This window comes from Nicotiana tomentosiformis, chromosome 3, assembly GCF_000390325.3.
Source record: "Nicotiana tomentosiformis chromosome 3, ASM39032v3, whole genome shotgun sequence".
In the NCBI taxonomy this organism is placed as follows: domain Eukaryota; kingdom Viridiplantae; phylum Streptophyta; class Magnoliopsida; order Solanales; family Solanaceae; genus Nicotiana; species Nicotiana tomentosiformis.
The window spans coordinates 136,168,556-136,240,644 of NC_090814.1; the positions used below are offsets into that span (position 1 = coordinate 136,168,556).

The following is a 72,089-nucleotide window of genomic DNA, read 5'->3' on the forward strand; positions in this document are numbered from 1 at the left end:
TCTGTGTAGTTGTAGAAAATAATGTCTCCAGACATAAATTCAGGCCTAGTAGCAAAGCGAAGGTCTTGAGTTTTCATAATTTCTTTTGCCATCTCAGGTGAAGATACAACAATGATCGATATTTCTCCAAGACGTAAGTGAAAGATTGGCCCATATCTTCGCGATAGACTTCTGAAAGTATGATGTACTGGAAGGCGGCCATTCATTAATAGGTGCAAGTTCCCAATCAAAGGTAGACTCCATGGCCCTGGAGGCAATAGTTTGTTAAAGGTTTTTGATGCCTTCCATATCTGAAATAAACGAATGATGAAGGAAACGAATATCAAGACTGAAATGAAGATGAATGATAAGTGTTTTGCCTCCATTTCAGATAGAAAGGATCATATATTGTGCTATGGAGATACATTCTTCATGTTTATATAACAAGGGAATGTTTGATGAGGAAAGCTAGTATACTTTTTTCTCTTTTCTTGGAAACCTCCAATATTATGTTGAACTTATAAGAAAATAGGCACTCATTAATTTCCACAGAACCTGGTCGATTTTATGCAGGGGTTTTATTGGTGACAAAATTGATGTAAGAGAACCATGTGAAAGGTGGCAAGAGAGGGACTGACTGTTATGATTTATTGATATTGTCAACTGTCAAGATTGGTTTGCCATGAATTTTCTGCCATCATTGTCATCAACTTTGTTACTTAGTAGTACTAAGTTTTGTTTTTAATTGGTCTTGTTCTATTTTTAGCAGGTTGGAGGGGCTGTAGATTGATATTCAGTAGTACTATGTTTTGATTTTAGTTGGTCTTGTTCTATTTTTAGCAGGTTGGAGGGGCTGTAGATTGATATTCAGTAGTACTACGTTTTGATTTTAGTTGGTCTTGTTCTATTTTTAGCAGGTTGGAGGGGCTGTAGATTGATATTCAGTAGTACTATGTTTTGATTTAAGTTGGTCTTGTTCTGTTTTTAGCAGGTTAGAAGGTCTGTAGATTGATAATCAGTAGTACTATGTTTTTATTTTAGTTGGCCTTGTTCTATTTTTAGCAGGTTTGGGGGGGGGGGGGGGTGCTGTAGATTGATATTCAGTACTATGTTTTGATTTTAGTTGGTCTTGTTCTATTTTTAGCAGGTTGGAGGGGCTGTAGATTGATATTCAGTACTATGTTTTGATTTTAGTTGGTCTTGTTCTATTTTTAGTAGGTTAGAAGGTCTGTAGATTGACTGATGAATACAGTAGTTTCAAGAATGGTGTGCAATGAATTTACCGCCGCAATTTTGACTTTTATTTGGTGTTATTTGAGAATCAAATTATCCCACTTTCAAGACAAATTTGCAAGTAGATAACGTTAGCTCAAAGAGAATGTTATGCCTAAACTTAAATATAATAGATCTGATTGAATGTACTGTTATCAATCATAAGAAAAACAAATCAAAACACAACTACTAAACACCACATAAATCAGTCATTTTAAATTGGAAAAATTTTAGGTTATGTAAACTAGATTAGTGAAATGATTTTGAGGCACTGGCTTTCCCAATAAGCAAATTAGCCTTTCAATTCCAGAACAGTGTGTTCTGCTCCATCCTTAAAATGCTGACATTACTAAAATCATAAACGATGCAACGGCAACAAACCCTCCAAATTTGGAAGTCACACTAGCTGCATTTGCTGCTGGTGGACTTGCAGTCTTGTTACTCGAAGACGAATCTGAAAATACATATGTTCACTTATTAGAGGCCGTGTAATTTAACTGATTGAAAGTAGCTGATAAGAATCATAAATAGTCGGTGTATTTGGTACAAATGAAACGGAGAGGGAAAACGTTGGGAATACTTACTGTTCGAGGCTGAAGGAGCAGATGGGGCTGAACCAGGTGACGCAGCGGCTATAATTGAGATAAAACTCGTTAATTAGTTGCCAGAAAAATTAATGGAATCAATAGTGCAAAACAATGTTAGTCAGAATCGATGGAGTTAATGTCTACTATGCAATGAATAATTGTTTTAAGGATCAAATATCTCAAAGAAAAGGAATTACTTAATCCAAAATGAGATTCAATAATGACTATATAGAAGAAATTTAGGAAATTAGGAAAAAAGTACTGATACCCTGATTATATTACTGGACATCGAATTAACAAGATCAGGCAGCAAAATCTTTTTGATTAACATGGATCATCCGTCCATAGTGTTTTACTACATTATTAAAAACCACTCTCTCCATTATGTTCAAATTATATATTCTACAAAAATCTAAATTTTATATATATATCCACTCTTTTTCATATGTACTGTGAATTGTTTCATTCATTTTGCCCAAATTCAACACTTAAGATTTGTTAGGTTACTGACATTAGGGAAGTAATATCGCGACAGAATTCAATATATTCAATTGTTAATAATTCACGCATTACAATTCTTAAATTATAAAATCGGCATAACTTTGTACGCGAATTAAACAGGCCGGTCCTTAATGTATATTGAATCAAGTATGTCCGATGCACAAAGCATCCTCTATTGTGTTTGAGGAAGGGCTGCACCCCAATGTGTATGATGTAGTCAGTCTACCCTAATGCAAACATTAGTGATTGTTTCCACGTCTCGAACCCGTAACTTATAGGTCACATGAAGACAACTTTATCATCGCTCCAAGATTCCTTCAACTATGTCAGCATTCACTAAGGAAGAAAAAAAAAACATGCATCTATACAAAACTTGATTCAGAAAAAAAGTTGTTACGTACCATTTTTGCAAAGGGAAAGATCAGGTTTAGCACCACAAGCTTTTGCAAAACTCAAAGCTTCATCTTTGGTAACATTAAAACTCTTCATTAAATCAGCATTACCAAAAACAGTACAAAGACACTGCGCATCACTCGTAATAATTTCCTTCAATGGCACACAGCAAGTTGCTGGTGGATTTTTAGAATGTGATGTCAAAGCAGCTTGACATGGCATCAATTTTTTAACACATGGCATATCTAAAATACCACCATTTTCACCATTATCAGCAAATAATGCTCCTAATAGATTTTTATCAAGTTCAATACCATGGGATAAACCCACAAAAACCCATGAGAAAATTATAATAAAAGAGGAAGGAATAATTGATTTGGAATAAGCCATGGGTTCTTTGATCTCTCAAATTCAGAAGGAAAATGCCTAATAATTCTTTTCTGTTATGAATTTGTGATGATGAACAAGAAAGTGCATATATATAGGGGAATGTAACTGCTATTTTATTTAGGAACCGTATTTTTAGGCAGTTACAAAATCTTAATCATTCAATTCAAAAGTACTTTATTTGTATAACTACTTGCTAATTTGTTTAACCAAGTGTCTAGAATATTCCCTAATTTTCGTTATTAGTAGTGACCAGGTCATTATATTACTAAAGTTATGTACCCAAAATTTAGCTAATTCTCGATTTGGAATTGCTATTTTTTGACTTCAATTTATTGGCTACGAAGGGTTTAGAACTTCCATTGCTCGCCGCATAATAAGGCGCGACCGGACTTTTTAGAACTCAAATGAAAAAGATTTATTACAATAATTATACCTCATTTCCAAACTAGTTATATGAATACTCGCTGCTTCATTAAAGCTCAATTCATGTCAAAAAGAGCCGCATTTATTGATTATCAAATGCGGCATAAGAATAACTTTGGAGGAGAGACCCTGCCTTTTCATCCTATATAAGATAGCCTGGCATACCAAAATCCATAAATTTGAACTAGTATGACTTCCTATCTTTAATGTGAAAAAATTATTCAGAGTATAAGAGACAAGTAAATAGAAAGTGTCATTATGTTTCATAGAAGAAGGTGTTAGGCTTCTTATTGTTGATTCTGAAGACGGTAGTTGCCATCTATTCATGTTCATTGGTCATTTTTTCTAGACTGTCCCATGAGGTGTAGCCCGACTAATTCAGATTCGCATCGCATAATGCTCATTAAAGGAGGAAGGCTCTCTACCAAAAAAAATTCCATTCCCAAACTTGAACACAAGATCTCTTGTTAAAGTCAAAAGGATCCTATCCATCCCATCTCAACCTGGGTGGTATGGTGTTTACCATTCACCTGTTACAAAAGATGCAAGAGCATCGCATCCATTTCTTCAATGATCAGTCCGTGACCATTACTTTATCGAATCTGTTTCCCCTTTCAGTAGTGTCACAACCCCTTTTTAAGCAACACAAATGCAATAGTATGGAAACTTTCTTTACCTTGAAACACTCACCCAAAAGATGACTTTCCACTCAATGGCAGTAAAAAACAATATGTATATACATTTAATAATTAAGGAAACATTGTTCCAACATAACACAAAGTATATCAAATTTAGAATAGAGAGTAAAGACTTAAAGAATCACTACCAGCCAAACCTACTTACGAGCAACATAGTGAATAACTGAATATTGTCTAGTTCTGCAGACGCCATCACTTCCAGTAATCACAAATAAGCTAAACGTGTCAATAGCGGGTTACGGCATCAAGTTGGTAATGACACAGAAACATGTTTCACGCGTCTATAGTGAATTTTCTATCTTGAATGGCCCAGCTGTTCAATTTTTTCTTCTCCTTTATTAGAATTATTACTTAGCCTGGGCAAGGAGGATTAGTATGAGTTCAATCAAATTACACTCCCATGCTGAAGATTCTTTTCCCCCTGTCGAAACAGAAAATATGGTTATTGAGGAAAATATCAGATAACATTTCATACTCGCAAGGTATGATATACCAGGATCCGGAAAGTACTATAAGCATGAGAAATACATTACTAAAAGCATATACAGAAGTTACCAAACAGAAAATAAACATGCAATCATTGTATTATATTGTCAAAAGCTGTCACGGCCCAAACTCTAACCATGATCGTGATGGCGCCTATCGTGTTACAAGGCAAGCCTACTTCCCAAAATATTACTACTAAACCGATTATAATAATTTAATAAAACATTTCAACATTAAAATTTTTTCATAAACTAAATCAACTCTAAATATAATATAGAAAAATACGGAAACGAGCCTCAAACATCGGAGAGTCACTAAGTCATGAGCGTCTAAATCTATGAACTAAGAAATGAAACTGTCTAACTGACAAAACAATCCAAAAGAAGAAATGATAAAAAGAGTAACAAGGTCCTGCGGACGTTAGCAGCTACCTTGCAATCTCCACAGATAGCCGGCCTGAACTCAACGATCGTCGCACTCTAACTCACCTGAATCTGCACATAAAGTGCAGGGTGTAGCATGAGTACAACCACCTCAGAAAGTAACAGAAATAACTAAGGAACTGAGCAATAGTGACGAGCTAAGTAAAACAGTCCAATCATTTATTTTCACAATTTAAAAATAAACAGAAATAAACAGGTAAATTCCATAACTCGGTAGTGCCACAAAGAAGTTTAACAGATAAATGCAGCAACAACACAAATAAATACAACCTCACAACAGTGTCACTCCATCACTCATCACCCGGCACTCAACACTCAAAACACTCAACACGTTGCGCTCACTGGGGTGTGTACAGACTCCGGAGGGGCTCCCAAAGCCCAAGCGCTAAGCACGGATAACTCACGTGCCATCATATCAATACTTGGATCCGCACAGTCAACTCACGTGCTACGCGGACAACTCACGCGCTATGGTATCAATACCTGAACCCGCACGGTCAACTCACGTGCTATGCGGACAACTCACGCGCTATGGTATTAATATCCTCACAACCAGGCCATCGGCCTCACTCAATCATGTACCTCACTAGCCTCATCATCACCAACAAATAAGGGAACATAACCCACATCAAGTATCACTGCATATTAGCAAATAATAGAGACTGAAGTAAACAGGTACAATGATTTCTATAACTGAGTACAAATAATGTGAGCACGAATAAAGCTTAAGCATGATCTCTATCATGAAGGCAAACAAGTTCAACAACAATTAAACACATAACCACAGATAATAGTCATTAGACCTCACAGCCTCACGGGACGGACCAAGTCTCAATCCCTCACGGTGCACACCCACACGCTCGTCACCTAGCATGGGTATCACTTCCAAATAATCACGTGATGTCAAATCTCCGGGTTTATACCCTCAAAGTCAGAGTTAAAACTGTTACTTACCTTAACAGCATAAAACCCTACTCTAGGATGCCCTCGTCTCTGGACTCGATCACCAAATGCTTTGAATCTATACAAAATCAGTATAGTACCATCAATATACGCTAATGGAATGAATTCCACAAGAAAAACTATCAAATTATGCCAAAAATCCGAACCCGACCAAAACCCGACCCCCCGAGCCCACGTCTCGAAATCCGTCAAAAATGGCAGAATAATAAACCTTTCCTCTCCCGAGTCTAACCATACCAAATTCATCAAAATCCGACATCGTTTGGTTCTTCAAATCCTTAAATTACTCTCCAAAAATTCCAAGCCCTAACCCCTCATTTTCATTAATTACCATGATTAAACAACGGAAAATCACCATATATACATGTATTAGGGCTCAAGTAATTTACCTCAACGAAACCCCCTTGATTCCCTCTTCAAATCTCTCCCAAAAGCTCCAAAAACCGAATAGAAATGGTGAAGAATGCACCAAAATCGCGAAGGGTTCTATTTATGGTTTCTGCCCAGGTTTTTCGCACCTGCGGCCATTTTCTCGCACCTGCGCGACCGCACCTGCGGTCCAAGGAGTCGCACCTGCGCAACTCACTTAATTCCCTAACATCCGCACCTGCGGACACCTTTCTCGCACTTGCGGACTCGCATCTGCGGTCCCTCGTGCGTATCTGCGAAACCAGCCTAAAATCCTCATCTCCGCATCTGCGCTCAAGGCCTCGCACCTGTGGGCTAGCAGATGCGGCCAATTTTCGCACCTGCATTTCCAGCCTTAGCCCAGCGTCGTCCGTACCTGCGCACTCCCTACGCGCACCAGCGGCCTCGCACCTGCGAGGCTTTCTTCCGCAGGTGCAAAAATAGCAGTAGCAGCAGCTCCAGCTGCAAATTCCAACTTTGACAAATACGTTAACCACCCGGAATCACCCTGAGGCCCTCTGGACCTCAACCAAAAATACCAACAAGTCATATATCAACATACCAACTTAGTCGAACCTTCGAATCACTCAAAACAACATCAAATCATCAAATTACCCTCGGATTCAAGCCTAAGAACTTTTAAATTTCTAAATTCGGCAACCGATGCCGAAACCAACCAAACCACGTCCGAATGACCTCAAATTTTGCACACATATCACAAATGACACTACGAACCTACTCCAACTTCCGGAATTCCATTCCGACTCCGATATCAAATTTTCCAAGCCTAATTCTACCACGGACCTCCAAATCACATTCCGGACGCACTCCTAAGTCCAAAATCACCTAACGGAGCTAACAGAACCATCAAAATTCAAATCCGAGGTCGTTTAAACATAGATCCATATCCGGTCCACTTTTTTAACTTTTTTTATTTTAAATTATAAGACTAAGTGTCTCATTTCACTCCGAGTTCTCTCCGGACCCGAACTAACTAACCCGATAAGTCATAAACAATTGCAAGACATAAATTGAGTAGTAAATTAGGGAACGGGGTTATAATATTCAAAACGACTGGCCGGGTCATTACATTCTCCCCCTCTTAAACAAACGTTCATCCTCGAACGAGTCTAACAGAAGAACATACCTGAAATCACAGCATCTGAAGCAATAGCGTCTGGCCTGGCTGGGAGGGCATAGAAACGGGCCTGACCACCCCCTGATCTGCCTCCCCCTCTCGGGCGACTCATAGCTGACTAGGCTCCGTCCCTAGCTGGCTGAACTCCACCCCTAGCTGGCTGGGCGGTTGGTGGAGGAACTGGTGCTGGTGCCGTTGGCCGAGTACTCCGCTGCGGAGTCCCACCCAACAGCCTAGGGCAATATCTCGCAATGTGACCAAAATCCCTGCACTCAAAACAACCCCTCCTTTGACGAAACTGTTGCTCCTGATACCCAAAGGAATTACCCGATGATACCTTAGCGGGTGGGGCATAATGAGAACCCTGTGCTGGCAATGCACTGAATGATGACTAACTCTGCTGAAACTGGTCCTGCTGAAACTAACCTCCCTGAGGAGAACCACTAAAACCACCCTGACCACGAGGCCTCTTAGCCTCCCTCTCAGTCATCTCCTGACCTCGAACCATCTCAATCTGTCGAGCAATGTCGACAACCTCATCAAAGGTAACCCCAGATATTCTCTCCCTGGTCATAAGCAATCGAAGCTGAAAATCGAGGCCATCTATAATCCTCCTGGTCATCTCTCGGTCTGTGGGAACCAACCAGACCGCATGACGAGCTAACTCGGAGAATCACATCTCATGCTGTGTAATAGAAATTTCACCCTGGCGAAGCCACTCAAACTACCTGCGCAGCTCCTCTATGCGCGACTCAGGTACAAAATTCTCCAGAAAGAGAACAGAGAACTGCTGCCAAGTAAGGGGTGCTGCGCCAACAGGCCTACACCTCTCGTAAGTCTCCCACCATCTGAGTGCAGCCCCAGAAAACTGAAAGGTAGTGAATGAGACCCCATAAGTCGACAAAATACCAGTAGTACGGAGCATCCTCAGACACCTGTCCAAGAAGTCCTGAGTGTCCTCTCTCTCTGTACCACTAAAAGTTGGTGTCTGGAGTCTCCCAAACCTCTCCAACCAACACTGATCATCCTCAGGCATAGCAGGAACCATATAATCCTATGCATCTACAACCGGCTGGGCTGGTGGTGCCTCGGTATCTGAAGTCCCTGAATAACATGCTCGAGTGTGCGAGCGACGGGAGTCTGAGTGCCTCCCCCAGCCTGAGAAGTGGATCCGGCCGTCGAAATAGAGACCGCCTGAGCAAGGCCGGTACACGCTGCACCTCTGCCCTTACCATAGCCTTTACCGCAGTCTCGACCTCTTGCGGCCCGAACTGGTGGCTGACCCTCTTGATCGGTAGCACGAGTCCTCACCATCTGTGAGAGAATGAAATACAGATGTTTAGTTACTAGAATACACAGAACACACGATAAGCATCCAAGAATGTGAAATTTTCCTAAAGGTTCTTCAGCCTCTCGAAGATAAGTACAGACGTCTCCGTACCGATCCGCAAGACTCTACTAAACCCACTCATGACTTGTGAGACCTATGTAACCTAGATTCTGATACCAACTTGTCACGACCCAAAATCTAACCATGGTCGTGATAGTGCCTATCGTGTTACAAGGCAAGCCTACTTCCCAAAATATTACTACTAAACCGATTATAATAATTTAATAAAATATTTCAACATTTAATTTTTTTTCATAAACTAAATCAACTCTAAATATAATATAGAAAAATACGAAAATGAGCCCCAAACATCGGGGTGTCACTAAGTCATGAGCGTCTAAATCTATGAACTAAGAAATAAAACTGTCTAACTATCAATACAATCCAAAAGAAGAAATGATAAAAAGAGTAACAAGGTCCTGCGGACATTAGCAGCTACCTTGCAATCTCCACAGATAGCCGTCCTGAACTCAACAATCGTCGCGCTCTAACTCACCTGAATCTGCACATAAAGTGCAGGGTGTAGCATGAGTACAACCACCTCAACAAATAACAGAAATAACTAAGGAACTGAGCAATATTGACGAGCTAAGTAAAACCGTCCAATGATTTATTTTTACAATTTAAAAATAAACAGAAATAAACAGGTAAATTTCATAACTCAGTAAATGCCACAAAGAAGTTTAACAGATAAATGCAGCAACAACACAAATAAATACAACCTCACAGCAGTGTCATTCCATCACTCATCACTCGGCACTCGGCATTCAATACTCAAAACACTCAACACTCTGCGCTCACTGGGGGTATGTACAGACTCCGGAGGGGCTCCCAAAGCCCAAGCGCCAAGCACGGACAACTCACGCGCTATGGTATCAATACCTGGACCCGCATGGTCAACTCACGTGTTACGCGGATAACTCACGCGCTATGGTATTAATATCCTCACAACCAGGCCCTCGGTCTCACTCAATCATGTACCTCACTAGCCTCATCATCACCAACAAATAAGGGAACACAGCCCACATCAAGTATCACCGCTTATTAGCAAATAATAGAGATTGAGGTAAACAGGTACAATGATTTCTATGACTGAGTACAAATAATGTGAGCATAAATAAAGCCTAAGCATGATCTTTATCATGAAAGCAAACAAGTTCAACAATAATTAAATACATAACCACAGATAATAGCCATTAGGCCTCACAGCCTCACGGGATGGACCAATTCTTAATCCCTCACGGTGCACACCCACACGCTCGTCACCTAGCGTGGGTATCACTTCCAAACAATCACGTGATGTCAAATCTCCGGGTTTATACCCTCAAAGCCAGAGTTAAAACTGTTACTTACCTTAACAGCGTAAAATCCTACTCTGGGTTCCCTCGTCTCTGGACTCGGTCTCCAAATTCTCTGAATCTATTCACAATCAATACAATACCATTAATAAACGCTAATGGAAAGAATTTCACAAGAAAAACTATCAAATTATGACAAAAATCTGAACCCGACCAAAACCCGACCCCCGGGCCCACGTATCAAAATCCATCAAAAATTACAGAATAATAAGCCTTGTCCTCTCCCGAGTCTAACCATACCAAATTCATCAAAATCCGACATCGTTTGGTCCTTCAAATCCTTAAATTACTCTCCAAATATTCCAAACTCTAACCCCTCATTTTCACTAATTACCATGATTAAACAACGAAAAATCACCATATATACAAGTATTAGGGCTCAAGTAACTTACCTCAACGAAACCCCCTTGATTCCCTCTTCAAATCGCTCGTCACCTAGCATGGGTATCACTTCCAAACAATCACGTGATGTCAAATCTCCGGGTTTATACCCTCAAAGCCAGAGTTAAAACTGTTACTTACCTTAACAGCATAAAATCCTACTCTGGGTTCCCTCGTCTCTAGACTCGGTCTCCAAATTCTCTGAATCTATTCACAATCAGTACAATACCATTAATAAACGCTAATGGAAAGAATTCCACAAGAAAAACTATCAAATTATGCCAAAAATCTGAACCCGACCAAAACCTGACCCCCGGGCCCACGTATCGAAATCCATCAAAAATTGCAGAATAATAAGCCTTGTCCTCTCCCGAGTCTAACCATACCAAATTCATCAAAATCCGACATCGTTTGATCCTTCAAATCCTTAAATTACTCTCCAAATATTCCAAACTCTAACCCCTCATTTTCACTAATTACCATGATTAAACAACGAAAAATCACCATATATACAAGTATTAGGGCTCAAGTAACTTACCTCAATGAAACCCCCTTGATTCCCTCTTCAAATATCTCCCAAAAGCTCCAAAAACCGAATAGAAATGGTGAAGAATGCACCAAAATCGCGAAGGGTTCTATTTATGGTTTCTGCCCAGGTTTTTCGCACCTGCGGCCATTTTCTCGCACCTGCGTGACCGCACCTGCGGTCCAAGGAGTTGCACCTGCTCTACTCACTTAATTCTCTAACTTTCGCACCTGGGACACCTTTCTCGCATCTGCGGTCCCTGGTGCGCATCTGCTAAACCAGCCCAAAATCCTCAACTCCGCATCTGCGCTCAAGGCCTCACACCTGCGGGCTCGCAGATGCGGCCAATTCTTCGCACCTGCGTTCCCAGCCTTGGCCCAGCGTCGTCCGCACCTGCGCACTCCCCACGCGCACCAGCGGCCTCGCACCTTCTAGGCTTTCTTCCGCATGTGCGAAAATAGCAGTAGCAGCAGCTCCAGCTGCAAATTCCAACTTCAACAAATCTATTAACCACCCGGAATAACCCTGAGGCCCTCGGGACCTCTACCAAAAATACTAACAAGTCATATATCAACATACCAACTTAGTCGAACCACTCAAAACAACATAAAATCATCAAATTACCCTAGGATTCAAGCCTAAGAACTTTTAAATTTCTAAATTTGGCAACTTATGCCGAAACCAACCAAACCACGTCCGAATGACCTCAAATCTTTCACACACATCACAAATGACACTACGAACCGACTCCAACTTCCGGAATTCCATTCCGACCCCGATATCAAATTTTCCACTGCCGACCGATATCGCCAAATTTCCATTTTTGCCAATTCAAGCCTAATACTTCCAGGACCTCCAAATCACATTCCGGACACACTCCTAAGTCCAAAATCACCTAACGGAGCTAACAAAACGATATGAATTAAAATCCGAGGTCGTTTACATAAAGATCCATATCCGGTCCACTTTTTTAACTTTTTTTTTTAATTTTAAATTATAAGACTAAGTGTCTCATTTCACTCCGAGTTCTCTACGGACCCGAACTAACTAACCTGATAAGTCGTAAATCAATTGCAAGACATAAATTGAGCAATAAATGGGGGAACGGGGTTATAATATTCAAAACGACTAGTCGGGTCGTTACATTCTCCCCTCTTAAATAAACGTTCATCCTCGAACGAGTCTAACAGACGAACATACCTGAAATCACAACATCTGAAGCAATAGCGTCTGGCCTGGCTAGGAGGGCATAGAAACGGGCCTGACCACCCCCTGATCTGCCTCCCCCTCTCGGGCGACTCATATCTGACTAGGCTCCGCCCCTTGCTGGCTGAACTCCACCGCTAGCTGGTGGGGCGGTTGGTGGAGGAACTGGTGCTGGTGCCGTTGGCTGAGTACTTCGCTGCAGAGTCCCACCCAGCACTCGAAACAACCCATCCTTTGACGAAACTGTTGCTCCTGATGCCCAAAGGAATTACCCGATGATACCTGAGCGGGTGGGGCATAATGAGAACCCTGTGCTCGCAATGCACTGAATGATGACTAACTCTGCTGAAACTGGTCTTGCTGAAACTGACGTCCCTGAGGAGCACCACTGATACCACCCTGACCACGAGGCCTCTTAGCCTCCCTCTCAGTCATCTCCTGACCTCGAACCATCTCAATCTGTCGAGTAATGTCGACAACCTCATCAAAGGTAACCCCAGATACTCTCTCCCTGGTCATAAGCAATCGAAGCTGAAAATCGAGATCATCTATAATCCTCCTGGTCCTCTCTCGGTCTGTAGGAACCAACCAGACCGCCTGCGCAGCTCCTCTCTGCAGGACTCAGGTACAAACTTCTCCAGAAAGAGAACAGAGAACTACTGCCAAGTAAAGGGTGCTGCGCCAACAGGCCTACGCCTCTCGTAAGTCTCCCACCATCTTAGTGCAGCCCCAGAAAATTGAAAGGTAGTGAATGAGACCCCACAAGTCTTCAAAATACCAGCAGTACGGAGTATCCTCAAACACCTGTCCAAGAAGTCCTGAGCGTCCTCTCTCTCTGTACCACTAAAAGTTGGTGGCTGGAGTCTCCCAAACCTCTCCAACCTACGCTGATCATCCTCAGGCATAGCAGGAACCACATAATCCTATGCAGCTACAACCGGCTGGGTTGGTGGTGCCTCCGGTATCTGAAGTCCCTGAATAAAATGCTCGGGTGTGCGAGCGACGGGAGTCTGAGTGCCTCCCCCAGCATGAGAAATGGCTACGGCCGTCGAAATAGAGACCGCCTGAGCAAGGCCGGTACATGCTGTCAGAATATGAGCTAGGGCCTCCTCAGGGCCTGAAATCATAATAGGCACAGGTGGTGCCTGAGCTGGCGCATCTATAACTGGAACCTGGTCCTGATATGGGACAACCGGTAGATCTGCAGGTACTGCCCAGCTGCTGTACGGGCTGCACCTCTGCCCCTACCATGGCCTGTACCGCGGCCTCGACCTCTTGCGGCCCGAACTGGTGGCTGACCCTCTTGACCAGTAGCACTAGTCCTCACCATCTGTGAGAGAATATAATACAGATGTTTAGTTACTAGAATACACAGAACACACGACAAGAATCCAAGAATGTGAAATTTTCCTAAAGGTTCTGCAGCCTCTCGAAGATAAGTACAGACGTCTCCGTACCGATCCGCAAGACTCTACTAAACCCACTCATGACTTGTGAGACCTATGTAACCTAGGCTTTGATACCAACTTGTCACGACCCAAAATCTAACCATAGTCGTGATGGCGCCTATCGTGTTACAAGGCAAGCCTACTTCCCAAAATATTACTACTAAACCGATTATACTAATTTAATAAAATATTTCAACATTTAAATTTTTTTCATAATCCGAATCAACTCTAAATATAATATAGAAAAATACAGAAATGAGCCCGAAACATCGAGGTGTCACTAAGTCATGAGCGTCTAAATCTATTAACTAAGAAATGAAACTATCTAACTATCAATACAATCCAAAAGAAGAAATGATAAAAGGAGTAACAAGGTCCTACGGATGTTAGCAGCTACCTTGCAATCTCTACAGATAGCCGGCCTGAACTCAACGATCGCCGCGCTCTAACTCACCTGAATCTGCACATAAAGTACAGGGTGTAGCATGAGTACAACCACCTCAGCAAGTAACAGAAATAACTAAGGAACTGAGCAATAGTGACGAGCTAAGTAAAATAGTCCAATCATTTATTTTCATAATTGAAAAATAAACAAAAATAAGCAGGTAAATTCCATAACTCAGTAAATGCCACAAAGAAGTTTAACAGATAAATGCAGCAACAATACAAATAAATACAACCTCACAGCAGTGTCATTCCATCACTCATCACTCGGCACTCAATACTCAAAACACTCAACACTCTGCGCTCACTGGGGGTGTGTACAGACTCCGGAGGGGTTCCCAAAGTCCAAGCGCTAAGCACGGACAACTCACGTGCCATCATATCAATACCTGGATCCGCACAGTCAATTCATGTGCTATGCGAACAACTCACGCGCTGTGGTATCAATACCTGGACCCGCACGGTCAACTCACGTGTTACGCGGATAACTCACGCGCTATGGTATTAATATCCTCACAACCAGGCCCTCGGTCTCACTCAATCATGTACCTCACTAGCCTCATCATCACCAACAAATAAGGGAACACAGCCCACATCAAGTATCACCGCATATTAGCAAATAATAGAGATTGAGGTAAACAGGTACAATGATTTCTATGACTGAGTACAAATAATGTGAGCATGAATAAAGCCTAAGCATGATCTCTATCATGAAGGAAAACAAGTTCAACAATAATTAAACACATAACCACAGATAATAGCCATTAGGCCTCACAGCCTCACGGGACGGACCAAGTCTCAATCCCTCATGGTGCACAACCACACGCTCGTCACCTAGCGTGGGTATCACTTCCAAACAATCACGTGATGTCAAATCTCCGGGTTTATACCCTCAAAGCCATAGTTAAAACCGTTACTTACCTTAACAGTGTAAAATCCTACACTGGATGCCCTCGTCTCTGGATTCGGTCTCCAAATTCTCTGAATCTATTCACAATCAGTACAATACCATCAATATACGCTAATGGAATAAATTCCACAATAAAATCTATCAAATTATGCCAAAATCCGAAACCGACCAAAACCCGACCCCCGAGCCCATGTCTCGAAATCAATCAAAAATGGAAAAATAATAAACCTTGTCCTCTCCCGAGTCTAACCATACCAAATTCATCAAAATCCAACATCGTTTGGTCCTTCAAATCCTTAAATTACTCTCAAAATATTTCAAGCCCTAACCCCTCATTTTCAATAATTACCATGATTAAACAACGAAAAATCACCATATATACAAGTATTAGGGCTCAAGTAACTTACCTTAATGAAACACCCTTGATTCCCTCTTCACATCTCTCCCAAAAGCTCCAAAAACCGAATAGAAATGGTGAAGAATGCACCAAAATCGCGAAGGGTTCAATTTATGGTTTCTGCCCAGGTTTATCGCATCTGCGGCCATTTTCTCGCACCTGCGCGACCGCACCTGCGGTCCAAGGAGTCGCACCTGCGCAACTCACTTAATTCCCAAAATTTCGCACCTGGGGACACCTTTCTCGCATCTGCGGTCCCTAGTGCGCATCTGCGAAACCAGCCCAAAATCCTCATCTCCGCATCTGTGCTCAAGGCCTCGCACCTTCGGGCTCGCAGAACCGGCCAATTCTTCGCACCTGCGTTCCCAGCCTTGGCCCAGCGTCGTCCGCACCTGCGCACTCCCCACACGCACCAGCAGCCACGCACCTGCGAGGCTTTCTTCTGCATGTGCGAAAATAGCAGTAGCAGCAGCTCCAGTTGTAAATTCCAACTTCAACAAATCCGTTAACCACCCGGAATCACCCCGAGGCCCTCGGAACCTCAACCAAAAACACCAACAAGTCATATTTCAACATTCCAACTTAGTCGAACCTTCGAATCACTCAAAACAACATCAAATCATCAAATTACCCTCGGATTCAAGTCTAAGAACTTTTAAATTTCCAAATTCGACAACCGATGCCAAAACCAACCAAACCACGTCCGAATGACCTCAAATTTTGCATACACATCACAAATGACACTAGGAACCTACTCCAACTTCCGGAATTCCATTCCGACCCCGATATCAAATTTTTCAATGCCGACCGAAATCGCCAAATTTCCAATTTCGTCAATTCAAACCTAATTCTACCACGGACCTCCAAATCACATTCCGGACGCACTCCTAAGTTCAAAATCACCTAACGGAGCTAACTGAACCATCAGAAATCAAATCCGATGTCATTTACACATAGATCCATATCCGGTCTACTTTTCTAACTTTATTTTAAAAAAAAATTATAAGACTAGGTGTCTCATTTCACTCCAAGTTCTCTCCGGACCCGAACTAACTAACCCGATAAGTCATAAATCAATTACAAGACATAAATTGAGCAGTAAATAGAGGAACGAGGTTATAATATTCAAAACGACTGGCCGAGTCATTTCATTCTCCCCCTCTTAAACAAATGTTCATCCTCGAACGAGTCTAACAGAAGAACATACCTGAAATCACAGGATCTGAAGCAATAGCATCTGGCCTGGCTGGGAGGGCATAGAAACGGGCCTGACCACCCCCTGATCTTCCTCCCCCTCTCGGGCGACTCATAGCTGAATGGGCTCCGCCCCTATCTGACTGAACTCTACCCTTAACTGCTGGGCGGGTGGTAGAGGAACTGGTGCTGGTGTCGTTGGCCGAGTACTCCGCTGTGGAGTCCCACCCAACAGCCTAGGGCAATATCTCGCAATGTGACCAAAATCCCCGCACTCAAAACAACCACTCCTTTGACAAAACTGTTGCTCCTGATGCCCAAAAGAATTACCCGATGATACCCGAGCGGGTGGGGCATAATGAGAACCTTGTGCTGGCAATGCACCGAATGATGACTAACTCTGCTGAAACTGGTCCTGCTGAAACTGACCTCCCTGAGGAGCACCACTGACACCACCCTGACCACGAGGCCTCTTAGCCTCACTTTCAGTCATCTCCTGACCTCGAACCATCTCAATCTGTCGAGCAATATCGACAACCTCATCAAAGGTAACCCCAGATACTCTCTCCCTGGTCATAAGCATCGAAGCTGAAAATCGAGGCCATTTATAAACCTCCTGGTCCTCTCTCGGTCTGTGGGAACCAACCAGACCGCTTGACGAGCTAACTCGGAGAATCACATCTCATACTGTTTAACAGACATCTCACACTGTTCAAGCTGCTCAAACTGCCTGCGCAGCTCCTCTTTGCAGGACTTAGGTACAAACTTCTCCAGAAAGAGAACAGAGAACTGCTGCCAAGTAAGGGGTGCTGCGCCAACAGGCCTATGCCTCTCGTAAGTCTCCCACCATCTGAGTGCAGCCCTAGAAAACTGAAAGGTAGTGAATAAGACCCCACAAGTCTCCAAAATACCAGCAGTACGGAGTATCCTCTAACACTTGTCCAAGAAGTCCTGAGCGTCCTCTCTCTCTGTACCACTAAAGGGTGGTGGCTGGAGTCTCCCAAACCTCTCCAACATACGCTGATCATCCTCAGGCATAGCAGGACCCACATAATCCTGTGCAGCTACAATCGGCTGGGCTGGTGGTGCCTCTAGTTTCTAAAGTCCATGAATAACATTCTCGAGTGTGCGAGCGACGGGAGTCTGAGTGCCTCCCCCAGCTTGAGAAGTGGTTGCGGCCGTCGAAATAGAGACCGCCTGAGCAAGGCCGGTACACACTGTCAGAATCTGAGTTAGGGCCTCCTGAAGGCCTAGAATCATAATAGGCACAGGTGGTGCCTGAGTTGGCGCATCAACACTTGGAACCTGGTCCTGATCTGGGACAACCGGTAGATCTGCATGTACTGCCCTAGCTGCTGTACGGGCTGCACCTCTGCCCCTACCATGGCCTCTAACGCGGCCTCGACCTTTTGCGGCCCGAACTGGTGGCTGACCCTCTTGACCAGTAGCACAAGTCCTCACCATCTGTGAGAGAATGAAATACAGATGTTTAGTTATTAGAATACACATTACGCACGACAAGAATCCAAGAATGTGAAATTTTCCCAAAGGTTCTGCAGCCTCTCGAAGATAAGTACAGACGTCTCCGTACCGATCCGCAAGACTCTACTAAACCCAGATACTCTCTCCCTCGTCATAAGCAATCGAAGCTAAAAACCGAGGCCATCTATAAACCTCCTGGTCCTCTCTCGATCGTGGGAACCAACCAGACTGCATGACGAGCTAACTCGAAGAATCGCATCTCATACTGTGTAACAAACATTTCACCCTGGTGAAGCTACTCAAACTACCTGCACAGCTCCTCTCTGCGGGACTCAAGTACAAACTTCTCCAGAAAGAGAACAGAGAACTGTTGCCAAGTAAGGGGTGATGCGCCAACAGGCCTACGCCTCTCGTAAGTCTTCCACCATCTGAGTGCAGCCCCAGAAAACTGAAAGGTAGTGAATGAGACCCAACAAGTCTCCAAAATACCAGCAGTACGGAGTATCTTCCGACACCTGTCCAAAAAGTCCTGAGCGTCCTCTCTCTCTGTACCACTAAAGGTTGGTGGATGGAGACTCCCAAACCTCTCCAACCTACGCTGATCATCCTCAGGCATAGCAGGAACCACATAATCCTGTGCAGCTACAACCGGCTGGGCTGGTGGTGCCTCCAGTATCTGAAGTCCCTGAATAACATGCTCGGGTGTGCGAGCGACGGGAGTCTGAGTGCCTCCCCCAGCTTGAGAAGTGGTTGCGGCCGTCGAAATAGAGACTACCTAAGCAAGGCTGGTACACGCTGTCAGAATCTGAGCTAGGGCTTCCTGAAGGCCTGGAATCATAATAGGCTAATAGGCACAGGTGGTGCCTGAGCTGGCGCATCAACATCTGGAACTTGGTCCTGATCAGGGACAACCGGTAGATCTGCAGGTACTGCCCCAGCTGCTGTACGGGTTGCACCTTTGCCCCTACCACGGCCTCTATCGCGGCCTCGGCCTCCTGCGGCCCGAACTGGTGGCTGACCCTCTTGACCAGTAGCACGAGTCCTCACCATCTGTGAGAGAATGAAATACAGATGTTTAGTTACTAGAATACACAGAACGCATGACAAGAATCCAAGAATGTGAAATTTTCCTAAAGGTTCTGCAGCCTCTCGAAGATAAGTACAGACGTCTCCGTACTGATCCGCAAGACTCTACTAAACCCACTCATGACTCGTGAGACTTATGTAACCTAGGCTCTGATACCAACTTGTCATGACCCAAAATCTAACCATAGTCGTGATGGCGCCTATCGTGTTACAAGGCAAGCTTACTTCCCAAAATATTACTACTAAACCGATTATAATAATTTAATAAAACATTTCAACATTTAATTTTTTTCATAAACTAAATCAACTCTAAATATAAAATAGAAAAATACGGAAACAAGCCCCAAATATCGGGGTGTCACTAAGTCATGAGCGTCTAAATCTATGAACTAAGAAATGAAATTGTCTAACTATCAATACAATCCAAAAGAAGAAATGATAAAAGAAGTAACAAGGTCCTGCGGACGTTAGCAGCTACCTTGCAATTTCCACAGATAGCCGGCCTGAACTCAACGACCGCCGTGCTCTAACTCACCTGAATCTGCACATAAAGTGCAGGGTGTAGCATGAGTACAACCACCTCAGCAAATAACAGAAATAACTAAGGAACTGGGCAATAGTGACGAGCTAAGTAAAACAGTCCAACCATTTATTTTCATAATTTAAAAATAAACAGAAATAAACAGGTAAATTCCATAACTCAGTAAATGCCACAAAGAAATTTAACAGATAAATGTAGCAACAATACAAATAAATACAACCTCACAGCAGTGTCATTCCATCACTCATCACTCGGCACTCAATACTCAAAACACTCAACACTATGCGCTCACTGGGGGTGTGTAAAGTAAGGGTGCTCAAAACCGAACCGAAACCGAAAACCGAATCGAAACTGAAGCTTAATGGCTTATTGGTATCGGTTTAACGGTTTAACGGACGGGGAACAGATTGAAATTTTTTTATTAACGGCTTATCGATTTGGGGGCGGATTATTCAATTTTCTTAACGGATAATCCTTTAACCCGTTAAGAATATATATAATTTTTATTTTTATCCATATATATATATATATATATATTAAATAATCAAAATATATATATATTAAATAATCAAAAACCCTTCTTCCACTTCCAATAATCTATCTATTACTAATTTACTATTAGACATTTAGTTATAATTTACTATTCCAGTGAGTTACTATTAGATAATTTTGATGTCATGTGTTATACCCAGTGTTCTCTTCTATTTCTTCTGATAGTTATAAGTTGTTAATAGGCTCATCCCTAGAGATGATTCTACTGGGAAATACGCTGGAATGTAGCTCTATATTTCTTCTATTTAGCTCTCTTCTTAGGTGCCATATTCTATAGACTGGAATGTAGTCTGCTGAGCATAGAAATTTTATTTTGAGTCATATCGGTCAGCAAACAATCCGATAAACCGTCCGATAACCGCCCGATAAGAGCTAAACCGATACCAATCCACCCGATATCTTATCGGGTGGCTAGCGGATTAATACATTTAAAAGCCGATAACCGATAAGCCAAACCATTAAGAGTAAATAACCGCCCAATCCGCCCGATAAGCAGCCCGAGTGTAAAGACTCCGGAGGGGCTCCCAAAGCCCAAGCTCTAAGCAAGGACAACTCACGTGCCATCATATCAATACCTGGATCCGCACGGTCAACTCACATGCTACGCGAATAACTCACGCGCTATGGTATCAATACCTGGACCAACACGGTCAACTCACGTGCTACGCGGACAACTCACGTGCTATGGTATTAATATACTCACAACTAGGCTCTCGGCCTCACTCAATCATGTACCTCACTAGCCTCATCATCACCAACACATAAAGGAACACAGCCCATATCAAGTATCACCGCATATTAGCAAACAATAGAGATTAAGGTAAACAGGTACAATGATTTCTATGACTGAGTACAAATAATGTGAGCATGAATAAAGCCTAAGCATGATCTCTATCATGAAGGGAAACAAGTTCAACAACAATTAAACACATAACCACAGATAATAGCCATTAGACCTCACAGCCTCACGGGACGGACCAAGTCTCAATTCCTCGCTGTGCACACCCACACGCTCGTCACCTAGCGTGGGTATCACATCAAAACAATTACATGATGTCAAATCTCCGGGTTTATACACTCAAAGCCAGAGTTAAAACGGTTACTTACCTTAACAGCATAAAATCCTACTCTGGATGCCCTCGTCTCTGGGCTCGGTCTCCAAATGCTCTGAATCTATTCACAATCAGTACAATACCATCAATATACGCTAATGGAATGAATTCCATAAGAAAAACTATAAAATTATGCCAAAAATCCGAAACCGACCAAAACCCGACCCCCGGGCCCACGTCTCAAAATCCGTCAAAAATGGAAGAATAATAAACCTTGTCCTCTCCCGAGTCTAACCATACCAAATTCATCAAAATCCGACATCGTTTGGTCCTTCAAATCCTTAAATTACTCTCCAAAAATTTCAAGCCCTAACCCCTCATTTTCACTAATTACCATGATTAAACAACGAAAAATCACCATATATACATGTATTAGGGCTCAAGTAATTTACCTCAACGAAACCCCCTTGATTCCCTCTTCAAATCTCTCCCAAAAGCCCCAAATCCTTTCTGCCCAGGTTTTTCGCACCTGCGGCCATTTTCTCACACCTGCGGTCCAAGGAGTCGCACCTGCGCAACTCACTTAATTCCCTAACTTTCGCACCTAGGACACCTTTCTCGCACCTGCGGACTCGCATCTACGGTCCCTGGTGCGCATCTGCGAAACCAGCCCAAAATTCCCATCTCCGCATCTGCGCTCAAGGCCCCGCACCTGCGGGCTCGCAGATGCGGCCAATTATTCGCACATGCGTTCCCATCCTTGGCCCAGCGTCGTCCGCACCTACGCACTCCCCACGTGCACCAGCGGCCTCGTACCTGCGAGGCTTTCTTCCGCAGTTGCGAAAATAGCAGTAGCAGTAGCTCCAGCTGCAAATTCCAACTTCGACAAATCCGTTAACCACCCGGAATCACCCCGAGGCCCTCGGGACCTCAACCAAATATGCCAACAAGTCATATATCAACATACCAACTTAGTCGAACCTTTGAATCACTCAAAACAACATCAAATCATCAAATTACCCTCGGATTCAAGTCTAAGAACTTTTAAATTTTCAAATTCGGCAACTGATGCCGAAACCAACCAAACCACATCCGAATGACCTCAAATTTGGCACACACATCACAAATGACACTACGAACCTACTCCAACTTCCGGAATTCCATTCCAAAACCGGTATCAAATTTTCCACAGCCGACCGAAATCGCCAAATTTTCAATTTCGCCAATTCAAGCCTAATTCTACCACGAACCTCCAAATCACATTCTGGACGCACTCCTAAGTTCAAAATCACCTAACGGAGCTAACTGAACCATCAGAATTCAAATCCGAGGTCATTTACACATAGATCCATATCCGATCTACTTTTCTAACTTTTTTTTAAAAAAAATAAAAATTATAAGACTAGGTGTCTCATTTCACTCCGAGTTCTCTCCGGATCCGAATTAATTAACCCGATAAGTTATAAATCAATTACAAGACATAAATTGAGCAGTAAATGGGGGAACGAGGTTATAATATTCAAAACGACTGGTCGGGTCGTTACATTCTCCCCCTCTTAAACAACGTTCATCCTCGAACGAGTCTAACAGAAGAACATACCTGAATCCACATCATCTGATGCAATAGCGTGTGGCCTAGCTGGGAGGGCATAGAACGGGCCTGACCACCCCCTGATCTGCCTCCCCCTCTCGGGCGACTCATAGCTGATTGGGCTCCGCCCCTAGCTGGCCGAACTCCACCCCTTGCTGGCTGGGCGAGTGGTGGAGGAACTGGTGCTGGTGCCGTTAACCGAGTAATCCACTGCGGAGTCCCAACCAACAGCCTAAGGCAATATCTCGCAAAGTGACCAAAATCCCCGCACTCGAAACAACCACTCCTTTGACAAAACTATTGCTCCTGATGCCCAAAAGAATTACCCGATGATACCTGAGCGGGTGGGGCATAATGAGAACCTTGTGCTGGCAATGCACTGAATGATGACTAACTCTGCTGAAACTGGTCCTGCTGAAACTGACCTCCCTGAGGAGCACCACTGAAACCACCCTGACCACGAGGCCTCTTAGCCTCCCTTTCAGTCATCTCCTGACCTCGAACCATCTCAATCTGTCGAGCAATGTCGACAACCTCATCAAAGGTAACCCCAGATACTCTCTCCCTGGTCATAAGTAATCGAAGCTGAAAATCGAGGCCATCTATAAACCTCCTGGTCCTCTCTCTCGGTCTGTGGGAACCAACCAGACCGCATGACGAGCTAACTCGGAGAATCGCATCTCATACTATTTAACAGACATCTCACACTGTTGAAGCTGCTCAAACTGCCTGCGCAGCTCCTCTTTGCGGGACTCAGGTACAAACTTCTCCAGAAAGAGAACAGAGAACTGCTGCTAAGTAAGGGGTGCTGCGCCAACAGGCCTATGCCTCTCGTAAGTCTCCCACCATCTGAGTGCAGCCCTAGAAAACTGAAAGGTAGTGAATAAGACCCCACAAGTCTCCAAAATACCAGCAGTACGGAGTATCCTCTAACACTTGTCCAAGAAGTCCTAAGCGTCCTCTCTCTCTATACCACTAAAAGGTGGTGGCTGGAGTCTCCCAAACCTCTCCAACCTACGCTGATCATCCTCAGGCATAGCAGGAACCATATAATCCTGTGCAGCTACAACCGGCTGGGCTAGTGGTGCCTCCAGTATCTGAAGTCCCTGAATAACATGCTCGGGTGTGCGAGCGACGGGAGTCTGAGTGCCTCCCCCAGCTTGAGAAGTGGTTGCGGCCGTCGAAATAGAGACCACCTGAGCAAGGCTGGTACACGCTGTCAGAATCTGAGCTAGGGCTTCTTGAAGGCCTAGAATCATAATAGGCACAGGTGGTGCCTGAGCTGGCGCATCAACATCTGAAACTTGGTCCTGATCAGGGACAACCGGTAGATCTGCAGGTACTGCCCCAGCTGCTGTACGGGTTGCACCTTTGCCCCTACCACGGCCTCTATCGCGGCCTCGGCCTCCTGCGGCCCGAACTGGTGGCTGACCCTCTTGACCAGTAGCACGAGTCCTCACCATCTGTGAGAGAATGAAATACAGATGTTTAGTTACTAGAATACACAGAACGCATGACAAGAATCCAAGAATGTGAAATTTTCCTAAAGGTTCTGCAGCCTCTCGAAGATAAGTACAGACGTTTCCGTACCGATCCGCAAGACTCTACTAAACCCACTCATGACTCGTGAGACTTATGTAACCTAGGCTCTGATACCAACTTGTTACGACCCAAAATCTAACCATGGTCGTGATGACGCCTATCGTGTTTCAAGGCGAGCCTACTTCCGAAAATATTACTACTAAACCGATTGTAATAATTTAATAAAATATTTCAACATTTAAAATTTTTTCATAAACTAAATCAACTCTAAATATAATCTAGAAAAATACGAAAACGAGCTCCAAACATCGGGGTGTCACTAAGTCATGAGCGTCTAAATCTATGAACTAAGAAATGAAACTGTCTAATTGTCAATACAATTCAAAAGAAGAAATGATAAAAGGAGTAACAAGGTCCTGCGGACGTTAGCAGCTACCTTGCAATCTCCACAGATAGCCGGCCTGAACTCAACGATCGACGCTCTCTAACTCACCTGAATCTACACATAAAGTGTAGGGTGTAACATGAGTACAACCACCTGAGCAAGTAACAGAAATAACTAAGGAACTGAGCAATAGTGACGAGCTAAGTAAAACAGTCCAATCATTTATTTTCACAATTTAAAAATAAACAGAAATAAACAGGTAAATTTCATAACTCAGTAAATGCCACAAAAAAGTTTAACAGATAAATGCAACAACAACACAAATAAATACAACCTCACAGCAGTGTCATTCCATCACTCATCACTCGGCACTCAATACTCAAAACACTCAACACTCTGCGCTCACTGGAGGTGTGTACAAACTCCGGAGGGGCTCCCAAAGCCCAAGCGCTAAGCACGGACAACTCACGTGCCATCATATCAATACCTGGATCTGCACGGTCAACTCACGTGCTACGCGAACAACTCACGCGCTATGGTATCAATACCTGGACCCGCACGGTCAACTCACATGCTACGCGGACAACTCACGTGCTATGGTATTAATATCCTCACAACCAGGCCCTCGGCCTCACTCAATCATGTACCTCACCGCATATTTGCAAATAATAGAGACTGAGGTAAATAGGTACAATGATTTCTATGATTGAGTACAAATAATGTGAGCATGAATAAACCCTAAGCATGATCTCTATCTTGAAGGCAAACAAGTTCAACAACAATTAAACACATAACCACATATAATAGCCATTAGGCCTCACAGCCTCACGGGACGGACAAAGTCTCAATCCCTCGCGGTGCACACCCATACGCTCGTCACCTAGCGTGGGTATCACTTTCAAACAATCACGTGATATCAAATCTTCGAGTTTATACCCTCAAAACCAGAGTTAAAACTGTTACTTACCTTAACAGCGTAATATTCTACTCTGGGATGCTCTCGTCTATGGACTCGGTCTCCAAATGCTCTGAATCTATTCACAATCAGTACAATACCATCAATATATGCTAATGGAATGAATTCCACAAGAAAAACTATCAAATTATGCCAAAAATCTGAAACCGACCAAAACCCGACCCCCGGGCCCACGTCTCGAAATCAATCAAAAATGGCAGAATAATAAACCCTGTCCTCTCCCGAGTCTAACCATACCAAATTCATCAAAATCCGACATCGCTTGGTCCTTCAAATCCTTAAATTACTCTCCAAAAATTTTAAGCTCTAACCCCTCATTTTCACTAATTACCATGATTAAACAATGAAAAATCATCATATATACAAGTATTATGGCTCAAGTAACTTAGCTCAACGAAACCCCCTTGATTCCCTCTTTAAATCTCTCCCAAAAGCTCCAAAACCAGAATAGAAATGGTGAAGAATGCACCAAAATCGCGAAGGGTTCTATTTATGGTTTCTGCCCAGGTTTGTCACACTTGCGGCCATTTTCTCGCACCTGCGCGACCGCACCTGCGGTCCAAGGAGTCGCACCTGCGCAACTCACTTAATTCCCTAACTTCCGCACCTGGGGACACCTTTCTCGCACCTGCGGACTCGCATCTGCGGTCCCTGGTGCGCATCTGCGAAACCAGCCCAAAATCCCCATCTCCGCATCTACGCTCAAGGCTTCGCACTTGCGGACTCGCAGACGCGGCCAATTCTTCGCACTTGCGTTCCCATCCTTGGCCCAGCGTCGTCCGCACCTGCGCACTCCCCATGCGCACCAGCGGCCTCGCACCTACGAGGCCTTCTTCCGCAGTTGCGAAAATAGCAGTAGCAGCAGCTCCAGCTGCAAATTCCAACTTCGACAAATCCGTTAACCACCCGAAATCACCCCGAGGCCCTCGGGACCTCAACCAAAAATACCAACAAGTCATATATCAATATACCAACTTAGTCGAACCTTTGAATCACTCAAAACAACATCAAATCATCAAATTACCCTCGAATTTAAGCCTAAGAACTTTTAAATTTTCAAATTAGGCAACCGATGCCGAAACCAACCAAACCACGTCTGAATGACCTCAAATTTTGCACACACATCACAAATGACACTACGAACCTACTCCAACTTCCGAAATTCCATTTCGACCCCGATATCAAATTTTTCATTGCCATCCGAAATCGCCAAATTTTCAATTTCGCCAATTCAAGCCTAATTCTACCATGGACCTCCAAATCACATTCCGGACGCACTCGTAAGTCCAAAATAACCTAACGTAGCTAACTGAACCATCAGAATTCAAATCCGAGGTCGTTTACACATAGATCCATATCAGGTCTACTTTTCTAACTTTTTTTTTTTAGAAAAAAAAAATTTATAAGACTAGGTGTCTCATTTCACTCCGAGTTCTCTCCGGACCCGAATTAACTAACCCGATAAGTCATAAATCAATTGCAAGACATAAATTGAGCAGTAAATAGGGGAACGGGGTTATAATATTCAAAACGACTGGCCGGGTCGTTACAAAAGCAAAGCCATAGAGGTGCTGGTTCTTTCATCTAACATTATTCAATTTTAAGCTAGAACGGAGCAAAACCAGATATTATCTGCCAAGGATAACTCGGTTTACAACATCAACAGGCAACGCATAAGCAGGATCTATAGGTTTTATTCCTGGATATTCAAGAAGTGAAAGCCCTGCATTACAGAAAAACCAAAGAATAAGTAAGCACAATTGGGTCAGCAAAAGTCAATCTAGTCTCATGGAACATCCCTAACTTTGCTTCTAGTTTTCATTACTTGACATAGTTTTATCACTTCAATAAACAGCATATTAGAAAGGCCAGGAGTTGAGCAAGGCCACTGGTGTAGGAATGTCTCTACAGTATAAAAAGTTGTTCAAGGACAAAACTGGGAATGCAGCAACTTACACCGGTGGACACAACACAGTTCAGATGATAGATCCTCCAACAGTCTTATGTGCCACTAGTATTTTTTTTTTTTAATTACATAAATCTGGACCTTCTAGAATCACCTTGATGCAAAAGACGCATTGCAAGATCTTTCACAGAAAACACAACTTAAAACTAGATATCAGATACCAAACCTCTATCAGCTGGTTATGATTTATGAACATCCTTATTAGCTTGGATCTCATCTAGGTTTAGCATGCAGATGTAATCAGTAAAAAAGATCTATGACTCTATGTTATTGTGGATCAGCTTCAGGTCTTCTAAACGAAAACTTCTGAGATTACATCCCAAAACATGATGTGAACGTACTATACTTTGAATGATGAACCATGGTATCATCAGAGAAAAATACACATTAACCATTTCACAATACGGCCCCTTACCAGCAACTCCAAAGTAAGTATGGAAGACATCAACTGCATCATCTGGCCTATCTGAAATTCCACCATTCTCCTTATCCTACATCCATGAAAGGAATAAAATTCATACTTAACAAAAATGTCGGACAACTAAAACAAAAAATATAGTATCTAATCCCAAGCTTCAAGTGAAAGGGAGTTGTTATATTGACATGTAACCTGACAGTCCAGAATAAACTTTACAAGCTTCCCCTTGTCAATCCAATGGACCCTGTCAATCATAATTAAGCTGGAAAGAACCCACCAAGAGTAGCAGACCTGCGAGGAAACAACATGAATAATAATAAAATTCAAAAGTGACTTGTCAATAGAAATTTCAATGAGCAAGAGTGACAAACATCAGGAAGCTTCTCTGGGCGCCCATTTAGACCTCCAGATTTGACTTGTCTTTCACATAACCACCAACCAAGGAGGTCCTTATCAACATGATGTAGAGACCCTGTAATTGCGAGAGCTGCCACGCAACAGAAAACTGCAATGGTAACATAGTCAAAATTGTGTTACGGTAATGCAGCAATAGGCAACTCAAAATGTTAAGAAGACTGCTGGAAATATGGAACTAAGTGGAATATAGAGGTTGAAAACCAATGAAGAGATGCTGCTTTTCACTAACAGAGATGCCATTACTGTCATAGCAAAGGAACATATTCATTCTGCAAAACCTGTTCCTTTCATGTGAGAGAAAGAAGAAATCAAAGGAAGGAAGGATTTTTCTCCAAAGCATTCTCAGATTATGTCCATTAGCTGTTCATCAATCTAGGTCCCACAAACTGATCCATCCCCTCGTGACTATGTCAAAGCTGCTGACAACTTGGACTACTACTCAACATCAGTATGGCATTATCTTTTAACTTATCATTTATCTTTTTGGTTCTTGCCAAGCCGGTTGCTGATGAGGATGCTTCTTGTCTTGGTTGGTGATAAAATGATGTCCAGATCATGAACTCAGGTTAAACTGATAGTCGGGCACTGATTTTTTTTTTTCTGATAACAGAGAAATCTTTGAGGACTAGTGGATAATAGGCAGTCCGGCTTTGATATCTTAGGAATTAATTAGAACAATCAGGGAATGGATCCCTTTAGTAGCAGTAAATTCAAATAAAAACTTCGTGCGGATGTTTTCCAACTCCGAAATCAATAGAGTTAGACTTCACAGTAGAATAGACGATCTCACTTGCTTTTCAGTTTAGAAGCCACTGTAAGTATGATAAATTGCATGATTTCTATATGTGACATACTTTGCTCAGCATGAGATTCTGCTCCTGGTGTGCATCCAAATCCACCATCCACATTCTTGCAACTTAAAATATATTTCACTGCTTTTCCAACATCAACCTTATCTAACTGATGCATCAATGCGAGTGAAAGGATCGCAATGTAAGAGAACCTACACAAAGTATATTCAGGTCATTATATTTTCATTTCTCAAAAGAAGGATCATACATTCCCAAAAAAAACACAAGTATCTAAAGATATATGGCTTAAACCTTGGCCTTATAAGTAACTTTAAAAACTAGAAATCAAATAACGGATCCTAAATTTAAAACAGCAAACAAAGATAAGCTGCTACCGTGTATCGACTTCACCCCATATGTCACCAGAAAAGGATCCATCTTCATTTTGCAGGGCTGCAATATCTGGCTGAAAAGTTAAGCTCACCACAGCGACACCCAAATTACTTAATAGTACTTCACACTGCCAATTTCGAGAATGCCGCCTTTTGTGATGAGTACTCTTTATATTAGTTTGACCATGTTTTTTGTTTTGTGATGTTAAAATGGGAAAATGAGTAAATGCTAGCATTGCAGCAGAGTTCATAGATGTTATACATAGATCGAAAAGATATGTACATGGAACCTCCAAAGCAGTCATAAATGTCAGAAGACATGAAGTAGGATACAACTCGACACCTTATCAATGTCAAGAACATGTATTTTATCACATAACGCCAAGACTTGAATAGCACTAAGTGTATACAGCACGTGCGGATCATGTCCAATATTACCACCAAATCCACCTGCATATTATACAAATATAGAAGTGAACCTATACATACAGATCAAATAGATCAGAACATGAAGTAACTCCCTCTCAAGGGAATAGAAAAGACAAAAACAACATCCATTAAAAAAAGCAGTAGGCATAGTATAGCTGCAACATTGAAACACCGACAAGAATTCAATGCGAGAAAGAAAGAAAGAAGAACAAGATACAAACCAGATTCGTGTTGGCACTGCATGACCCATGAAATAACTTCATCTTGCTCCACAGCAGCAAGCTTGCCCATGATATCCAGAGTTGTCAATCCCCAATATGCCCCATTTAATCTTAGATGCTCCATCACCACAGATTCAAAATCATCTTTCCTCTGAAGGTATATAGGCACGTATTAGAGAAAGCAAATGATAGAGTGACAAGAAAAGTGCTTTGGTGGGTTGGAAAAGAAATGAACTCCTATAAAGTACTTAAATTCCATAAAGGATATGTACGAAGGAATCATCTCACGGGCGTGAGAATGGTGGGAGGAGATATAAGGAGCATTTGCACAAAGTGAGATTCTTCCGTCTGATCAAAGATGAAACCAAAACAGTAGAAGTGCAATTCCAAATAATTATAAATCATTGCAACATCCCACATTTTTAGGTATCAAGGATGTCACTAACAGTAAGGGATAAATCTCAAGGATCAATCCCGCAGTCAATCATATCTGAAAGACTACAAAACCATCCCATCTACCAGAGCAAAAGGGAAATTCCAGAGCCATTTCTTATGTTCAACAACACCATGTACCACTTCTTTAAGGCTGGCTATGATACCATTCCAAATATGAAAACCATAATTATGGAAGTTCAAAAATTACTTGTCTGAATTACTCTAAACTGAATGATATTAGGATGCTCAAGAAGGATGTATCGTACTTTAGCAAGTAGAGCAAGGATGCCCCATTCTGTTTCTCCTTCACAACTCTGTTCCAACCATCCGGTGTACTTTCCTGGCTTCAAGAGTATCTCCCTACAAGAATATACTATTTAACTTGTTGAAAGTATTAAACACATTGTAGGAGCCTAGTTATTTGCTTTGAGTACACAGGTATCTGAGTGACAGATTGGACCAGGGTAGCGCAACCGCCTAAGCTCAGATTTCTAGATATCAAACCATAGAGTCTATTGGACGAAAGGCAGAAAAAATCAGTAGTTATGAAACAAGATGAGTACCTTCTCAACTGTTAAAATGTACTTTACATGTTTTTCTACCAGCAGCTCCCCCATCCTGCAGTTATCATGGCTCAGAACTCAGATAATCAAAATAGGCCAAAGTGGAAGATCAAAAATATGATTCTATTAATACAAGGTCCTGCTTTCGTTTTACATCCTATTTTCAAACTTGTAACACAGCCCTGCTAAAACCAATCTTTTACAGTATCTTTGAACGCTCCTGAACCAATAAAATGTTACCGACTCTAAGTCTCTTCAAAGATTATCTTTCCCGAGCCATCAACATCAAAATACCTATTCGCAACCACCATTACTACACAACCACTTACTCTTCTTGAGTTCAAACTCATTGACAGACATGAGAATTTAATTTGCCCCAAAATTTAACAACGTGAAAGATCCTTCAAAATATTCACACTCGAGACGGTACGTCGCATCAAAACGAAAATCAAGCACCCAATGGCCTTCCTTTACATTTTACGAAAACACTTCTCGTCACATTTACATAGTCTTAACACTTCCCGCAGTTACGCCATACTCACCACAAAGCCATTCCACTTCTCATCGAGCCACAATTCTACTCCTAGGGACATTATCGGGCCTATGAGTCCAAATGTATAGGTTACGACTAAAGCTACCAAGCCAAAACTACGGTTTAAACCTTGCCTCAAGTCTTCCAGACTAGCCCATCACCAAAACACATAATACACATCTCGAACCTCGTTCATAGAACCACAAACCGGCGATGCACAACAGATACCGAGCGCTCATGTGCACATACGAATGCGTGGAAGGAATTCAAAGAGTTATGTTTCAAGCTGAATAAATTTCACACGATAGAATACAAGAAAGTGAAATTTTCCTAAAGGTTCTGCAGCCTCCTAAAAATAAGTACATACGTCTCCGTACCGATCTACAAGACTCTACTAAACCCGCTCATGACTCGTAAGACCTATGTAACCTAGGCTCTGATACCAATCTGTCACGACCCAAAACTAACCCCTGTCGTGATGGCGCCTATCGTGGAACAAGGCAAACCGACTCATTTCCAAAACAAACCGATATTCTCATTTTAAAGATAATATCACGGTTATTTAACATAAAAACCTTAGTAAAGGAGTTTCAATCAACATCGGGGTGTCACTAGTCATGAGCATATACTACAATCTGTCTAACAATATCAAGGCTAACTCAGCCCGGAAAATAGCTAAACACAACTAGAGGAAGATAAGAGGGAGAAGAGCAGGGGCTGCGATCGCCAAACAGCTACCTTGCTATCTCCAAGAAAATCTGCAACCAGAACATTCAATAACCGCTACCGTGTCCAGCTACACCTGGATCTGCACACAAGGTGCGGGGAGTAACGTGAGTATGCCAACTCAGTAAGTATCAACAATAAATAAAGACTGAGCAGTAGTGACGAGAAATAAAGCATATAACGTTCATATCAGAAAATCTCAGTAAAATACCACATGCTCTAAAAAAATCAGGATTTGAATCAAACATCTCATTAAAACCCAGTTCCAGTAAGAATCATTTAAAGACATTTTTCCAACAGTTTTTTTTTCAAACAAAGGCTCAATGCAAATGTGAGTAAAAATGATGAAATCATAAACAGCCCCTCAGGCAAAACATCACTCATATACACAGCCCCTCGGGCAAACCTCACAGTCACCCATGCCACTCGGGCATACCTCACAATCATTCTTGCCACTCGGGGATACATCACAATCACTCTTGCCTCCCAGTCACTCAGCACTCGGCATTCGGCACTCGGCACTCGCACTCGCACTCATTAGGTACCTGCGCTCACTGGGGGTGTGTACAGACTCCGGAGAGACTCCTTCAGCCCAAGCGCTATAATCTGCATGGACAACTCATGTGCGATAATAATAAAGTATGCTGCAGGCGGGCAGCCCCGATCCACACTCATCCTCACAAATCAGGCCCTCGACCTCACTCAGTCATAAAGTATGCTGCAGGCGGGCAGCCCTGATCCACACTCATCCTCACAAATCAGGCCACTCGGGCATTTCAGTAAAACAGGGCATTCGGCCCAAAACATTTATATGCATCAAAATAAAGTCATAAAACTGAGTTATGCGGTAAACAAGTATAAACATGACTGAGTATAGATTTTCAATCGAAAACAGTGAGAGGATGGTAAGATACAGCCCCTAAGGGTCCAAACAGCATTGGCGCAAGGCCCAAATATGGCATTCAGCCCAATTTACAGAAAATCATTCTAAAACATATAAGTATCAATGGTTTCAACAAATTATGCAACTTTGCAGTTGCTATGGGGCGGACCAAGTCACAAATCCCCAACAGTCCACGCCCACACGCCCGTCACCTAGCATGTGCGTCACTTCGAAATAGTAGAATGATACGAAATCCGGGGTTTCATATCCTCAGGACTAGATTTACAATCGTTACTTACCTCAAAACGTGAAACTTTTTACTCTGCTATGCCTTTGCCTCGCAAATCGGCCTCCGGATGCCTCGAATCTAACCACAAATAATTCGTTTCAGTCAATAAAATTCATTGGAATTAATTCCACAAGATAATAATAATTTTTTCATAAAAATCTGAAACTTAGCTCAAAAATCTCCCGTGGGGCACACGTCTCGGAACTCGACAAAAGTTACAAAATCCGAAGCCCATTCAACCACGAGTCTACCCATACCAATTTTACCAAAATTCGACCTCAACTCGACCCTCAAATCTACAAATCTTATTTCTAAATTTCTAAGTTTCAATCTCCGATTTACACCTCAAAATATGTAATCTAGTCGGATTATTCGATAATAATTCAATATTATGGAGTAGAAATGATCACAAGGGACTTACCTCAAGTTTTCCTTGAAAATATATCAAAAATCGCCTCTCCTCAAGCTCTAATTTGTCAAAAATGGCAAAAGGGACGAAGTCTCTGTTTTTATAATTCTGCCCAGACATCCTCGGTTCTGCCTCGATATTGGCCTTCGATCGAGGTCTTCGATCCTGGTCCTCGGTCCTGCCCCTCGATCTTGGTTCTCGATCCTGGCCCTCGATTATGGCTTCGATCGTGGCCCTCGACCCTAAGCTCGATCTGGGCTTCGATCGTGGCCCTCGACCCTGAGCTCGATCTGGGCTCACATCTGGGCTCGATTTATGGGCAGAAGCAATTTCCAACAGAAGGAAATTGCAGCAGTTGTTCTAGTTCAATTTTTGATCCGTTAACCATCCGAAACTCACCCGAGGCCCTCGAGACCTCAACCAAATATACCAACAAGTCCTAAAATATCATACGAACTTAGTCAAATTCTCAAATCACCTCAAACAACGCTAAAACTATGAATTACACCCCAATTCAAGCCTAATGAACTTTAAAATTTCTAATTTCTACAAACAACTTCGGAACCTATCAAATCACATCCGATTGACCTCAAATTTTATACACAAGTCCTAAATGACATGACAGAGGTATTCCAATTTTCAGAATCGGATTCCAACCCCGATATCAAAAAGTCAACCCCCCGGTCAAATTTCTCAAAAATTAAACTTTCGATATTTCAAGCCTAATTCCTCTACGGACCTTCAAATAATATTCCGGACACGCTCCTAAGACCAAAATCACTATACGAAGCTATTGGAATTATCAGAATTCAAATCCGAGATCGTTTACACATAGGTCCATATCCAGTCTAGTTTTCTAACTCATTTTTTTCAATTATGAGACTAAGTGTCTTATTTCACTCCGTGTTCCTTCCGGACTCGAACCCACTAACCCGATATAACATAATATAGCTGAATAACACCAAAAAAAGTAGGAATAGGGAAAACTGGTTTATAACTCTCGAAACGACCGGCCGGGTCGTTACAACAGGTTGTGTCGCCATGACACCTAGAACCTGACCAACATGAATTCGCTGCTCTGGGGTGTGGGCGGCGGGAGTCTGGGATCCTCCCCCGGTCTATGAAATAGCTGGTGCAACCAGAATCAACCCTGCCTGAGCTAATGTACCAATCATGCTTAGGAACTGTACTAAGGTCTCCTGAAGTCCGGGGGTAACAACAGGCGCCTCCGGTACCTGCTCCCTAACTGGAACTACTGGCGGCTCCTGAACTGCTGCTCTGGTAGGTGCTCTAGCTGCGGCACGTACTCCTCGTCGATCTCTGCCTCTGCCCCTAGCGATACCTGCTCCGGGAGCAGCATCGTCGATAACTGCAGCTCGTGTCCTCACCATCTGTGAGAAAATGGAAAGATAAAAGTTCAAACTCCGAGATCAATAAGCTCGCACGATAGGAATGAAAGAAGTGAAATTGTCCTAATAGTTCTGTAGCCCCTCGAAGATAAGTACATACGTCTCCGTACCGATCCACAAGACTCTACTGAACTCGCTTATGACTTGTAGCACCTATGAACCTAGAGCTCTGATACCAACTTGTCATGTCCCAATTTTTCCTCCGTTGTGTATCGTGATAGCACCTAGTATTAAGGACTAGGTAAGCCTAATAATAATTAAAACAACAACATTATTTAAATAGAATCTCTTAAAATTCCCAAAATCGGTAGTACAAGTCATAAGCTCTGCAAAGTGTTTGCTAGAAAACTTCTAAATACAACTGTCCAGAAATGAGGATAAACAGTGCAAAACAAAAACTGGAAGGTGACTCCGAATCCTGCGAACGCAGCAACAGGTTTACCTTGAGTCTCTACAGCAACAATCCACACAGCTAGCTAACGAACAAGTACCTAGATCTGCACAGAATGAGCACACCACAGCGGTGCCCGGTAAGTATCAAGACTAACCTCGGTGGAGTAGTGACAAGGAACAGTCAAGACACCCACTGGTCTAATAAATCGAACAGATATAAGTACATGAATAACAAAAGTATGATGTCTACATAAAGACTATGCAATATGGCTCACAATATAGTAATGGCATTAAAGCAAGAAACAACAAGTATTAGCGGAATATCATGAAAATGATGCAGACAAAGTGAATGGAACACAACCTACATCCGGAATCACGAATACAACAAGGACAAGTAATAACTCAGTAATTGCAACCGATTTTACCTCAGGTTTTAGTCAATAACCCCACGAGGTACCGAACCTCGGACAATTCACAACTCACGGTTCTCAATACCTGAACCCTAACACTGGGCATCCTTTGCCCTCATAACACTTCATAACCACACTGACGACTCACGTGCCAATAGAGCCATTCTCACATAGAAGACAAGTAAACAAGGGTGAGCATCTATGCTCAACAATATCAACAACACCTCTTATCCGATAAGAGTGCTTAACTACGTGTATGCTTGTGCAAGTGTCCTAAATAGTCCATACCAGCAAATAAGCATAAGGAATAAGAAGAACAGACATCACGTAGAATATTTTCTCACAGCTTTCACAAGATAAAGCTCACACAGGTACGCATACTACTACACAAATATCAACAACAAGAATGCCCCCAGGCCATAAATCATCACAAATCAATCCCTGACACAACCCACCTTGTCTCGCCACGTGTGCAATAGTAATATAAATGCCCGCCTTGTCTCGCCACACGTGCATAATAATGTTCCCACCTTGTCTCGCCACATGCGCAACCCATAAATATATATACATATCCCGCCTTATCACGCCACATGTGAAAATATCAATGGTAACAATAGCATGGCAGAAACCTCGTGCAACCCCATAGTAACAACTGCACGGCAGAAACCTCGTGCATCACAATAATAACAACCGCACGGCAGAAACCTCGTGCATCACCACAACAAGTACCACAGAAACAATGACAATAATACAAAGTACGACAAGTAAATCAAGTCAAGAACTTTAATTCACAAAGAAATGGTAGAACCAATTCACAAGGAATAACCACAATAAAGAATGCTAGGCATAAAGGGAACAACTCAACAAAGGGAAACTAATGTGTATCAACGATCCCACAATATACATTTCAACAACAGGGAAACTAACATGAGTCAAATAATTCCAAATAAAACAAGTCGACTAAGATATAGGATATCTAAAACTTCTTTTAAGGTTGAGGAATTACTAAGGATTTTCAATAATTTAATTAAGGATAAGCAGCGGAAAGATAATCATAACCTCAATTAAGACTGAACAAATTATAAGATGATATAATAATAATTTCAAATAAAGATAAGCAGTTATGAAAAGATAGCATGATAATAGAGGAGGTAAAATCTTCAGTTAAGTCAAATAAGAGTCAAATAGGCAATAAGAGTGAATCCTGAAAGCAATTAATTCTAATTAAAGCATGTAGAGATGAAACTAGTAAATAGAAACTTAATCATATCAAGAACAACTTCATACTCAGTGCATATAAGGACCTAAGAATCCTAAAAGGCCAACTTTTCACAAATAAGTCCGAGCACGCACTCGTCACCTCGCGTGCATGGACTATAATCAACATAGAAGACTCAATCCTAAGGGAAAAATCCCCCACACAAGGTTAGGCTAGATACTTATCTCAAACCAAGCTCAACCATTCTGTAAGAATGGCTTTTTTTTCAATTATCCGACTCTGAATGGCCCAAATCTAGCCAAACACAATTGCATAACATGAATAGAACCATAATAGACTCATCTAATTAATAAAATCAATACTTTAATAAAAATCCCGAAATCCGCCCTAAAGGTCGACCCAGGCCCACATCTCGGAATTAGGTAAGAGATACAAAATACGAACACTCATTCACTCACGAGTCTAACCATACAAAAATCATCAAATTCCGATACCATTTCGTCCCTCAAATCGTGATTTAACCACAATTTTTCTCAACTCAAAACACAAATTAAATGATAAAAATATAATCATGGAAATAAATATAATCATGGAAATAAATAAATTCTAGGTGAAGAACACTTACCCAATCGATTTGCATGAAAAACCCACAAGGAAACGCTCAAAACCGAGCTCTAGAACTCAAAAAATATTGAAAATAGCAAACCCTCGGAATAGAGGACCTTATATTATGCCCGGGGGTTTTGTGCATCGCGAACGCGGAGAAAGGGACACGTTCGCGAAGAAGAGAAACAAAGCTGCCCAGTTGTTCTTCGCGAACGCGACAACACGTTCGCGAACACGAAGAGGAAAAATATGATGGCCCAACGACAACTCTTCGCGAACGCGTGAAGTAGTACGCGAATGCCAAGATTGTAATGGAATAGCTACGCGAACGCGTAAGTGACACGCGAACGCGAAGAGAAAAATGATCACCAGTGCCCAGGGCCTGGTTTGCACTTCGCGAACGCGAGATAGGGAATACGAACGCGAAGAATGGGGTGGCAGAACTTCGCAAACGTGAGAGGGTGACTGCGAATGCGAAAAGGAATTATTTCACCCTCCAAAATAACACTATGCGAACGCGAAGGCAAGGACATGAACATGATAAAGGAAACCAGATGACAGATAACAGCAGTTCAAAAATAAGGGGAAAAGACCCGTAGCCCATCCGAAACTCACCCAAGGCCCCCGGGACCCCGTCTAAACATACCAACAAGTCCCATAACCTAATACGGACCCCTCGAGGTCTCAAATCTAATCAAACAACGTCGAAACTACGAATCGCACCATGAATCAAACTTATAAATTTCAAATCTTTCAACTTCTAAAACCCGTGCCGAAACCTATCAAATCAACCCGGAATGACATCAAATTTTGCAGGCAAGTCCCAAATAACATAACGGAGTTGTTCCAATTCTCAGAATCGCATTCCGACCCCTATATCAAAAAGTCCACTTCCGGTCCAAATCTCCAAAAATTTGACTTTCGCCATTTCAAGCCTAAATCAGCTACAGTCCTCGGATTTACAGTCCGGACATGCTCCAAAGTCCAAAATCACCCAACGGAGCTAATGGAACTGACGGAACTCCATTCCGGAGTCGTCTTCACATAGTTCCGACTTCGGTCAAAATCCTAAGACTTAAGCTTGTGTTTTAGGGACTAAGTGTCCCAAATCACTCTGAATCATCCGGTAACTGAATTCAACCACGCACGCAAGTCAATACACATAATATGAAGCTGCTCAGGGCCTTATGCCGCCGAACGAGACTTAAGTTCTCAAAATGACCGGCCGGGTCGTTACAAACAACTATAACACGACAGAAACCTCATACATCACCACAACAAGTGCAAAAGCATCAATGACAAAGATACAAGGTACGGCAAGCAAATCAACTCAAGAACTTAAATCACAAGAACGGTAGAACTCATTCACAAGGAATAACCATAGTGAAGAATTCTAGGCACAAGGAGAACAAATTAACAAGGGAAAACAAAACCAAATATAGAAACGATCCCACAATATTCAAGTCAATGATAAGAAGTCAACACGAGTCAAATAGTTCCAAATAATGGCAAGTCAACTAAGATATAGGTTATCTAAACTCCTTTTGAGGTTGAGCAATGACAAGGAATATTCAACAATTCAAGTAAGGATAAGCAACAGAAGATAATCATAACTCCAATTAAGACTAAACAATTATAGGATGAGAAAATAATGATTTCAATTAAAGATAAGCAGTTATGAAAAAATATAGCACGACGATAAAAGAGGTAAAATCTTTGGTTACGTCGAATAAGGGTCAAATAGGCAGTAAGAGTTAATCCTAAAGCAATTATCTCTAATCAAAGCATGTAAAGGTGAAACTAGCAAATAGGAATTTAAGAGTATCAAGAACAACATCATACACGGTGAATATAAGAACATAAGAACCTTAAAAGGCCAACTTTCCACAAATAAGTCTGAGCACGCACTCGCCACCTCACGTACACAGACTACAATCAGCATAGATGACTCAAATCCTAAGGGGAAAATCCCCCACACAAGGTTAGGCAAGATACTTACCTCAAAATGCGCTCAATCAGTCAAGTAGTATGCGCTTTCCTTGATTTTCTGACTCCGATCGGTTTGAATACCGTTGTTTCCTCTGAAAATCTCCCAAATATCGCCTCATCCCGAGCTCCAATCCGTCAAAAATGGAAAATGGGATGAAGTCCCATTTTCTAAACTTAAACTCACTGCCCAGGCTTTTCTTCTTCGCATTCGTGTGACCAGTGTCGCGTTTGCGAAGTCCTGACCATGCACAACATCGCGTTCGCATTCGAGCTATCACGTTCACGATAGCCAACTGCCCTCCTTCTTCGCGTTCGCAGTCCATGCGTCGCGTTCGCGAAGGGTTAATGGCTCAAGGTCCCGGCTCCCCTTCCTTCTTCGCGTTCGCGACCACTGCGTCGCATTCGCGTAAGCTTGACCAGACCTTGCCTCGCGTTCGCGTCCACTCCTTCACGTTCGTGAAGGTCAAATCCAGCACCCCCAAAATTTCTTCTTCGCGAACACGGGACTTTCTTCGCGTTCGCGAAGAAGGAAACCAGACACCAGAATTAGCAGTTTCAAAACAGCTCCAAATGATTCGAAACCACCCCGAAATACACCCGAGGCCCCCGGAACCTCAACCAATCGTACCAACCAGTCCCATAACACATTACGAACTTTCTTGAGGTCTCAAATAGCATCGAACAACATCAAAACGATGAATCGCACTTCAAATCAAAAATCCATGAACTTTGAACTTTAAAGTTCTATATCTTGTGCCGAAACACATCAAATCAATTCGGAATGACTTCAAATTTTGCACACAAGTCATAAATGACATAAAGGACCTATTCAAATTTCCAGAATCAGATTCCGACCTCGATATCAAAAAGTCAACCCCCCGGTCAAACTTCCCAAAAATTCAATTTTCGGCATTTCAAGCTTAATTCCACTATGGACCTCCAAATAATTTTTCGGACACGCTCCTAAGTCCAAAATCACCATACAGAGCTATTGACATCATCAAAATTTTATTTCGGAGTCGTTTGCTCATAAGTCAACTCTCCGGTCAACTCTTTCCATTTAAGCTTCAAATTAAGGATTGTTCTTTTAATTTAATTCCTAATTTTTAGTAAATCAAACTCGACCACACCCGCGGGTCATAATACATTTAACGAAGCTGCTCAAGACCTTAAGTCACTAAACGGTGCGTAAATTCTTAAAATGACAAGTCGGGTCGTTACAGCGACTTGGGAGACCGAGCGTGATATACGCAGCCGTTATCCACACTTATTCACCAGCTCAGGTACTTTTTCTAACTCCGTTCGAGGACGAACGTTTGTTTTAGAGGTGGAGAATGTGATGACCCAAAATATTATTTTTAAATTTAATAATTAATTTTGTGTTCTAATACCTCAAAAAGCACTATTTATCATTCCTCGACTTACGTGCACAGTTCATAAAATTTTCTGGAAAGTTTTCAGGTGAAAAAAATGGATTAAAATGTGAATTAGAGCTTTAAAACTCAACTGAGTTGACTTTGGTCAACATTTGAGCAAATGGACTCAGATCAGTGTTTTGACAGTTCTGGCAGGTCCGTATCATGATTTGGGACTTAGGCGTATGTCCGGAATCAAATTCCGAGGTCCCTAGCCTGAGATATGGAATTTTGATGAAAAATTAAAAGTTTAAGTTCAAATAGTGACCGGATGTCAAATTATATGCAAACGACCCTGGAATAGAATTTTGATGATTCCAACAGCTCTGTATGGTGATTTTGGACTTAGGAGTGTGATCGGAATTTTATTTGGAAGTCCGTAGTAGAATTAGGCTTGAAATGCCAAAAGTTGAATTTTTGGGAAGTTTGACGGGGGGTTGACTTTTTGATATCGAGGTCGGAATCCGATTCTGGAAATTGGAATAGGTCTGTGATGTCATTTATGACTTGTGTGCAAAATTTGAAATTATTCCGAATTGATTTGATGTGTTTCGGCACAAGATATAGACTTTGAAAGTTCAAAGTTCATAGATTTTGATTTGAGGTGCGATTCCTCGTTTTGTTATTGTTTGATGTGGTTTGACGCCTCGAATAAGTTCGTATTGTATTTTGGGACATGTTGGTATAATTGGTTAAGGTCCCGAGGGTCTCGGGTAGATTTCGGAAGGTAAACGGAATGGATTTCGGACAAAAAAGGCTGCTGGAAATTTCTGTTGTAGAAATTTCGCCAGAAATTTCTGGTGCGTGGAGCCAAATTTGGAAGCTTATATATCGCAATCTATAAGGAATCAGAAAATTTTTAAAACATTAAAATTGTAGATGATTCTAGTTTCCAGAAAGTTAAACCATTCATTATTTGGACATTTGTACAAAAAGTTATGATGCTTGAATGAAGGCTAGTAGAGCAGTTTCGCCAGAAATTTCTGATGTGTGGAGCCGACTTTGGAAGCTTATATCTCGAAATTCAGTAAAAAGCAGAATTGTCAAAACATGAAAGTTGTAGTCATTTGATTCTAGTTTCCAGAAAGTTAAACCATTCATTATTTGGACATTTGTACATAAAGTTATGATCGATTGAAGGAAGGCTGGTAGAGCAGTTTCTGGTGGACTTTTAGTGACGAAAAATGGATTTTTAGTGACGTATTGGCAGAAACTTAAGGACCAAAAATGGTCATTTCATTCATTTCGTTTTGGATTTTTGGAGCACAGTTCTTCGGCGATTTTTGGGCGATTTTCACGGGAAACCATTGGAGTAAGTGTTCCTTATCCTATATTGATTATATTTCACGATTCCATACTCATTTACATCATGAATCCGTGAATTTATGGAAGAAAAATCAAGATTTTTGCAAAATCTTCCAAAACCGAAAATTTAAGATTTGGAGGTCGAGTTGTTATCGGATTTTGATAAAATTGGTATGGGTGGACTCGTAATTGAATGGGTTGTCGGATTTTGTAAGTTTCTTTGGATTCCGAGATGTGGGCCCCAACGGTAAATTTTGAGCTAATTTCGGATTTTATTGAAAATGTAATATTTTCTTATGAAATTGATTACTATAATTTATGTTGACTGTATCGAATTAATTATGACTAGATACGAGTAGATCGGAGTCAGAAAATCGAGGAAAAAACATAATACTTGGTTAAATTGGAGCAAGTCGAGGTAAGTGACTTGTCTAACCTTGTGTTGGGGAAATTCCTCCTAGGATTGATAATTGCAATATGTGAAAAGTCGTGTACATGAGGTGACGAGTGTGTACACGGGCTATATGAAAGATTATATTTAAATTGTGTAGATCACTATTGCGCATTAATTAAATTATTTTATTTTGTTATATTTTTCATTATTGATTTAATGTTTATATTTTAAATTTGCTTGACCTTTTCCTGCTAATTGTTTTATTTGTTTAGCTGGAACTTGGTTTCTTTTATTCTGTGCATTATTTGAAGGTTGATTTTTTTAAATTAAATATTATTAATATGAAGTATTTGATATTTTTAAACTTGATATTGAAGCAACGTATTAAAGATTTTGAAATATTATTTTCCTAAATTATTTACTCCTGAATATTATTGTTGAATTATTTTGACATGAGCCGTGAGCTCTTTATTGTGAAAAAATATTATTGTTGAATTATTTTGACATGAGTCGTGAGCTCTTTATTGTGAAAAAATATTATTGTTGAATTATTTTGACATGAGCCGTGAGCTCTTTATTGAGGAAAAATATTATTGTTCAATTATTTTGACATGAGTCGTGAGTTCTTTATTGTGAAAAAATATTATTGTTGTCACGACCCGAAATTCCCACCTTCGGACCGTGATGGCGCCTAACATTTCACTTGCTAGGCAAGCCAATGTTAGAATAATATTATCCCTTTTTAAAATAATTTTAAATTTATTAATAACAAGGAAACAAATGCGGAAGCAAAGTTTGAAATATAGTGAAATAATCCATCAAACAATGGTGTCTAAATACCATCCTAGAATTGGTGTCACAAGTGCACGAGCTTCTAGAATAAATACAAATAAAGGTCTGAATAAAATAAAGCTGTCTGGAAATAAACACACAGCCAAAGTAAAATAGACGGGGACTTCAGAACTACGGACGCCATGCAGTTATACCTCAAGTCTCCTCTGAATAACTGAAATTCGAGCAAAACTATGGTACGCCGCTGGGACCAACTTCAAAATCTGCACAAGAAGTGCAGAGTGTAGTATTAGTACATCCGACCCCATGTACTGGTAAGTGCTGAGCCTAACCTCGACGAAGTAGTGACGAGGCTAAGGCGGGTCACTTACATTACCTGTACGCAATATTAGAAACAACAACAATAATAGAAATAAATCAAGTAACTCATTTATAATAATCGAAGCCAACTCAGCAGTCATAACCAATTATCATTTCCATCAATTTAGTTGCAGCGTGCAACCCGCTCTCACAATATATTCACATTCAATTATGTTGCAGGGTGAAACCCGCTCTCACAATATATTCACATTCAATTCTGTTGCAGGGTGCAACCCGCTCTCACAATATATTTATTTTAATCAAGTTTGTTGTGGCGTGCAACCCGATCCTTCAATAGTGACTTTTAATAAGTCTGTTGCGGCGTGCAACCCGATCTTCCAATATTGACTTTTTAATAAGTCTGTTGCGGCGTGCAACCCGATCCTCCAATATTGACTTTTAATAAGTCTGTTGCGGCGTGCAACCCGATCCTCCAATATTGACTTTTAATAAGTCTGTTGCGGCGTGCAACCCGATCCTCCAATATTGACTTTTAAATAAGTATGTTGCGGCGTGCAACCCGATCCTCCAATATGGACTTTTTAATAAGTCTGTCAATGATCCATTAAGCGGGTGAGCACCTCCACTCGGTCACTTCCCCTTGGTCGTTCATAAAGTTGGGAATGGATATCATCGGCCCCCTCCCTGCGGGACGAGGTAACGTAAGATTTCTTTTGGTTTTAACTGACTATTTTTCTTAATGGGTAGAAGCAGGAGCATTCGTCCAGATATACGAACAGGAAGTGATCGCCTTCATATGGAAAAATATTGTGTGCCGCTTCGGCCTCCCCAAAAAAGATCAATTGCGACAACGGACCCCAATTTACTGGAAAAAAAGGTCGCCAAATTGTAAGGGTAAGTTTGAGCCCAAAAACTAACGTTAAGGGCATTTATGGCCCAATAGATGGAAGGAGGGCAAAATTGAGCAATTTTTAATACCTTAGGGGCATTTTTGGCCCTTTTCCGTTCATTTATTAATTTAGCCTATTTTGACCTGTCTGAATTCAGCTCAACTCGTCCATTTGACACCCCTAGATAATAACAAGCTATTTAGAGAATAGACACTAACTTGCAGACACTTCTTCAATTGTATCCCTCTTAATGATCTACAAGTTTTCACCATAGCCTGAATGCCATCTGTTGTCACTCTTTCACAAAAATCCAAGTTTAATTTCAATAGGCGAGAACATCTGCTCCCAATCACGGCCAGGCCTTCGTCGTTTATTACTGAACCAACTGCACTGACTACCTCAACATTAGGTAATTCTGAACCTTCTCCGATATGTTTAATCAATGGACATTTCTCAAACTGCAAGTTCCTTATCTGATTGCATACCTCAAGAATTGAAGCAATACCTGCCTCTGTAAGACTTAGACATGAGGACACATCAAGAATCTCCATATTGGGGCACGTTAAAGCAACTTTTGTGAGAGCGTCATCATCCATATACGAATTATCTTGGGTTCTTCACACCATTATGAAAAGGATCCTTCGTCCCCAAACCAGTATTTCCCATGTTAATTGCTTATAGTAAAGGACAATTTCTTGCAAGTGTGAAGAACGTCGAAATGGTCAATCTCTTACAACCACTGACATCAATGGTAACTAGACTCTGTAGATATTTGGATAAATCATTCATAGACTCATCGCTCAAGAAATTTACTTGAACTAGAGTTAAGTAATTTAGTGATTGGTATGCACACAGAAGCAAAGAGATACCAGATAATGTGAAATTTATGCACCAACAAATTGAAATCCTGGATAGAGGGAGAGAAGACATGGCCATCAACAAGTGGAATTCATCTGAAATCATCGAACTGGTAACATTCAACGTCTGCAAAGCTCGGCGACAAGTAGCTAAACATTCAAAACCAGAGTTTGATCGAGGAAAGTGAATCTCGGACACTGAAATCCAACTCAAAGCAGTACAACTACGTAGTATAGAAAGGACACCTTTTGAAGTTATCAGAGGGCAATCCTCAACCTCAATGCCTTGTAAACTCAAACAATTCTTAGACAGAGCAACAAGGGACCTATCAGTATAGGTCAAAATATGCCTCAATGGGATTTAGCATAGAGTAGTATTATGGAAAGTGATGTAGCCGAGGTCGACTGGTGGACAGCGGGGCTCGTAGTCGGGCGGTCAATAACGGCCGAAGTCAAGTATCAAGGACGGCACTAACGGCTAGTTTTTGTAATAGGATATTTAAGGGAATACTCCACTGAATATTCTATGTACTGATACTTTTAGGTTTGACTGGGATATGTCCTATATAAAGTGAAAAAGAGATAAGGGGAAAGGGCAGGTAATATTTTTCTTTCTAATAAGAGCACTTTTTGAGAAGAACACTCTCTCTAGAAAAAATACAAAAACTATCTTTCTAATAAGATTCTACCATCCATTATTCCAGACTTTTCCATTAGATCTGAAAATAGTTCCAATATTCTAGGATTTGTTTGTCACTCATCGCTGTCAGAAAGAAGAATCATCCACCTCATTCGATATTAGGTGAATCATTCTCCTTATTTACGTTAATGATATTTTTGTTATTTATTGCTTGATATTCTTCCATCATTACCCCTCTTGAAATATTAAATGTACACTGCATTTAACCCCTCACCAACGCTATCCTGCGTTGCTTGTGTTAGCTAGTTATAAATCCAGGGATATTAATGTCAACTAGGCTTAATCCCTCATTACATAAAATTAATTAGTTTAATCGAAGATTTATACTTTTTAGTCAAATAATTTGGCGCCGTCTGTGGGGAATTCCTAGTTAAATTTTTAGTTTCTCCTAGATCTATAACTAGCATAGTTTACAAAAGAAAAAAGAAAGAGAGCAAAGTTTCTTTTTCCTTGTACACACGGATCTGACATGGCAGATAATGGAGAAGAAAAGACGAAGGCAGTGGCCGATCTCACCACCAATCACTTGAACACCATTAATGAGGTTTCTAAAACAAAAGGCGAGGATATAACGCCCAACGCCTCCCCCAGACGAGTTGGGTCGCCCCTCCCTTACGGCAGTATCACAAAATCCCGCGGTAAAGGAGCTTCCACGTCAACGACGGAAGAGGCGCCACCAGCAGTAAAAAAAACTACTCGAGGCTTGGCTAACAAACATGCTAACCAGCATCCTCAACAAGCCCGCCTAGGAGGCAGCTAGAGAAAACGCAAGGACTAACATTACACTGACAGCGGCCGAGCAGCACGACCCTCTCCCTCCAGTAATAAGTATCACTCACAATGTTAATAATGCAGGTGACAACACCCTCACAGCCATTCTGAGGAAGATGGAAGAAATAGAAAATGAGAACAAAATGCATCAGGACCAAATGAGAGAGCACCAAGAAAGAGTCAACAAATTACCGGATGCCCCAAAACTCTTGCCAAAAAGAGATTCTGGTCGGTTCGTTGAGTCCCCCTACAGTGATGAAGCCGCCCCGAAAATCATGTGACTCACTATGTCACTGCGGTAAAAGGCAATGATCTCGCCAAAGAACAAGTATCCTCCATCTTGTTGAAAAAGTTCGGCAAGACCCTCACTGGAGGAGCATTAACTTGGTATTCACAACTACCAGCACGTTCCATCGAAACGTTCGAAGAGATGGCCAACAAGTTCGTAACGGCCCATGATGGGGCCAAAAAGGCGGAGGCAAGAGTGCACGATATATTTTCCATCAAACAATCGTCAGGAGAGGGATTGAGGGACTTTATCGCTCAATTCAACCGAGTAAGGATGACCTTACCGAATGTATCAAAAGGAATGGCTGTAGCAGCTTTCCAAAACGGGCTGAACAGGAATGGCTCAAGGGCAACCAGAAAATTATTAAGTCAGCTTATGAAATATCCTCTAACAACTTGGGATAAAATACACAACGCCTACTGTGTCGGGGTCCGTGCAGACGAAGATGACCTGAATGGGCCAACTCATCAGTTGACCTCTGTGCAGGCCGAATCCAGGAAAGAACGAATAAATGATGCCAGGAGGGATCTTGCAGCTCTACGACCCAACCGAGAAAGGCATCAACCATACATCAAAAGCGCCATCATGCCCCCTCCCGCCACGAAGAGGGCCTCACTGGAACGAGAGAAATATGCCCCCTTTATTATCCGCTCACAATTTTTGTGTGTCACCCTTAGAAATAGTCTACGCATTGGAGAAGCTAGGACCAAAAGTAAAGTGGCCATAAAAGATGAGGTCAGACCCAAGCACCAGAAAGTCAAACGCCATTTGCGAGTTCCACTAAGAGCGAGGTCACAAAACTGAGGATTGCATCGCCCCAAGGCAGGAGGTCGTAAACATGCTTCACCAAGGTCACCTCAAAGAATTGCTAAGCGACCGAGGAAAGACCAACTTTTCCCGAGGACATGAACTACACCAGGGACCGCAGAAACCACCCTCACCGACTCTCACCATTCAAATGATCATCAGAGGCGGCGGTGACGCTTCGATCAACAACGTAAAGTTCACTACAACCCACAAGCTCAAACAGTCGATCACTTACGAACGGTATGACAAACTCGAAGAAAGTATCATCTTTGATAAGTCAGATACCCATAGTTTGGTTTTCCCTCACTATGATGCCCTTTTATCATTTTACGAATATTAGATACAGAAGTAAGACGCATTATGGTGGACGTTGGGAGCGGCGCGTACATTATCCATCCTCGAGTACTTGCACAAATGAAACTCAAGGATAAGATAGTGTCGTGCTGCATCACGCTAACAGGATTTAACAATGCAGTTGAACGAACGTCTGGAGAAATCACACTCCCCGTCCTAGCCGTCGGTGTCACTCTTGAAATCACATTCCACATCATGGACCAGGATACGACATACAACGCCATAATATGCCGACCGTGGATACATGCCATGAGAGTCATCCCCTCCAGCTTGTACCAAGTTATCAAATTTCCAACCCCATAGGGAATATTCAGCATACGAGAAGAACAACGCACATCTAGAGAATGCTACCGCATCGCCTTGGATTGTACGACCACCTAATAAATGAAGGGCAAAACAAAATAGGCATAGCAATTAACAAGGTCGAGGTCGAGCTGTGATGAAAGAGAGGACGTCATCAGAGATCCCGAATGTGATGACCAAAAATGTTATCTTTAAATTTAATAATTTATTATGTGTTCTAAGACCTCAAAAAGTACTATTTATCATTCCTCGACTTGCGTGCGCAGTCCGTAAAATTTTCTGAAAATTTTTCAGGTGAAAAATGAATTAAAATGTGAATTAGAGTTTTAAAACTCAACTGAGTTTACTTTGGTCAATATTTTTAGCAAACAAACTCGGATCAGTGTTTTGATAGTTTTGGTAGGTCTGTATCGTGATTTGGGACTTAGGCGTATGCCCGGAATCAAATTTTGAGGTCTCTAGCCCAAGATATAGAATTTTGATGAAAAATTTAAAGTTTAAGTTCAAATAGTGACCGGATGTCGAATTATGTGCAAATGACCCCAGAATAGAATTTTGATGATTCCAACAGTTTCGTATGGTGATTTTGGACTTAGGAGCATGATCGTAATTTTATTTGGAAGTCCGTAGTGGAATTAGGCTTGAAATGCCGAAAGTTAAATTTTTGGAAAGTTTGACCGAGGGGTTGACTTTTAGATATCGGCGTCGAAATCCGATTCTAAAAATTTTCATAGCTCAGTTAATTCATTTATGACTTGTGTGCAAAAATTGAAGTCATTCTGAATTGATTTGATGTGTTTCGACACAAGATATAAAATTTGAAAGTTCAAAGTTCATTGATTTTGGTTTGAGGTGCGATTTGTCGTTTTGATGTTGTTTGATGTAGTTTGAAGCCTCGACTAAGTTCGTATGGTATTTTTGGACATGTTGGAATAATTGGTTAAGGTCCCGAGGGTCTCGGGTAGATTTCGGAAGGTAAACGGAATGGATTTCGGACAAAGAGTGCTGGAAATTTCTGTTGCAGAAATTTCGTGCGTGGAGCCAACTTTGAATATTTATATCTCGCTATTCATAAGGAATCAGAACATTTTCAAAACATGAAAGTTGTAGTCATTTGATTATAGTTTCCAGAAAGTTAAACCATTTATTATTTGAACATTTGTACAGAAAGTTATGACGGATTGAATGAAGGCTAGTAGAGCAGTTTCGCCAAAAATTCTGATGCATGGAGCCGGCTTTGGGAGCTTATATCTCGCAATTCATAAGGAATCAGAAAAGTTGCAAAACATGAAAGTTGTAGTCGTTGGATTCTAGTTTTCAAAAAGTTAAACATTCATTATTCGGACATTTGTACAAAAAGTTATGACGGATTGAATGAAAGCTAGTAGAGTAGTTTCGCCAGAAATTCTGATGCATGGAGCCGACTTTGGGAGCTTATATCTCGCAATTCATAAGGAATCAGAAAAGTTGCAAAACATAAAAGTTGTAGTCGTTGGATTCTAGTTTCAGAAAATTAAACCATGCATCATTTGGACATTTGTACATAAAGTTATGACGTATTGAAGGAAGGCTGGTAGAGCAGTTTCTGGTGGACTTTTAGTGACGAAAAATGGACTTTTAGTGACGGAAAATGGACTTTTAGTGACGGATTGGCAGAAACTTAAGGACCAAAAATGATCATTTCATTCATTTCGTTTTGGATTTTTAGAGCACGGTTCTTAGGCGATTTTTGGACGATTTTCACCGAAAAACATTGGGGTAAGTGTTTCTTATCCTATATTGATTATATTTCATGATTCCATACTCATTTACATCATGAATCCGTGAATTTATGGAAGAAAAATCAAGATTTTTGCAAAATCTTCCAAAAAAAAAAATTTAAGATTTGGAAGTCGAGTTGTTATCGGATTTTGGTAAAATTGGTATGGGTGGACTCGTAATTGAATGGTTTGTCAGATTTTATAAGTTTCGCCGGATTCCGAGATGTGGGCCCCACTGGCAAATTTTGAGCTAATTTCGGATTTTAATGAAAATATAATATTTTCTTATGAAATTGATTATTATAATTTTTGTTGACTGTATCGAATTAATAATGACTAAATACGAGTCGATCGGAGTTGAAAAATTGAGGAAAAAGCATAATACTTGGTTAAATTGGAGCAAGTCGAGGTAAGTGACATGTCTAACCTTGTGTGGGAGAAATTTCTCCTAAGATTGGTATTGATGTTATTATTGAAATGTATTGAAAGTCGTGTGCACGAAGTGACGAGTGTGTACACGGGCTAAATTGTGAAAGATTATATTTTTAAATTGTGTAGATCACTGTTGCGCATTTATTAAATTATTTTATCTTGTTATATTCTTCATCATTGATCTGAGATATATACTTCAAATTTGTTTGATCTTTTCTTACTAATTATTTTACATGTTTAGTTGAAACTTGGTTTCTTTTATTCTGTGCATTATTTGAAGGTTGATTTTCTTTAAATTAAATATTGTTAATATAAAATATTTGATATTTTTAAACTTGATATTGAAGCAACGTAGTAAAGATTTTGAAATATTATTTTTCTAAATTATTTACTCCTGAATATTTTTATACTCATTGTGACGGAGCCGTGAGCTCTTTATTGTGGAAGAATATTATTGTTGAATTATTTTGACATGAGCCGTGATCTTTATTGTTAAAAAATATTATTGTTGAATTATTTTGACATGAGCCGTGAGCTCTTTATTGTGGAAAAATATTATTGATAAATTATTTTGACATGAGCCATGAGCTCTTTATTGTGGCAAACTATTATTGATGATTTATTTTGGCATGAGCCGTGAGCTCTTTATTGTGGAAAAATATTATTGTTGAATTATTTTGGCAAGTTAAATTATTTGAGCACTTAAGGTGCAAATTGTGATATATTATGATATTGATACGCATGCAGTGGTATAAGGTCTGGGTGTTGAAATGCATGCGGTGAGATAAGGGTGGCTTGATACGCGTGGCTAGTAGGGGTGACTACTAGAAGTAATGCAGTGTGATAAGGGTGGCTAAAATGCGGGATGCTATTTCGGAAAAAAATATTTTTTTTAAAATAAATTGTGAAGGCTCCCGCGGTGATATAAGAAAATGAGATATTATGAATTTATTTATGATTTGGAACTATGAGGCGGTACCTCGGGAGTGCCCTTGTTGATATTGATTTATGATCGTAGTTGCCTTTGATTATTGTTATGATTTTCTTAAAGTTGAAAAGAATTCGGTTTTGTTTCAACGAGGTATTTATTTGCCATTATTTGATGTAATTAAATGTGACATACTACTTGATTCATTTTCATTGTCATTTTATCTTATAATATTGTTTAAATATTTTACCATGCCATTATTTATTTTCTAGCAGGGCCTGACCTGACCTCGTCACTACTCTACCGAGGTTAGGTTTGGCACTTACTGGGTACCGCTGTGGTGTACTCATACTACGCTTTTGCACATCTTTTTGTGCAGATCCAGGTACATCTTATCAGACCACGCATCAGTAAACTAGCTATACGAGGGGACTTCGAGGTATATCTACCAGCGTCCGCAGACTCCGGAGTCCCCTTCTATCTTACTATGTTGTCTTCCTTATTTGCTTTAGACTCTGATGTATAGAGACATAAAGAATAAATTCTTAGAAGCTTGTGACTTATTTATACCGGGTTTTGAGAGTTTAAATTGTTTGAATTGTAGTTTATTTATTTAAGATATTTATTATTATTCCGCATTGATAGGCTTACCTAGTCTTAGAGACTAGGTGCCATCACGACATCCTACGGAGGGAATTTGGGATCGTGACAAGTTGGTATCAGAGCACTAGGTTCATAGGTGTTATGAGTCACAAGCAGGTTTAGTAGAGTCTTGCGGATCGGTACAGAGACATCTGTACTTATCTTCGAGAGGCTATGGAACTGTTAGGAAATATTCACTTCTTTGACTCCTTATCGTGCGGCATTGATTTAGCTTGAAACATATATCTTATATTCCTTTGTATCCACTCGTGTATGACATTGCGCACTTGGTATCAGTTGTGCGTCGACGGTTCCTAATGCCGTATATGGACTATGAGGGAGCCAGAGATGCTCAAACATTGCCTCAACGTGTGGTTCCAACTGAAGATGCGGACGTATTGAAAGATCACCTAGTGAATCATGCGGGGTTGCAACGGACGTTGGCATCTGGTTGATTTATACAAGTTGTGAAGGTTATTATTATGGATCATCGGACGTTGTGACCTATGACTTTGCGCTGAGTGGGGGGAGTCCACTATCAATGGGTAGATTACGGGGTCATGTATTATATCAGTTTTGGCCTGAAATGTATATATATGGTACTGAAAGGTTCCCTAAAATTTACACATGCTTAAGACCTGAGATTTTGTGGAGGATAAGGTTAGGACTTGCGGTATGTACGCCTCCTTAATAATCCTATACTTCAATATCAAAGGAGTTATAGAAACAACTCTAAATTTGCAGAAGGTCTACTCAGCGTGGACGTCACTGTTGCGGATTTTGGGGTGCTTCGGAGTAAGTACACTTGTTGACGAGAGTCTGGACTATGTGGTTCATGACAAGATTTGTCTGTATGGAGCTCTACTTTTGTGATCGTTGTGTATAAATAGGGGTAAGGGTTACCCCAAAGAAGAGTCGAAGAGTATGTTTAGAAATTGGTCAGCTCAACAGTGTAGAGTCAGTATAACAAAAGAAGAAATTCGCCTTGGGAGAGATAATTCTCCACCGGTGTTCGTGGCAAGCCTATGAAGAGAGCAGACCAGCCAATGCAACACCGCCCACTTGGCTCAGTTCTCAGAAACGCTTTTGAAAGAGTTTGTTTTCTGGACTCTCCGTAATGCGTGGCGCATAGGGCTTGAACGGTTGCATCATGTCACCATTGACGATGTCAGAATATGCCATCAAGTTCAATAAGTTAGCTCATCATACTCCTACTTTGCTTCCTACAGCCAGAGGGCGAGTCCATAGACTCATTAAAGGACTTAATTATAATCGTAAAATTTTGTACGACTCGGGAGCTACAAGCTGATACTTCATTTCTGCTAGTTATACAAATTACCAAGATATTAGAATGTGTTCGAGGTGAGGAAAAAGGAAACTAAGGAGACCAAGCCGTCTCAAGGTTCTGGGGGATTCGGTGGATTCTACTCTGCAAGTATAAATCACTATGGAGGGGGCTCGGGCAGTCTGCCAGCCCAGTCTGCACATCGGATTATTCGGGGTGCTCCAGTAAGTTCTTTTAATGCACCACCGACATGAGTTCCTACAATGGTTATTCCAGTTATCTGGCACAGACTCAATATGAGCAGCCTAACCCGCAAAAGGGTTGTTATGAATACGGTGATACTAGGCACATCATGAGAAAAATTGTCAAAAACTTGGGAGAGACTTATTTCATCAAAGCACTCAGGCTACGTGCCCCATTGTAGTTACTACACCACCCACACGACCAGTTAGGGGTGGAGGATAAGCGGGTAAAAGGCGTCCTAGAGGTGGAGACCCAGCCGTTGATATATTTGTTTTACGGTATGGCAGAGGTCGCTACATCAGATGGTGTCGTTACAGGTACGACCTCGATTTAATATAAAAGAATAATTTCCTTAAGTTGATTCGATTCTCAATATCGAAACGAGTCTTCCTATTGTGCTCCACTTATGAGTGAGCTTCATAATTCTATAATCTACTTATGTGTTTACCCCTATTGGAAGATTTTATGGAGATAACTACGCCTATCATTTCGTGTTGGTCACTAATAAGAGCTGCGAGGCTAGATGTGGCTTTCTGTTACTCATTTCGGTAAATTTTGATGTAAATTCAGAATAATTAATTGTAAATTATGAATTATATGCCCTACCGGTGTGGGGTTCATTATGTATTGTGATTTGGTGTAACCGAATTATTTAAAAGGAGAAAATGGAAATTTTCAATTGGCACGATGTGCATATTACTTGTGATTCAGAACTGAGGACGAGATCCTCACATTTTTATATAAATTGATATGTTTAAACAGGGCTACGGGCTGCAGTGGAAGTTATATAAGGACGAGATCCTTGTGAGAAAAATTCTTGTGTTTAAGTTCTCCCTTATGAAATTAAATTTGTACTATATTACTAATAGGGAGTCATGCCTGTTAGGCTTATTTGAAAATTTTATATGAAATTCTCTATGCATACTTGCCAATTTTGTGTTGTAATTATTGAGTTTTAACCTATGAGATAGGTTCCCGCCCAGGTGGTGTTAAATGTGACTCGTTAATTCGGATAACTAATTATGAGGTCTTCATGCCTCGCATCTAGTTATCAGTATTGTGAAGGTTTGCAACAAGATTTTTGTTAACATGAAGTTAATTGACGATTTTGTAATTGATTATGAACAACTATTAAGACCAGATTGACCCAGAAGGGTGCTCCATTCAGATGGACCGAGAAATGTGAGGAGAGCTTCCAAAAGCTCAAGACAGCTTTGACTACAGCCCCAATGTTGGTATTACTTATATGTTCAGGGTCTTATACTGTGTATTGTGATGTGTCGCGTATTGGTCTCGGCACAATGTTGATGTAAGATAATAGGGTGATTGCCTATGTGTCCCGACAGTTAAAGGTACATGAGAAGAATTATCCGGTCCATGACCTTGAGTTAGCAGCTATTGTTCATGCCTTAAAGATTTGGCGGCATTATTAGTACGGTGTCCATTGTGAGGTCTACACCGATCATCGTAGTCTATAGCATCTATTTAAACATAATGATCTTAATTTGCGGCAGCAGAGGTGGTTGGAGTTGCTTAAGGATTATGACATCACCATTCTCTATCATCCTGGGAAGGCCAATGTAGTGGCCGATGCCTTGAGTCATAAGGCGAAGAGTTTGGGCAGCTTAGCATATTTACCGGTAGCAAAGAGGCCTTTGGCCTTGGATATTCAAGCCTTGGCCAACCAGTTTGTCAGATTGGATGTTTTCGAGCAGAGTCGAGTTTTGGCTTGTGTGGTTTCTCAGTCTTCTCTTTATGATCGTATCAGGGAGCGTCAGTTTGATGACCCCTATTTGGTGGTCCTTAAGGATACAGTTCAGTACGGTGATGCCAAAGAAGTTGCAATTGGAGATGACGGTGTATTACGGATGCAGGGCAGGCTATGTGTGCCTAATGTAGATGGTTTTCGTGAATTGATTCTCCAGGAGGCTGATAATTCGCGGTACTCCATACATCCGGGTCAGGACTTGAGGCAATATTATTGGTGGAGGAAGATGAAGAAAGACATAGTGGAGTATGTAGCTCGGTGTCTAAATTGTCAACAAGTGAAATATGAGCATCAACGACCGAGTGGATTGCTTCAGAAGTTAGTGATTCCAGAATGGAAATGGGAGAGGATCACTATGGATTTCGTTGTTTGGCTCTCATGGACTCAGAGGAAGTTCAATGCAGCTTGGGTGATTGTGGATAGATTGACCAAGTCAGCTCATTGCAATCCTATAATGACTACCTACTCTTCCGAGCAGTTGGCTCGAATCTATATTCGCGAGATTGTCAGATTTCACGGCATACCGGTATCTATCATCTCTGACCGGGGTACGCAGTTTACATCACGATTCTCGAGGGCAGTAGAACGTGAGTCGGGTACTCGGGTAGAGTTGAGTACAATATTTCACCCTCAGACGGACGGGCAGTCCGAACGCACTATTCAGATACTGGAGGATATGCTTCGTGCGTGTGTGATAGATTTTGGGGGTGCTTGGGATCAGTTCTTACCACTTGCGTAGCTTGCTTACAACAACAGTTGTCAGTCAAGCATTCAGATGGCTCCGTATGAGGTCTTGCATGGTAGGTAGTGCCAGTCCCCAGTGGGTTGGTTCGAACCGGGCGAGGCTAGGCTATTGGGTACAAACTTGCTTCAGGATGCCTTGGAAAAGGTTAAGTTGATTCGGGATTGACTTCGTACAGCCCAATCTAGACAGAAGAGTTATGCGAATCGGAAGGTTCGTGATGTTGCATTCATGGTTGGTGAGCGGGTATTGCTCTAGGTTTCGCCTATGAAGGGTGTGATGAGGTTCGGGAAGAAGGGCAATTTGAGCCCTAGGTATATTAGACTTTTTGAGATTCTTGAGAGAGTTGGAGAGGTGGCTTACAAACTTGCACTACCACCTAGTCTCTTTGCCGGTCATCCGGTATTCTATGTTTCCATGCTTCGGAAATATCACGGCGATCCGTCTCATGTGTTAGACTTCAATTCGGTTCAGTTGGACAAGGATCTATCTTATATTGAGGAACCAGTGGCTATTTTGGATAGGCAGGTTCGAAAGCTGAGGTCAGAACATTGCTTCCGTGAAGGTTCAGTGGAGGGGTAATCCGGTCGAGGAGGTGACTTGGGAGACCGAGCATGATATGCGCAGCTGTTATCCACACTTATTCACCAGCTTAGGTACTTTTTCTAACTCCGTTCGAGGACGAACGTTTATTTTAGAGGTGGAGAATGTGATGACCCAAAATGTCATCATTAAATTTAATAATTAATTATGTATTATAAGACCTCGAAAAGCACTATTTATTAATCCTCGACTTGTGTGCGCAGTCCGTAAAATTTTTCGAAAAATTTTCAGGTGAAAAATGAATTAAAATGTGAATTAGAGCTTTAAAACTCAACTGAGTTGACTTTGGTCAATATTTTTAGCAAATAGACTCGGATCAGTATTTTGACAGTTTTGGTAGGTCTGTATCGTGATTTGGGACTTAGGCGTATGCCCGGAATCAAATTCCGAGGTCCCTAGCCCGAGATATGGAATTTTGATGAAAAATTTAAAGTTTAAGTTCAAATAAAGACCGGATGTCGAATTATGTGCAAATGAGTCCGGAATAGAATTTTGATAATTCCAACAGCTCCGTATGGTGATTTTGGACTTAGGAGCGTGATCAAAATTTTATTTGGAAGTCCGTAGTGGAATTAGGCTTGAAATGCCAAAAGTTAAATTTTTGGGAAGTTTGACCGAGGGGTTGACTTTTTGATATCGGGGTCGAAATCCGATTCTGAAAATTTTCATAGCTCAGTTATATCATTTATGACTTGTGTGCAAAAATTGAAATCATTCCGAATTGATTTGATGTGTTTCGACACAAGATATAGAATTTGGAAGTTCAAAGTTTATTGATTTTGATTTGAGGTGCGATTTATCGTTTTGATGTTGTTTGATGTAGTTTGAAGCCTCGACTAAGTTCATATGGTATTTTGGGACATGTTTGAATAATTGGTTAAGGTCTCGAGGGTCTCGGGTAGATTTCGGAAGGTAAACGGAATGGATTTCGGACAAAGAGTGCTGGAAATTTCTGTTGCAGAAATTTCGTGCGTGGAGCCAACTTTGGAAGTTTATATCTCGCTATTCATAAGGAATCAGAACATATTTGAAACATGAAAGTTGTATTCATTTGATTATAGTTTCCAGAAAGTTAAACCATTCATTATTTGGACATTTGTACAGAAAGTTATGACGGATTGAATGAAGGCTAGTAGAGCAGTTTCGCCAGAAATTCTGATGCATGGAGCCGGCTTTGGGAGCTTATATCTCATAATTCATAAAGAATCAGAAAAGTTGCAAAACATAAAGTTGTAGTCGTTGGATTCTAGTTTCCAGAAAGTTAAACCATTCATTATTGGGACATTTGTATAAAAAGTTATGACGGATTGAATGAAGGCTAGTAGAGCAGTTTCGCCAGAAATTCTGATGCATGGAGCCAATTTTGGGAGCTTATATCTCGCAATTCATAAGGAATCAGAAAAGTTGCAAAACATAAAAGTTGTAGTAATTGGATTCTAGTTTTCAGAAAATTAAACCATGCATCATTTGGACATTTGTACATAAAGTTATGATGTATTGAAGGAAGGCTGGTAGAGCAGTTTCTGGTGGACTTTTAGTGGCGAAAAATGGACTTTTAGTGACGAAAAATGAACTTTTAGTGACGGAAAATGGACTTTTAGTGACGGATTGGTAGAAACTTAAGGACCAAAAATGGTCATTTCATTCATTTCGTTTTGGATTTTTGGAGCACGGTTCTTGGGCGATTTTTGGGCGATTTTTACGGAAAAACATTGGGGTAAGTGTTCCTTATCCTATATTGATTATATTTCATGATTCCATACTCATTTACATCATGAATCCGTGAATTTATGGAAGAAAAATCAAGATTTTTGCAAAATCTTCCAAAAACGAAAATTTAAGATTTGGAGGTCGAGTTGTTATCGGATTTGGGTAAAATTGGTATGGGTGGACTCGTAATTGAATGGGTTGTCGGATTTTATAAGTTTCGCCGGATTCAAAAATGTGGGCCCCACGGACAAATTTTGAGCTAATTTCGGATTTTAATGAAAGTGTAATATTTTCTTATGAAATTGATTACTATAATTTTTGTTGACTGTATCGAATTAATTATGACTAGATACGAGTCGATCGGAGTCGAAAAATCGAGAAAAAAGCATAATACTTGGTTAAATTGGAGCAAGTCGAGGTAAGTGACTTGTCTAACCTTGTATGGGGGAAATTTCCCCTAGGATTGGTATTGATGTGATTATTGAAATGTGTTGAAAGTCATGTGCACGAAGTGACGAGTGTGTACGCGGGCTAAATTGCGAAAGATTATATTTTTAAATTGTGTAGATCACTGTTGCGCATTTATTAAATTATTTTATCTTGTTATATTCTTCATCATTGATCTGAGATATATACTTCAAATTTGTTTGATCTTTTCTTACTAAGTATTTTACTTGTTTAGTTGAAACTTGGTTTCTTTTATTCTGTGCATTATTTGAAGGTTGATTTTCTTTAAATTAAACATTATTAATATGAAATATTTGACATTTTTAAACTTGATATTGAAGCAACGTAGTAAAGATTTTGAAATATTATTTTCCTAAATTATTTACTCCTGAATATTTTTATACTCATTGTGACGGAGCCGTGAACTCTTTATTGTGGAAGAATATTATTGTTGAATTATTTTGACATGAGCCATGATCTTTATTGTGGAAAAATATTATTGTTGAATTATTTTGACATGAGCCGTGAGCTCTTTATTGTGAAAAAATATTATTGATGAATTATTTTTGACATGAGCTGTGAGCTCTTTATTGTGGCAAACTATTATTGATGATTTATTTTGGCATGAGCCGTGAGCTCTTTATTGTGAAAAAATATTGTTGTTGAATTATTTTGGCAAGTTAAATTATTTGAGCACTTGAGGTGTAAATTGTGATATATTGTGATATTGATACGCATGCGGTGGTATAAGGTCTGGGTGTTGAAACGCATGCGGTGAGATAAGGGTGGCTTGATACGCGTGGCTAGTAGGGGTGACTACTAGAAGTCATGCGGTGTGATAAGGGTGGCTAAAACGCGGGATGCTATTTCGAAAAAAAATATTTTTTTTAAAATAAATTGTGAAGGCTCCCGCGGTGATATAAGGAAATGAAATATTGTGAATTTATTTATGATTTGGGACTACGAGGTGGTACCTCAGAAGTGCCCTTGTTGATATTGATTTATGGCCGTAGTTGCCTTTGATTATTGTTGTGATTTTCTTAAAGTTGAAAAGAATTCTGTTTTGTTTCAACGAGGTATTTATTTGTCATTATTTGATGTAATTAAATGTGACATACTACTTGATTCATTTTCATTGTCATTTATCTTATAATATTGTTTAAATATTTTACCATGCCATTATTTATTTTCCAGCAGGGTCTGACCTGACCTCGTCACTACTCTACCGAGGTTAGGCTTGGCACTTACTGGGTACCGCTGTGGTGTACTCATACTACGCTTCTGCATATCTTTTTGTGCAGATCCAGGTACATCTTATCAGACCACGCATCAGTAAATTAGCTATACGAGGAGACTTCGAGGTATATCTGCCAGCGTCTGCAGACTCCGGATTCCCCTTCTATCTTACTATGTTGTCTTCCTTATTTGCTTTAGACTCTGATGTATAGAGACATAAAGAATAAATTCTTAGAAGCTTGTGACTTATTTATACCGGGTTTTGGGAGTTAAAATTGTTTGAATTGTAGTTTATTTATTTAAGATATTTATTATTATGCCGCATTAATAGGCTTACCTAGTCTTAGAGACTAGGTGCCATCTCGACCACGTTCAACTTGATGATAACGACCACAGCAAGAAAGCCTACATCGATTGCAAGCTTCAAGAACCAGGTAAATTCCGTCAATTCTTAACTGCTAACGCAGACTTATTTGATGTTTCCCATGCAGATATGCCAGGTATCCAGAAAGAGATCGCCACACATAAGTTGAACGTCGACCCATTCCACCCCCCGGTGAGGCAGGTTAGGCGGAAGTTCAATTCCACAATAAATGATGAAGTCCACGAAAAGGTCGAAAAACTACTGGAAAATGGCTCTATCAGGGAGTCAAAATACCCCCAATGGGTCGCCAATGTGGTCATGGTGAAAAAGAAAAATGGGAAGTAGCGAATGTGCGTAGACTTTACAGATTTGAATAAAGCATGCCCCAAAGATTCATTCCCGTTACCCCATATCGACCAGCTCATTGGCGCAACGTACGGGCATGAATTTCTAAGCTTCTTAGACGCCTACTCAGGCTGCAATCAGATCCTCATGGAAGAGGAAGATCAGGAGAAGACCACTTTCATCACCCATCAAGGGACGTACTGCTACAAAGTTATGCCTTTCGGACTGAAAAACGCAGGGGCGACATACCAAAGGTTGGTGACCAAAATGTTCAAAGATCAACTCGGCAAGACTATGGAAGTCTATATAGACGATATGCTGGTCAAGTCCAAAAGGAAAGAAGATCACATCGGCCACTTGAAAGAAGCCTTCGATATACTCAAGCGAGACTGGATGAAACTAAATCCTGAAAAATGTGTATTCGGCGTGACCTAAGGAAAATTCTTGGGTTTTCTAGTATCACAGCGAGGTATCGAGGTCAACCCCGACAAAATCAAAGCCATAGAAGGAATACCAGAGTACTTAACCACCAAAAAACAGGTTCAGAGGCTGGCTGGCTGTATCGCCACCCTGTCAAGATTCATTTCACGATCAACCGACAGATGCCACAAGTTTTTCGGCGTACTCAAAAATGACAACGGCCTCCAGTGGACCTCTGAGTGCGCCCAAACCCTGAAGGAGTTAAAGGCTTACCTGCCATCACCACCATTGCTTTCCAAAGCGGAGCCTGGGGAGCGTCTCCTCGTCTACCTTGCCGTATCTGAAGTGGCGATGAGTGCGGTCCTGGTCCGAGAAGATAAAGGTACGCAATCTCCCATCTATTATATTAGCAAAACCTTAGTCGATGCCGAAACGAGGTACCCCACCTCGAAAAATTGGCCCTGGCCTTGGTCGTAGCTTTACAAAAGCTTAAACCCTACTTTCAGTGCCACCCCATCTCGGTAGTCACAACTTTCCCCTAGAGAAGTATCTTGCATAAGCCCGAGCTATCGGGCCGGTTAGCCAAATGGGCCATAGAATTAAGTGAGCATGATATAACATATCAACTGCGAATGGCGATAAAATCACAAGTCCTCGCCGACTTCGTCGCCGGCTTCAGAGCAAAAATAATGCCCAAACACAAGATCTATGGATTTCGTACACCGACGACGCTTCTAATGCGTCAGGGTCCGGACTGGGACTTGTACTCGAAGTCCCAACAGGCGAAGTGATTCACCAGTCCATAAGGTGCCCGGACATGACTAACAACGAGGCCTAATATGAGGCTGTGATTGCAGGATTAAGGCTAGCACTCAAGTATGGAGCAAGACGGGTCATACTACGCTGCGACTCTCAACTCATTGTCAACCAAATCGCAGGGACTTTCCATATCAAAGAGCAAAGGTTACAAAAATACCAGGCCGAGATCTGCAAACTACTGTCCGAGTTCGACAGGTGCCAGCTCGACCAGATTCCTTAATCACAAAACATCGAAGCAGACGGCCTCGCCAAATTAGCAGCAGCCACTAAAAGTATGACCGGACAAAGAAACGTGGTCACCCTCTTCCACTCATCAATAGATCAAATTGAGGTAAGGACCATAAATCTAACTTGGGACTGGCGCAACCGTATTATTACATACTTGCAGGATGGCGTACTCCAAGATGATAAAAACGAAGCCAAGAAGCTTCGGATGCAAGCAGCCAGGTACAACATCATTCACTACGACCTATACAAGAGAACGTATGGCGGCCCCCTAGCGAAATGGTTAGGCCCGAATCAAATGCGGCATGTCCTAGAAGAAGTCCACGAAGGCCACTGCGGAGCTCATTCCGGCAATCAAGCTTTGGTCAGATATCTCATACGAGCAGATTACTAGTGGCCCACTATGAAAAAAGAGGTCGCGGACTTTGTGAAAAAATGCGAGCAATGCCAAAAATACGCCCCAATGATCCATCAAGTGGGCGAGCACTTCCACTCGGTCACTTTCCCTTGGCCGTTCATCAAGTGGGGAATGGACATCGTCGGCCCCCTCCCTGCGGGGCGAGGTAACGTACGATTTCTTTTGGTTTTAACTGACTATTTTTCTAAATGGGTAGAAGCAGGAGTATTCGCCCAGATACGCGAACAGGAAGTGATCGCCTTCATATGGAATAACATTATGTGCCGCTTCGGCCTCCCCAAAGAGATCAGTTGCGACAACGGACCCCAATTTACTAGAAAAAAGGTCGTCGAACTAACTGTATAGGTCAAAATCCGCCTCAATGGGATTTAGCATGGAGTGGTATTATAAAAAGTGATGTGGCCGAGGTCGACTAGTGGACAGCGGGGCTCGTAGTCGGGAAGTCAATAACGGCCGAGGTCAAGTATCAAGGACGGCACTAACGGCTAGTTTTTGTAATAGGATATTTAAGGGAATATTCCACTGAATATTCTATGTACTAATACTTTTAGGGTTGATTGGGAATATGTCCCATATAAAGAGAAAAAAAGATAAGGGGAAAGGGTATGTAATATTTTTCTTTCTGATAGGAGCACTTTTTAAGAAAGACTCTCTCTAGAAAAAATACAAACGCTACCTTTCTAATAAGATTCTACCATCCATTATTCCAGACTTTTCCATTAGATCTGAAAATAGTTCCAATATTCTAGGATTTGTTTGTCACTCATCACTGTCAGAAAGAAGAATCATCCACCTCATTCGATATTGAGTAAATCATTCTCCTTATTTACGTTAATGCCATTTATTGTTATTTATTGCTTGATATTCTTCCATCATTACCCCTCTTGAAATATTAAATGTACACTGCATTTAACCCCCTACCAACGCTATCCTACGTTGCTTATGTTAGCTAGTTATAAATCCAGAGATATTAATATCAACTTAATCCCTCGTTACATAAAATTAATTAATTTGGTCAAACGATTCCCAGGATCATTAATCATACGCAAATTCCTCAAATTCACTAATAAAACCTCAATCCCAGAATCAGTTACGGCCAAATCACTAGGGTTAATATGTTCAGGATAGGAATTAACATCCGTACTTGAATAACTACAAACAAACTCTTCCAAAAACGGAAACGGCTATGATATAGCATACAAATCAAGGTCATGCAAAAGAGCGAGTACACTTCAAAACCCTCAAAAAACCCTTCAATTTACGGCCCAATTCCTTCAACCCGTTGACGGGTAACTGTTTCTAATTAGAGATATCAAGTTGTTCGATATTGGATGTATAGGGGGAGACATAATTGGCAAGGTTAAGGACAACAAGATCAAGGTCACCTTGGAAATTACTAAGATCAATGGAGATAAAATGCGAAAAACGGTGAATGAGTTTATATATGGTACCGTTTATGAGAAGAGTGGAGTCAAGTAGAAACAAATGGTGACGTAGACGATTGGAGAGAGCAAGAAATCTCTTGCAAACCAAAGAAAATGATTCCAAGTCAAATGGGTGACGGAGACGATTGAATATCAGTTCCCAACATTGGTTTCAACTAGTTTTGGAGTTGAGGCTACTTTTACTTATTGCTGAAGTGGGTCCTCTTATCAGTGGGCCAGCCAGGAACTATTGGGTTTGATTCAGTCCTGAGGGAACTTTTCCAGTTCCGGCAAGTACAGAAGATGTGGGCCAATATATAGGCCATTGTATTGATTGATTGATACATGGGATTTTTACCTAATTATACTATATTAGAAACTTAATTACCTATTTTTTTTATGTTTTGTAGTTTTTAATAAGTATCTAGATTTTTTTTATAAATTATGTAGATTGCTCATTAAAAGGCTCCCACCCCATTATTAGTGCATTCAATTAAGTGATTCAATTACATCATTTTCTTTCTTTTTTTCCCTCTCCTCTTCTCTCTCCTTCTTTTTTTTTACATCAAAATCTCTTAATTTAGCCCAGAATTTGTATCTTCTCTCCTCCCACCATTGCTGACAGCTTTATATTATTAAAAAATCATCAATTGTATCATTCTTTTGCTGGTAGATTGGACAACAATGAAAATGAAGAAATATTCAAGAATTGTATGATAACTGTATCATAATTGTATTTGAATTGTATCAGATACATCAATGCCTAAAATATAATTGTATCATATTTGTATCACAATTGTATCTAACTTTGTATATAGTGCATTAATACCCAAAATAATATCTGGTACAATACTAATAATTTAATACTATATAATTATCATATATCTGTGATACAAATTGTGAAATTCGTCACGAACTCACAACTGCTCGTAACAATATACAATGAATATACAACTATCATACATTTATAATACAATTCCTTCAACAATTATGATACATATATAATTATAATACAATTGTGATACATTTCTGAAAAATTGTGATACAATTATGATCTTCATCTTCTTCAAATTTCAATCACAACTCTACACTAAAAATCTAATATAATCATACTATAATTGTATTAGTATTATATCAAGTATTATTTTGGGTATTGATGTATCATATACAAGTCACATACAATAATAAAGATTTTAGAAAGAAAGAAAACAAGATTCAAATCTTACCCACAACTTGATTCTAGAGGAGTATTCCGAATTTCGTCAGCATTGTATCAATAAGAAAGAGAAATTTTGGGTGATTAGTAAGAAAGAGAAAAATGGGGTTTGAAAAGCTTTGGAAAAGGGAAAAGAAAAGAATGGTTAATTTTGGGGGAATAATAGTGGGTATAAGAAATTAAGAGAGATTTTGGATGATTATTAAGAGAAAGAAAATATTTTTGAAATCCTTTGGAAAAGGAACATAATCTTAAATGTAGGGATTACTAAAAATGGGGATGGGTGTCATGTAACTGATAGGCTAAATTTAAGGGATCTTGAATTTTCTTTTCTTTTTTATGATTTTGTATATAACTTGTAAATATAGATATATAAAGTAATTAATAAGGAACTTAAATAAAGGTAGTAAATAGGTTTCTATTATAGTATAGCTAGGTAAATATCCCTTGATACAGAGGCGAATTCCATGTACTAAAAGGCCCAAATCAAGAGCAAATAATAAAAATAATTTTTTCTTTCCTATATACTATATAAAACCTTATTATCAAAATTATCCCGGTTTTGGAAATTACCCGCCCTAAATAAGGTTTGCTTACAATTTATATACAATCCATTATTAGTGTCTTAAATTAGGGGATTAAGTTACACCCTTTTTCTTTTTTCTCTCTTCTCTTTCCCTATATTTTACCGCCTCTCTCCATGTACTATCCATTATTAGTCCTTAAATTAGGGGCTTTAGTTATACCCTTTTCCCTTTTTCTCTCTTCTTCTATTCCCTATTAGTGCCTTAAACCATGCTACATTTTTTTGTAGCACATGAATGATTAAATCTCAAATTAATTAGAGTTACTAAAGAATATTTAATTGCATGCATCTAGTACAAATTTCTTAAAAGTATAATTGCTATTTAGCTTCTGAAAGAGATTTTAAATTTTTGGTCAAAGACAAACTCAAAATTTAAGTAAAATGTTCAACACTGTCATTTCTATCAATGTAGTACCAACAACAACATCAATATAAACTTGATGATGATAAATTTGTACGGTACATCAACATAAAAATTCAAAATAAATTCCGTACAAATATGATACAAATTTGATACATCTACAATAACATATAACAATAACAACAACAACCTAGTAAAATTCCACTAATGGGGTCTGGGGAGGGTAGTGTGTACGCAGACCTTACCTCTACCCCGAAGGAGTAGAGAGGCTGTTTCCGAAAGACCCTCGGCTCAAAAAAAACAAAAAGACAAAAGGACAAAAGGAGACAATATTAGTATTACCACAGCAATCATAGGAAAAATAGGAACTCCATGAAATCCAGAAGAAAGATGAAGAGCAAATGTGATAGCTAGTAAATAGGACCTGCACTAAAAAGCAAAATAGTAAGACACAACATTGCCACTAGCTATCTTAGACAAAAACCCTACCTGTCTAGTCCCACAATGGTACGAAGTAAGGCAAGACTCAACTTCCTCCTAACCTACAATCCTAATACTCGACCTCCACATCTTCCTATCAAGTGTCATGTCCTCGGAAATCTGGAGCCTCGCCATATCCTGCCTGATCACCTCTCCCCAATACTTCTTAGGTCGCCATCTACCTCTTCTCGTGCCCTCCACAACCAGCTGCTCACACCTCCATACTGGAGCATCTGGGCTTCTTCTCTGAACATGTCTGAACCATCCAAGCCTCGCTTCCCGCATCTTGTCATCAATTGGGGCCACGTGCACCTTCTCCCGAATATCATTATTCCTAATCTTATCTATCCTAGTGTGCCCGCACATCGACCTCAACATCCTCATTTCTGCTACTTTTATCTTCTGGATATGAGAGTTCTTAACAGGCCAACACTCAGCACCATACATCATGGCTGGTCTAACCACCACTTTATAGAACTTACCTTTGAGTATCGGTGGCACTCTCTTATCACACAGAACTCCAGATGCTAACCTCCACTTTATCCATCCTACCTAAATACGGAGTGTGACATCCTCGTCGATCTCCCCTCCCCCTGGATAACCGAACCAAGGTACTTGAAGCTGCCTCTACTCGGGATGACCTGTGATTCAAGCCTCACATCCACGCCCACTTCCCCCGGCTTAGCGCTGAACTTACACTCCAGGTATTCCGTCTTCGTCCTTCTCAGCTTGAAACCCTTAGACTCAAGAGCCTGTATCCAAACCTCCAGTCTTTCGTTAACACCGGCTCGTGACTCATTAATCAGAACTATGTCATCGGCAAATAGCATGCACCATGGCACCTCCTCTTGAATATGGTGTGTTAACGCGCCTATCACCAGGGGCGAATAAGAACGGACTGAGCACAGAACCTTGGTGTAACCCCATTACAACCGAAAAATGCTCAGAGTCACCTCCTACTGTCCTAACCCGAGTTTTATCCCCATCATGCATGTCCTTAATTGCCATAATATAGGGAACCGACACACTTTTTGCCTTCAGGCATCTCCAGAGAACTTCTCTAGGAACCTTGTTATATGCTTTCTCTAGGTCAATAAACACCATGTGCAGATCCTTCTTCCTCTCTCTGTACAGTTCCACCAACCTTCTAACAAGGTGTATAGCTTCTGTAGTCGAACGACCCGGCATGAACCCAAACTGGTTGTCGGATACAGACATTGTCATCCTCACCCTCGCTTCAATCACCCTCTCCCACACTTTCATGGTATGACTCGGTAATTTAATACCCCTATAATTGTTACAATTCTGAATATCACATTTGTTCTTATACAATGGAACCACCGTACTCTACCTCCACTCATCCGACATCCTCTTTGCCTTAAAAATAACATTAAACAACCTAGTCAACCACTCCAAACCTGCTCTCCCCACACACTTCCAAAATTCTACCGGAATCTCGTCTGGCCCGGTCGCTCTGCCCCTACTCATCTTATGCATAGCCACCGCGACCTCCTCAACCTCGATACGCCTGCAGTACCCAAAGTCACGGTGACTCTCAGAATGCTCCAATTCGCCTAGCACAATATCCCAATCCCCTTCTTCATTCAGAAGTCTATGAAAGTAAGTCTGTCATCTCCTCTTAATCTGGGCATCTTCCATCAATACTCTACCATCTTTGTCCTTAATGCATCTCACTTGGTCCAAATACCGAGCCTTCCTCTCTCTCAACTTGGCCAGTCGGAATAACTTCTTCTCCCCACCTTTTTCCCCAGTTCCTCGTACATACGACCATAAGCCGCAGTCTTAGCCTCCGTGACCGCTAGCTAAGCATCCTTCCTAGCTGCATTATACCTCTCCAAGCACGCTCGCTTCTCCTCCTCACCTATGCTCCCCACTAACTTCAGGTACGCTGCCTTCTTCGCTTCCACTTTACCTTGTACCACTTTATTCCACCACCAATCTCCTTTGTGCCCACCTGAGATGCCCGTCGAGACCCCTAACACCTCTCTCGTAGCCTCCCTAATATAGTCTGTTGTCGCTGACCACATAGTGCTCGCGTCACCACTGTTCCTCCAAGCTCCCATAGCCGACAACTGCCCCTCCAACTCTTGGTCTTTATCCTTAGTTAAGGCTCCCCACCTGATTCTCGATCTTCTTCAAGTAACCCTTTTTCCTCCTCTTTAACATAATACCAACGTCCATCACTAAGAGCTTATGCTGCGTCGTGAGTATCTCACCCGGAATCACCTTGCAATCCTTGCACAACCCTCTGTCACACCTCCTGATAAGGAGATAGTCAATCTGAGTCTTCACCACCGCATTTTGAAAAGTAATCAAATGCCCCCCCCCTCTTCGAAAAGCTAGAGTTTGCAATCACTAACCCAAACGCCTTAGCGAAGTCCAACAGCGATGTACCTCCTCCGTTCCTCTCCCCAAAATCGAAGCCTCTATGCACCTCGCTATAACCACCTGCGGTCGACCCAATATGCCCATTGAAATCCCCTCCTATGAATAGCTTCTCAGCAGGCGGAACCTGGCGTACAATCTCATCTAACCCCTCCTAGAAGTGCCATTTAACCTCCTCATCTAGGCCCACATGCGGCGCATAGGTGCTAACGACGTTTAGGGTGCACTCTCCAACCACCAACTTAATAATCATCAATCTATCATTCACTCGTCTAACCTCAACCATAGACTCTCTAAGTTCTCTATTCACCAAGATGCCCACTCCATTCTTACCTTTCTAGACTTCTGAGTACCAAAGTTTATACCCGTCTGCGTCCTTCGCCCTCGACCCTACCCACATTGTCTCGCTATATTGACCCTCCTCTTCTGGAGGATCTTCGCCAACTCTATAGTCTTACCCGTCAATGTACCTACGTTCCATGACCTAATTCTCAACCTACATACACCATTGTTCCCTTTACCTCCCTTGCCTCCCGCCCCACTCCCTAACCCCTGCCCTACCTCCCGCCTAACCCCCCATTCCCCCCGAGGACATGACCTCACTCGACCATCCCAGACCACAACCATTATACCTACAGCAGAGTAAGGGGAATCACTATCACACGCAAGAAAACAGACCAAACCAGAAGAAGACAAGTTACAACTACAGGCAAATTAATACGGTGAATAAACTAATACGAACTAAGATAACAACAATTTAACTAACACAACAAAGGAAAACTGGAAAACGGGAAGTACCAACTCCCGCGAGTAGAACCTTGGATAAAAGGATAAAAGGCAGCTGACCCAATATTAACAAATAGCAAATTCTAAGCAAGAACAATAAAACCTAAAGTCACAACGAGTGCCGAGAAAGGTGTTGTCCACAACAACTATGTTTTGGAAGTTCCCGCCCGCTCACCCAAGGCTCGCTGAAAAATTATCTCAACTGCCGCCGCCGCTAGGCTAGGTCAGTGCACCAGAAAATAGGGGGACGGGGGGTGGAAGAGACGAGGTATAGGGGAGAGAAAGAAAGGACAAGAAGAAAAGGGAAATATAAAGGGGGGAGATCTGGAAAGCAAGGGGGGAGGGGACAAGCAGACAAGAAAGAAAGGGAAGTAACGGGGAAGAAGAATAAAGCAGGAGAGAGAAAGAGAGGAAAAGAAGACAGGGGATGAGGTGGGTGGTGGTGGGGTGGGGTGGGGGTCTTACCTGGTCCGGTGGTCGCCACAGGTTCGGTGATAGAGACGTTAGAGGGATCAGAGAGAGACGTTAGAGAAGAGAGAGAAAAGTCCTCCGAAATGTCCAATCTATATGAACATGATACAACAACATATAAACTAAAAATAAATT

General features: G+C 41.2%; 4 protein-coding genes and 1 long non-coding RNA gene across 6 annotated transcripts in view; 1 reads left to right on the top strand and 4 right to left on the bottom strand.

The window, feature by feature from the left end:
- The window catches only part of LOC104115065 (premnaspirodiene oxygenase-like), a 1,853-nt gene extending 1,488 nt beyond the window's left edge, over positions 1-365 (bottom strand). The window contains exon 1 of the mRNA XM_009625639.4: positions 1-365. This exon is cut by the window's left edge and continues 550 nt beyond it. Coding sequence (XP_009623934.1) covers positions 1-365 — 365 coding nt within the window.
- Positions 1-649, top strand: part of LOC138907233 (uncharacterized) — a 3,199-nt gene extending 2,550 nt beyond the window's left edge. The window contains exon 2 of the long non-coding RNA XR_011415025.1: positions 98-649. This is a non-coding gene — a long non-coding RNA (uncharacterized lncRNA). The remainder of the gene's footprint in view (positions 1-97) is intronic.
- A 934-nt stretch (positions 650-1,583) lies between these two features.
- LOC104115066 (non-specific lipid transfer protein GPI-anchored 3) lies at positions 1,584-3,122 on the bottom strand. Its single transcript, XM_070199221.1, has 2 exons — positions 2,741-3,122; positions 1,584-1,705 (listed from the first exon to the last, which is right to left on the bottom strand). The coding sequence occupies exons 1-2, from the start codon at positions 3,120-3,122 to the stop codon at positions 1,584-1,586; spliced, it is 504 nt and encodes a 167-aa protein (XP_070055322.1).
- Positions 3,123-27,611: 24,489 nt separating this feature from the next.
- LOC104088859 (geranylgeranyl transferase type-2 subunit beta 1) lies at positions 27,612-33,094 on the bottom strand. 2 transcript variants are annotated; one of them, XM_009593602.4, is made up of 10 exons: positions 33,045-33,094; positions 31,775-31,829; positions 30,777-30,927; positions 30,460-30,576; positions 30,130-30,196; positions 29,798-29,946; positions 28,898-29,031; positions 28,719-28,817; positions 28,524-28,599; positions 27,612-27,865 (listed from the first exon to the last, which is right to left on the bottom strand). In XM_009593602.4, the coding sequence occupies exons 1-10, from the start codon at positions 33,077-33,079 to the stop codon at positions 27,771-27,773; spliced, it is 978 nt and encodes a 325-aa protein (XP_009591897.2). In that variant the 5' UTR covers positions 33,080-33,094; the 3' UTR covers positions 27,612-27,770. The 2 variants fall into 2 exon arrangements, with proteins under 2 accessions (XP_009591897.2, XP_070053796.1); XM_070197695.1 differs by lacking the exon at positions 33,045-33,094 and adding an exon at positions 31,478-31,571 and having other exon boundaries at positions 30,130-30,200; positions 31,775-31,792.
- Positions 33,095-45,858: 12,764 nt separating this feature from the next.
- Positions 45,859-47,138, bottom strand: LOC104089569 (F-box/LRR-repeat protein 3-like). Its single transcript, XM_018768601.3, has one exon. The coding sequence runs from the start codon at positions 46,350-46,352 to the stop codon at positions 45,915-45,917; it is 438 nt and encodes a 145-aa protein (XP_018624117.2). The 5' UTR covers positions 46,353-47,138; the 3' UTR covers positions 45,859-45,914.
- Between the last annotated feature and the right edge of the window lie 24,951 nt (positions 47,139-72,089).

Coding starts and splice junctions, on each gene's coding strand:
- LOC104089569 (XM_018768601.3), bottom strand. CDS start 46,352: ATGGATGATGACGCTCTCACAAAAGTTGCTTTAACGTGCCCCAATATG.
- LOC104088859 (XM_009593602.4), bottom strand. CDS start 33,079: ATGTTCTGGTTGCAGATTTTCTTGGAGATAGCAAG. Junction 29,947..30,129: donor TGGGGTGAAGTCGATACACG/GTAGCAGCTTAT, acceptor TACTTTGTGTAG/GTTCTCTTACATTGCGATCC. Junction 29,032..29,797: donor AGAATCTCATGCTGAGCAAA/GTATGTCACATA, acceptor TTACCATTGCAG/TTTTCTGTTGCGTGGCAGCT.
- LOC104115066 (XM_070199221.1), bottom strand. CDS start 3,122: ATGGCTTATTCCAAATCAATTATTCCTTCCTCTTTTATTATAATTTTC. Junction 1,706..2,740: donor TCTTTCCCTTTGCAAAAATG/GTACGTAACAAC, acceptor ATGTATTTTCAG/ATTCGTCTTCGAGTAACAAG.